This window comes from Pinus tabuliformis, chromosome 9 (assembly GCF_031772625.1).
Source record: "Pinus tabuliformis cultivar Carrire ecotype Pingquan chromosome 9, CPIR1, whole genome shotgun sequence".
NCBI lineage: Eukaryota > Viridiplantae > Streptophyta > Pinopsida > Pinales > Pinaceae > Pinus > Pinus tabuliformis.
Window position 1 is genome coordinate 1,953,715,186 of NC_142307.1, and position 72,089 is coordinate 1,953,787,274.

A 72,089-nucleotide genomic window follows, 5' to 3' on the forward strand; every position below is an offset into this window, starting at 1 on the left:
TAAATGATTTTAATTTTAAACTAACAAAATTAAAATATTTATAGTCATTTCACAACAACTTGTTAAATTTATTATTATTATTGTTGTGTTTTTTTTAACAAAATGGTAAATCCCAATATAACATATTTCTGATGGTATCCACCAAGATTGATTGACACATAATGTTATAAAAAGGAAAACCACACCATTTTGAGTTACCTAGAGTAAGGAGACAAATTTTTGCTCCTACAAAAATAACTGCAACTTTTGGCCATAGTCTATGCAGAGTGTTTTTTTGCCATGAAAATCATGGATATTCTGGGAAGATTTTGATAAAATATGGGAGGGATTTTTGTAAATCTAGGTTACAGGGGTTAAACTTCAAGGTTTTGGGTTCTCTGGAGGTTTTTGATGGTGCTGAATCTATTTCCACCATCAAAAACATGATTAACACTGCTACTACAAGATTTGTTGAAATTGTTTTACCCAGATTCCAAACATTTTTAACCATCTAGGCAATTCCTCGACCTCTATAGACACTTCCTAAGTTTTAGGTCATTTAGAGTAGCAGTTGTCTATAACGCGACTTTTTGAAAGCTTTTTTGGCGGGTTTTTTCGGTTGGAATCGCATGTTTGATAGCTAGTTTCCAAGGGGTTTTCCAGGGTGCTGAATCCAAATATGTAGTTAAAAAACCATTTTAACTGCAACAAATCAAGATTTAACCTCAATTTCTTCCGCCGGATTCCGTCACCAGAATCTCCAGAAAGTCGCATTATAAACAACTCCTTTAAAGTATGCTCTTACCTAAATAAAAACAATTTTTTCATATCCTCCATCATCTTTTACACAATTTTCAAAAATAATTATTTTACTTTTAAACTAATAAAATTAAAATATTTATATTTTAACACATCTTGAATTTACATTTATCACTTACACCGTTTTCAAAAAAACAACCTAATTTATATAAATATCAATTAATTAATTTTTTAATTTATATAATTATCAATTAATTAATTTTTTAATTTACAAAACTAAAACTAAAAATCAAAATATTTATATTTTCCAACGACTTGTTAGATTCTAATCATCACTTACACCTTTTTCAAGTTACAATTGATTTGGTCATGGTAAACAAATTATCTTTGAACACTTACTAAATTACCTCTACCCATAAATTTACCTCTAAATTTGGAAGGTAGCCAATTAGTTCATCTCTATAAGTGAACGCAATGAAAATAATTTAGTTGCGTAAACTTGTACTACAACGACAATGTGCCGGAAATTCCCTTTACATGCCTTTTTAAATTTCTGCCAGCCTTGGTCAAGTGGGTCTGCAATGCCATTTTCGGAATGAGAAAACTAATATGACAATAGAAACCTGTGCCGGAAATGCCCTTCACATATTCGTCAAGTCGGCCAGCCTTGGCCAAGTGGGTCCGCGATGCACATAGATATAAGGCAGGGAAAGGGAACGGCAATAGAAATATAAACTCTGTTGGATTGCTACGTGATTGCATACTATACTCTAGCTCACGGCTCAATGGATCCTCATCGTCCATCCTATCACAACTATGGCGGAAGTCCATGGAATGTAATTGAGATCTCGGACGACGACGAGAAAGAGGAGTATGATAAGGGGTTGGATGATTATGCAGAACAGCTTGGGAAACGTCCCCTTGAGGGGTTGGATGATTCTGCAGAACAGCAGAAACGTCCCCTTGATCACGGGTCATCTTGCCAAGTCCGTGTTGGTGGAGACAAGATCGGTGTTGGTGTTGGAGGAGAGGAAGAATGGGAAGACCATGGCCCAAGTGAACAGGAAGGCATGAAAGGAGAAGAGGATCAGAGCGACGAAAGTGGGTATAAGGATAAGGATAACGCCTCAGAGGATACTGTGGCCACCAAGTTTAGAACATCACAGAAGAGGAAATTACTGGCTCCAATGGTGGGGGCAGATACTGTTATTAAAAAGCCCAAAAGGAGAAACACTAATGCCCGGACCAGATCAAGATCAGCATCAACATCCAGGAAGTCGGGTAAGAAGAACAGGGTTAATGTCAATCCCCCAGCAAAAGATACTACTCTCATAACTCCCGCCCCCAGGCTGCTTGATGATGAGGATGAGGATGACAACCCAAACATGAGGATTTGTCTGTCAAAGATCCACAAGGCAGAAAAGATTGAGCTGAGTAAAGATAGACTGATTGCAGGGAGTTCTAAAGGATACAGAACGGTGAGGGCTACTAGGGGTGTGGTGGAGGGGGCATGGTATTTTGAGATCAATGTTGTTTACCTCGGTCAAACTGGGCATACCAGATTGGGATGGTCTACAGAGAAAGGAGATGTTGACACTCCTGTGGGTTATGATGGGAATAGCTATGCCTACAGAGATGTTGATGGCACTAAAGTTCATAAGGCTATCAGAGAGCCCTATGGGGATGGACCTTACGTGGAGGGTGACGTTATTGGGTTTTATATTAATTTGCCCAATGGCAGCGAGTTTGATCATCACAGCAATGCAGTAGACGAAGCACCACAGGTGGTGCCTGGTATGTTCCAGTTCCCATATCTTTGACTTATTTTCCTCTAGTCATGTTTTCTTGAATGCTTTAAATTTGTGACTTCAGTCCATGCTAAAATTTGGAATGCACTTTATTTCAGTCCATGCAGTTCATGCACTAAATATCTTTCTGTTTCGCAGTTCATGCACTAAATATATAGACGGTCATTTTTTCGAATTGCGCACACTTCTATTCTTTTTACCGCTGTTATACATATATTTGCTTTACTTTTGTCGTAGAATTCATGGCGAAAATATAGAATGCGCTTTGTTTCAGTGTATGCACTAGCACTCGTATTTAACTGCTGTTAATTCCATCGCCCTTTCTATAAACTCTGCCGCTTAATATTAAAAAATGTTAAGACCTGCGTAATATGGAAATAAATAAAAACAATTTTAGTGTTATCTGCATTTATTGAGCGTAATTTTGTTTATATAGGTTAAAATAATTTAAACTAAATGAATTGTTTATTTAAATTTTTTTTCCTAATTGAATGAGACTATTTTCTTTCTCCCTTATTAAAATCATGATACCCCGTGTCTTTTGTCATTCCCTGCTGCCTCGTTCCACACTGCCATCTTCCAGTGTCCTTCAAACAAAGGTGTTTTGCACGCTTCATGCTCATGTGTTTCTATGAGGCAAATTATGTCTCTATCTTCCGCGATAGGCCCTAACCGAGGTCAAGAGTACATTCATTTTTCTCATAGTCCTTCACCCCTTTAATAATTATGTTTACTATCCTATTTTGTCTTTCCTTGCCTTCACTATCTTGCATATTGTCAACCTAAATATTTGTTTCTCCTTCCTTATTACCAGAATTGCTAATAACTTGAGCCCAAGTTTTGGAAACTTTGGTGGAATCTCCGTTTGTTTCTTCTCGTGTTCTCTTTATGGTTGTTTATTTGGACAATCATTTCCCCTTTATCCTAGGATGATTTCACATTCACCACCTTTGTACTTTCCACTACATATTTCTTTATGTTTTGCATATTTCCCCTTTATCCTAGGATGTTTTCACATTCACCACCTTTGTACTTTCCACTACATATTTCTTTATGTTTTGCATATCCGCCTTCATGCCTTGCCATTCTGTCTTTCCTATCAGGAGAGCTTCTTGTAGCAATGCCACTTGTTCTTTTAAAACTTTATTGCTTTTTGCTAAAGCCTTGTTCTCAACTATTATTATATGAATTTTATGATCTCTTTTTTGCCCTCTAGTTTCTAAAACCTCCAACATTGGTTTTGCAATTAACAATCTTTCACATAAAAATCAAATGCCTAGGTGAGAGGTGTGGATGTGGGACTATATAAGGCAGAACCATCAATGACTTTTCCTCTGGACTTCTTGTTGCCACGTGCTTGTAGAGGAGACTTGTTTGAGTGCTTCTTGTGAAGGGCTCAAGTACTCTTCTTTTTAGACTGTTTCTTCCTTGTTTGCTCCCATTTTAAAGCCCAGGTGAGAGGTGTGGATGTGGGACTATATAAGGCAGAATCATCAATGACTTTTCCTCTGGACTTCTTGTTGCCACGTTCTTGTAGAGGAGACTTGTTTGAGTGCTTCTTGTGAAGGGCTCGAGTACTTTTTTTTAGACCGTTTCTTCCTTGTTTGCTCCCATTTTAAACGAGCTATTCTTCATTTTAAAATGCTCCGATATTGTTTGGCATTGACCCAAACTCACTTCCCAACTTTAACGAATAAGACAATTTTCACTTGTCCTGTGTTCACATATTCTCAAATTTCTTATTCTTTGTCATGTTTGAATGCATTTATGGTCAAACCTGTTTTGAGAAATATGTAGGTCTATAAAATCAAAATGCCACTGCTACCTGCTTGCTTTTGCTGCAAGGTCGTTGCTCCTTGCTTTTGCTGCATAAAAGCTTCATGCTATTACACTGCTCACTCTGCTGCATAAAAGCTTCATGCTATTACACTGCTCACTGCTCGCTGCTGACCACACTGCTATGCTCACACTGCTCACAGCTAAATATTAGAGCCAAAAAACAAAACACAACAAAACCCCCGTTACTTTACCCATCTTAGAGCCACCGTTTCCTCTCGGGGTTTGATGCCAATGATCAAATCAAAATTCACTGTTTGCTAAATATTCATGGCGATGCGGATGCTGGTAAATTGCTCCGGTTGTTGGACGCCGCTGCAGCTGCTGACGGTGGCGAAGAAGATACGGTGATCTGTGTGTGAAGAGATTCTCGCATTGCAGAATAGGCGTGGATAGGATAAAAATTAGTCAAAATACCTCTGCTTCAGATTCTTCAACACGACACTGTGCTGAGAGGCTTCGGGAGACTTTGAACTGACTCGCAAGATGATGCTAAAACCTATTTCCAGAAACCGTGACAGTGTACAGTAATGCATCCTCTGGCTTGCAGGATCCCTGGGTTGCCTGATCCGCCTCCTCATTTCGCTTTCTATAAAGATGACTAAAGATTCCGAATCTGAAAGCTTGGGAGCAATGCACTGCTTTGTTACACTGCAATGTGCCAGACAGCCAGCTATATAAAAGCTTGGAATCACGACATACTGTCGGTTCTTCCATACCTTTCTCCTATGCGATGAACGTTAGTATAGCGGCTGCTTTGGTTTCAGCGAAATTATTTGTGCAATGACCAAGCCTGAACTGGAAGGTGATCCTCTTGTGTGTTGGCAGGATAAAGACACCACCCACACCTCCCCTTCCAGGGTTTCCTTCTGAGGTGTCATAACAGTATCCATATGTTGGTTGATGATCAGTTCTGGAATCCAATTCTGACATTTCACCTTGGGTGACCCTTTCAAGCCCGTGATGGACTGTTTTGGCCTCAAGAAATCCTGTGCTGGCTGTCTAATTATACCCTCGAATATGGCTTCATTTTGGCACAAGCATGCTTGCTATGTATACAAAAAAGGAAATTGGACGTGCTATTCATCTTTCTGTTTCTTAAACCATATCTTTAATATATTTTCCAGGCTCTCCCCTTTCCAATCACATATGCCCACTTTCATGCACTTGACATACTACCGCAGCTCATTGGAGAAATGGCAGTGCACATCTAATTATAGCCTCGAATATGGCTTCATTTTGGCACAGGCATGGTTGCTATGTATACAAAAAAAGGAAATGGGACGTGCTACTGATCTTTCTGTTTCTTAAGCCATAACTCCCCTTTCCAATCACATATGCTCACTTTCATGCACTTGACATACTACCGCAGCTCATTGGAGACATGGCAGTGCACAAAGATGTGTGAGACAAATTTTGAGTTTTCATTGCAGGGGAAACATTTTCCGGAACCCTCTCATGCCCTTCTTTGCAGATTATCACATGACAATATTTTATTCTCCAAGGCAAGCCACATTTAGGTGTAAGCCACATATAGGAGTAAGTTTTACGCTGGACTTTGGGTCTTTCGTAGCATCTTCCATGCCCATTTTTACATCTAGACCTCGTGTTTTAGAAATGATTCTTTGTAACTTAAATGGATAGTTGACTGACCTGTCTGAGGGTGGGCGACCCATTTTAGAATTCTTATTCATCTTGTAAGATAATTGAAGCCTTGAAAAGTTGTTCTTTGTGAAAGTTCCATTCCTGTAGTAGTCGTCCACCAAGCTATAATTCTTCCCACTTTGCTTATCGCACAGACCATCTAAGTGTTCTGAGTGGGAGACATCACAAGTAGTTTCAGATCTGTTAGGTGTTGATTAGTAAGCAAACTAACTGAGCTTTCAAAGCCTGGTTCCATGCCTCCCAATGCATTGCCATCCACTATAACACGTATTCTGTCGCCCACCTGCCCATAGAAGATCAGGATAAAATTGGCAAGTGCCCGGAAAGCCAAAAATTCCTAAAAATGGAGAAAATATTGGCCAAGATAGCAAAACATTGACAAAATCAAGACACCACCAAAATACCAGTGAAAATCGGCAAACATTGGCAAAATTAAGATAGTGATTTCATAATCTTTTATGTTAAAATTGAAATATTTACAGCACTGTTTTCAACTGTATCAAATGATCCCACTAAAGTTTTCCACATCATGTAACCCGTTTTCTTCTGGCAGGATATCCTATTGATCAACTTAAGAGGATGAATATACTTCCCAAATAGTGTATGTTCTGAGAGGCGTTGATCAGTGATGATTCTCCAAACCTTTTTGCAGCTAGAGTCCACGAGATGAAAACGAAAGTTTTTCAAACCCTACTCACCCACAGACTTGGGATTGAAGATTTTTTCCCACTAAACTACTAGAATTCCTAGAGATTCGGTGTTGCTAGACCAAAGGCACCTGAATGTGAGTTCTGCGGTCATCATTTTTTGGTTGAGGGGTTATGGCATCCACTACATGGGGTTAGCCTCAAAAACACTTTTCAGTAATACCAGTCAACCTCCCAAGGACAACCACGCGTGACTTCATAAAGAGATCCTTCTCTATATTCTCTGTCAATCACTTCCAATCTGCTATTCTGGAATCATTAGTCTCAATGTGGAAGCCCAAACACTGAAAAAATAATTTAAAAGTAGCAGTGGCAAAAGAGAGAAAATTTTCAATCATCTGTCTTTGGGTTTGAGAGACCATATGAAATTAGATTGTAGAATTTTGTTGGAAACACTGAGAGGGGGTGAATCAATATTTCTTTCAATTGTTTATTATGCCAGTTAAGATTTTTATCACAAGTTAAACCAGAACACAAGAAATGGAACAATTTTTTATTATTCTTGATGAATATAGTGAGGATTCCAATCCTCTAAAACAAATCACAAGCTCCAACTTGTACAACAAAATCTCCAACTCCTTCAATGCTCCAACCTTGAACAAATCCAAGCGCCAACATGGTCAAAATGAAGACTCCATTCCTCTTAACAAATCCAAGCACGAACTTGGTCAAAATGAGGACTCCAATCCTCCTAGGCTCCAACCTTTTCCAAATAGACTTCAAAAACTTCTGCAAGTTGTCTCCAAAATAAGTTTCAAATATACATCAAAAGAGGCCTACAAGACCTGCGCCAAGGATTCTTCAAATCATGTGCCTTCTGGTTTTGGACATGGTCATCTGACTATGTGGGAGGAGACTCCCAATAGATCACGAGAAAAGAAATTAAAAATTTCTTGTGGCAAGAGCGAGAGGAATGTGAAATTTTATCTATTGAGGGGAGGTATGACCACATCTTTTGGACACCCTTCATTGTCCATAATCTGAATCTGATCTTAGAGGAGATCGCAAAAAAAAGTTCCATGGATAAAGGAAATCACAGGGGAAGCAAGGGAGATTGTTAAATTCATCACCAACCACCACCAACCTTAAGCAGTATTTCGAGAGTACTCCAAATTGGAGTTGTTAAAAGTTGATGAGACAAGATATGCCTCAAACTTCTTGATGTTGCGCTGCCTTGTTGAGGTTAAGCATGCATTAGTTTCTACAGTGGTGAGTCAACTTTTGGTTGAGTGGAGACAAGCAGATTCAGAGTGGGGATATATGGTGCATAGATTGTGCCTTGATGAGGATTGGTCGAGAAAGATAGATTTCTTGCTAAAGTTCACAACCCCTGCATTTGAGCTTCTTCGGAATGCTGACACTCACCATCCTTTCTTAGGAGAGGTATATGGTGACATGGATTCCATGGTTGAGAAAACTATGGAAATCATTTCATAAGAGTCTCCACAACTTTTGTTTGTTGATGATCATTTTCCTGATTTAGTCAAGAAAATCATTGTTGATAGGTGGAACAATTTCAACACTCCATTGCACACTTTAGCACATGCCTTGAACCCAAAATTTTGTGATGAGGAGCTTATTGCTCAAATCAATGGAAAAAGGAAGGTGCCCCATAACGATAGAGAGGTGGCTAATGGGGTGAAAAAAATCATTATGAGAATATTTCCTTCTCATCTATGCAAGGAGGTAAAGGAAGAATTTGCCAGCAAGGAGGTAAAGGAAGAATTTGCCAGTTTTGCTGTAGGATTAGATGATTATGCAGATATATCAGTTTTGGAGGAGAGAAGCACCATGAATCCAATTAGGTGGTGGATTTTTCATGGAGCAAATGATTTACATTTACAAAACCTTGCCATTCGTGTTCTTTCACAAGTGGCAAGCTCTTCATCAGTGGAAAGGAATTGGAGCACCTATGGTTTTATTCATTCTTTGAAGCGCAATAGGTTGGGCTCACAAAAGGTAGAGGATCTTGTTTATGTGCACTCCATCCTTTGCCTTACATCTCGTAGGGGTCCAGAATAAAACAGTGTTCCTTCTAAAGAATGGGATGTGAATGCAGAGAGTCTTGATTTGGATCTCTTTCTTGCTGCCCTAAATATTGAGATCCAGCCTGGAAGTGGAATTGGCCCATCATCTTCTTCAGCACCACCATCCACTGTTGAGCATGCTTCTGCTTTTATTTTTGACAAGGATTATGATGATAAGGATTAGTCTTTTGTCTTATAGTTCTTGCAGCCTCATAGTCTTTATTGTACTTGTAGCCTCATATATATAATAAAGGCTGATTTTGAGATTTGGATATATATATTAAAGGTTGATTTTGGATATTCTGATATTTCTATTTTTATTATGTGATCATTCAGGAGTAAATGTGATGTAAATTTAATCATAATGTTTAAACTTTAAATGTAATAAATTATATTGTATCATGTATGCTTTATGATCGCACATAACATTTCTTAAATGTCATAAGTTCTAATATATATATATATATATATATATATATATATATATATATATATATATATATATATATATATCGTGTTTCTCCGTTTCCAAAATTTGCGGGGGTCAAGTTTCATACCCATGCCCATTTCCGAAACTCGTACCCATTTCCCCGTTTCGTGCAACTTAGGTTTTAAATGAAAAAACAATATAATATCAAAACATTACATAAGCACAAAAAATTAAAAATCTTCAAAATTTTAGTTTTTTTTCCCAAGAAGATGTTACAACAGGGAAAATAACAAGGTTTTAGTTTGTGTTGATCTTTTTACTGGCTGCATTTTATTGAATTTGTTTCTCAGCCTTGCCTATGTTACAAGCTTGATTATAACATTTTCTTATACTCTTGTAGTCGTTAACCTCACCTCTTTAAAATGTGTGCAGGAAGCGAGATATCATTCTTTATAAATGGGATATGTCAAGGTGTTGCTTTCAAGGATATAAATGTTGGCAGATATTACCCTGCAGCTTCCTTTTACACCCTTCCAAATCAACCTAACTGTACAGTGCAGTTTAATTTTGGACCAGAATTTGATTGCTTTCCTGAGGACTTTGGCAATCGACCCCTGCCTAAGGCCATGTCTGAAGCTTCTTATTGTGGCATTGATAGACAAGCAGTCCACCATGGAGAACTTCTAGTTGAAAGTGGTCAATCTTCAGAAAAGAAAGCCTGACTTTTTTGGTATATTGTTTTATTTTAGAACTTAGTATATGTTTTCTGTTGGTGTTGCTTACCTTTGCATAAAATCATGATCTATGTGGTGCAGTGGTGGCAATTATTTTATAACATTCTAGATTTCGTAATAATTAGTATGAAAAAGAATTCTGTTATGTTGAATGAAACCTTGCAAATGTCTATCAGTTGAAAGTGGACAATCATGCAATTGATGTCGTTGCAATGGGTTGCATGGTGAACGTTACCAAGTAATTCATGTTGGAATTTTCAACAGGATATTGAAAAAGTGAAAATGCAGATTAGTCATCCGACCTATGTTTGGAAATGCGTTTGCTGCATTTGTCTAACTATAACTATTTAATCAAAGTGAACGAAGGGAAGGATTTATTTTTAGGTCAGAAATATGGATTAATTGTAAGAAAGTTTATCTATTTTGGGGCAAAGGACATTTTGAACGTGGCTTTTGTCAATTTCACTGTTCCATGGACTGAATTGATGATTACAATTATAGTTTTTCCTGCACATCATGTTCCTAATGTGCTTGACCATGATTTTTTCTCTCATCCTGACAAAGTCTAGTGTCTAGAATCTAAAACTGCTGTGCAGATCTTGAATATGTTTTGTTTCATTAATTGCGCTTTACATGCAGACTGTATCAGATAGCAGATGATTAGGGTCTCAACCAGGATTTGGAGCTCATTCTTATCTATGCTTGTAAGACAACAAAAGTACTCTCTTACAGTTGATGCTGTGCAGAGTGTTGTTGCATTATTATTCATATTTAGGACTTCCACTAGTGGATGTTTTGTATCAGAATCCCTGATTAGACTCTGCTCCTTGCAAGTTGAGAGCATTTCTATTTTTAGACCACGATGCCATAGTGGATAACTTATAAGATAACTTGCTTAAATACGGATTGATGCATGAGAACTGATCTGATTATAAAATTATTCTTTTCTACAGGTTTATTATTTGTTGAACATTGTGTTTAGCATTTGAAGTGTCTAGGCTGTAGACTCTATTTTGGAAACATTAAAAATAAGTTTTATGTCATATTGGAAGGTGTCAATTTTCATAACTCAAAGTCGTTCATGTATAAAACTTTCTGGAATGGGCTAGATCTTTGTTTCTTTCAATCTTTCTAGAAATTGAAATTGTTATACTAATCCAATTACTACCATCTGCCCACCAAAATCCAGTGTGCTACAATCTAGCGTGATTTGTAACTGTTTCTTCGCAGACAAGGGTCAATGGCTTTTGCATGGCACACTTCCATGAACAGTACTATTTCTTAAATGTATGATAGAAGTGTGTAGAGATACATGGTTAGCATGGAAAAAGGAAATTTGAATCTGGTCCAATTCTAGAGAACAGCCCTCATTCTTTCTCATGAATTCTTCCCTTGGTCGTTCAAGGAACAGGGAGAGTTGTTTCTTTTACATGTGCCACAGCAGATAGTTTTTTATCATGTTCTTCAATGAGATTTGTTGTTTCTATTATGTTCTTCAATCAGATTTGTTGTGCTTTAGACTAAGAGAACCAGAATGATTCTGATATGAAATTTTATTAACTAAAGGCTTGGAGCTTTCTTGTTAACAAATTTCTTATTTTGGGGCAATGGAGACTTTAGAAATCTCCACAGTTGAGTTTATGATATATTGATAGATATGCTGTGATAAGTAGCAACTAATGTTGCATGGGAACCCATATCTACCCCTTAGAGATGCATCCCTTAAATCTACCATCCCTGAGGACTTGGGCACTGTGAGCGGAAGTGCTTGTTTGGAAGGGCATGTCCCTAAGTTTGTGTGTGGCTTCACGATGTCCCCTAGATGCTACTGCAGAAAACAGAGAGGTATGGAGATGACCCTCGATGTTTTTGAGTACATTTGGATGCCCTCTATCCAAATTGACGTCCATGTGGTATCACTTCTGCAAGAAAAATATGCATGCATTGATTCAAACTTTTAGACCATGAAACCATTATCTACACAGCACGTGCCAAAATACTATGTGGTATGTTTTTATGATGGTAGATGATTGCAACAACAGTGTTGACCAATGTTATTAGATAAAGAATCGGCAAAACCAGATGATTGGACTGGGTTCGCCAGATGATTGGACTGGGTTTGGGAGGTTTCTGGTCAGAACTGGCAATCCAAACTGGTTTGCACTGGTTCTGTCTTCAACCAATTAGAACCAACCAGTTTAAGACAAAACTAACCAATTTGATTGGTTGTGCACCAATGCATCTGCATCTCTTGAAAAACCAAAAAAACGCAAAATATGAAAAGCCTACGACTACCTTAAACGCTAAAACCTGTCAATTGCCTATTAAATGAAATGATGCCCTGCTCTATTGATGGACCTATCCTGGATTATTGGATTATTTGCAGCGATTTCCACCACAATAGGAATTGGGATTGATTTTGTCCCTTCAAGGTCATGGATTTACGATCCCGACTCTAAACATGCAAAGGATGTACGGGATTAGAATTATTTTGTCGTATGCTTAGATTGGAGAATTATAGTATGCTTGTTTTTGGACTATAAACGTCTTTTACAGCATCTATGTCTATCTACTTTGGTTTAGATGTGGATTTGGATTTCACTTGGTGCAATTTTGTTGATTGATTGATTTTTTTTTTTTTTTAATGGTTTGGTTTGGATTTGCATCAATTTTTTTTTCCTAAGGAAATCAATACGCAGTTAAGTTTCTGTTTTGGGTTGTGCTGATTTAGTCGCTGGTTTGACATGAGAATATTGTTTTTGATTCCTATGTTTAGTAGGATCTTTTACTCTATATCTACATTTTTTTACGTCGGCAAAGGCAGTTTAATTTCACCAATGACAATGTCTATTGAAATTATTATTTAAAAATTGTTACTTTTATGTATCAACATTGCATAATTTGTCTCCTATGGTTTGATTTTGCATGGTTTTTATTTCTTCCCTAGCAAAACCTTAGGGGATTTGCTTTTGGTTTTGGGGGTTGATTGGTTTGGTCCTCAGAAACCGAATTCGTACTCCCTGCCTTGTGTCTCGAATCCCACGAATCGGACATGATTCTCTAGGACACGTGTCTGATTCTTGTGTCCAGTGTGCCCTAGCACGTGGGATTCGATGGGCACATGGGTCGGATTCCAAGGGCATGTGAGTCCCGACTTAGGGACACGTGTCCCTCTGAAAAGTGTGTCGCGTGGCCTTTAAAGCCCGATTTGGGCAGAATTCTCACTCATTCTTGAGTCTCTCTCTTGCTGTGGGTGTGTGGGAGCGATTAGCAAAGGGTTTGGTAGCATTTTGGAAGTGATTTAAGCAACAAGTTCATTTTGCTTCTATTTTTATTGCAATTTTGCTACAGTAGTTTGCATGCCCTTTATTTTACAAGTTTATGTATTTTTTTTAATATTTTTTTACGAAACATATGGCTCAATCAAGGGCAGCAAGGAAGGGGCAGAATGTTCCCATTGGTGATGCCCCTTCTGTTCCAATTTCATCAGGGTCTGCAAGTGTTCCCTCTATTGGAAGTGAGGTTGCAACAACAATTTCAAATGTTGAGGGCAAAATGGATTTAGAAAGACGACAGGCTCAAGAAAAAAAATATTCCTTGTGGAAGTATGTCACAAGAGATCAAGTGCCAAGCAACAAGTTGAAAGGAGGAGGCTATGTTGCTTTAAAATGCAACAATCATTTCAAGAGCACTTATTACTGTGTGAAAGCTCATTTGTTGGCCTTACCAGGTTGTGGAATTGGAGCATGTACACAAGTGTCTTTAGCTAAGAGGAAAGAAATGGAGAAAGAGGCCAATGTTGGTGTGGCAAGGGTGGTTGCATCATTTAGAAAAACAAGAATGATGACCCCCTTCCATTCTTGCGGAAAAACAACAACAAATTTCCATTTGAGAGTTTTTGTGGGGGTGTGGGTCAAGCAGCAAAAAGAAAGGCAATGGAACTTGGTCCAATGGACAAGTTTTTTTAGAAAGAGATACAAGGAGAGCTTGATCTTGTTAGCTCTGCTACAAACTTCAACATGTGAAGGTCAAATTCCAGTCTGTCTGCGTTGTTTGTGCTTAAAAAAGGACCCGCATCAGCCTGTTTCCTTCTTCCCCTTCATTTTCCTTATATTCTCTTGACTACCGCTGTCCCTGTTTTCATCCAAAATCCTTTATAAACCCATATAACCCGCGCTCACACTTCTATACGCCTCCATAAGCCTTCACCGTAACCCGTCGTCGTCGGTTGATCACAACCGTTGATCGCTCCATGCGAATCCAACAAAGTCCTGGTTAGCCCTTTTTCCTTAGTCCCTTTTTCCTTAGGACAACCACGCGTGACTTCATAAAGAGATCTTTCTCTATATTCTCTGTCAATCACTTCCAATCTGCTATTCTGGAATCATTAGTCTCAATGTGGAAGCCCAAATACTGAAAGAATAATTTAAAAGCAGCAGTGGCAAAAGAGAGAAATTTTTCAATCATCTGTCTTTGGGTTTGAGAGACCATATGAAATGAGATTGTAGAATTTTGTTGGAAATACTGAGAGGGGGTGAATCAATATTTCTTTCAATTGTTTTATTATGCCAGTTAAGATTTTTATCACAAGTTAAACCAGAACACAAGAAACGGAACAATTTTTTATTATTATTGATGAATATAGATTCCAATCCTCTAAAACAAATCACAAGCTCCAACTTGTACAACAAAATCTCCAACTCCTTCAATGCTCCAACCTTGAACAAATCCAAGCGCCAACATGGTCAAAATGAAGACTCCATTCCTCTCAACAAATCTAAGCACCAACTTGGTCAAAATGAGGACTCCAATCCTCCTAGGCTCCAACCTTTTTCAAATAGACTTCAAAAACTTCTGCAAGGTGTCTCCAAAATAAGTTTCAAATATACATCAAAAGAGGCCTACAAGACCTGCTCCAAGGATGCTTCAAATCATGTGCCTTCTGGTTTTGGACATGGTCGTCCGACTATGTGGGAGGAGACTCCCAATAGACCACGAGAAAAGAAATTAAAAATTTCTTGTGGCAAGAGCGATAGGAATGTGAAATTTTATCTATTGAGGGTAGGTATGACCACATCTTTTGGATATCCTACATTGTCCATAATCTGAATCTGATCTTAGAGGAGATCGAAAAAAAAGCTCCATGGATAAAGGAAATCACAAGGGAAGCAAGGGAGACTATTAAATTCATCACCAACCACCACCAATCTCAGGCAATATTTCGAGAGTACTCCAAATTGGAGTTGTTAAAAGTTGATGAGACAAGATATGCCTCAAACTTCCTGATGTTGTGCCGCCTTGTTGAGGTTAAGCATGCATTATTTTCTATGGTGGTGAGTCAACTTTGGGTTGAGTGGAGACAAGCAGATTCAAAGTGGGGATATATGGTGCATAGATTGTGCCTTGATGATGATTGGTCGAGAAAGATAGATTTCTTGCTAAAGTTCACAACCCCTGCATTTTAGCTTCTTCGGAATGTTGACACTCACCAACCTTTCTTAGGAGAGGTATATGGTGGCATGGATTCCATGGTTGAGAAAACTATGGAAATCATTTCACAAGAGTCTCCACAAGTTTTGTTTGTTGATGATCATTTTGCTGATTTAGTCAAGAAAATCATTGTTGATAGGTGGAACAATTTCAACACTCCATTGCACACTTTAGCACATGCCTTGAACCCAAAATTTTGTGATGAGGAGCTTATTGCTCAAAGCAATGGGAAAAGGAAGGTGGCCCGTAACGATAGAGAGGTGGCTAATGGGGTGAAAAAAACCCTTATGAGAATATTTCCATCTCATCTATACAAGGAGGTAAAGGAAGAATTTGCCAATTTTGCTGCAGGATTAGATGATTATGCAGATATATCAGTTTTCGAGGAGAGAAGCACCATGAGTCCAATTAGGTAATGGATTTGTCATGGAGCAAATGATTTACATTTGCAAAACCTTGCCATTCGTGTTATTTCACAAGTGGCAAGCTCTTCATCAGCGGAAAGGAATTGGAGCACCTATGGTTTTATTCATTCTTTGAAGCGCAATAGGTTGGGCTCACAAAAAGTAGAGGATCGTGTTTATGTGCACTCCAACCTTCGCCTTGCATCTCGTAGGGGTCCAGAATAAAACAGTGTTCCTACTAAAGAATGGGGTGTGAATGCAGAAAGTCTTGATTTGGATTTCTCTCTTGCTGCCCTAAATATTGAGGTCTAGCCTGGAAGTGGAATTGGCCCATCATCTTCTTCAGCACCACCATCCGCTGTTAAGCATGCTTCTGCTTTTATTTTTGACAAGGATTATGATGATAAGGATTAGTCTTTGTTTTATAGTTCTTGCAGCCTCATAGTCTTTATTGTACTTGTAGCCTCATATATATAATAAAGGCTGATTTTGAGATTTGGATATATATTAAAAGTTGATTTTGGATATTCTGATATTTTTATTTTTATTATGTGATCATTCAGGAGTAAATGTGATGTAAATTTAATCATAATGTTTAAACTTTAAATGTAATAAATTATAATGCATCATGTATGCTTTATGATCGCACATAACATTTCTTAAATGTCATAAATTCTAATATATATATATATATATATATGTATATATATCGTGCTTCCCCGTTTCCAAAATTTGGGGGGTCAAGTTTTGTACCTGTGCCCATTTCGGAAATTCGCACCCGTTTTCCCATTTTGTGCAACTTAGGTTTTAAATGAATAAACAATATAATATCAAAACATTACATAAGCGCAAAAAATTAAAAATCTTCAATATTTTAAATATTTTTTTGCCAAGAAGATGTTACAATAGGGAAAATAACAAGGTTTTAGTTTGTGTTGATCTTTTTACTGGCTGCATTTTATTGAATTTGTTTCTCAGCCTTGCCTATGTTACAAGCTTGATTATAACATTTTCTTTAACTCTTGTAATTGTTAATCTCACCTCTTTAAAATGTGTGCAGGAAGTGATATATCATTCTTTATAAATGGGATATGTCAAGGTGTTGCTTTCAAGGATATAAATGGTGGCAGATATTACCCTGCAGCTTCCTTTTACACCCTTCCAAATCAACCTAACTGTACAGTGCAGTTTAATTTTGGACCAGAATTTGATTGCTTTCCTGAGGACTTTGGCAATCGACCCCTGCCTAAGGCCATGTCTGAGGCTTCTTATTGTGGAATTGATAGACAAGCAGTCCACCATGGAGAACTTCTAGTTGAAAGTGGTCAATCTTCAGAAAAGAAAGACTGACTTTTTTGGTATATTGTTTTATTTTAGAACTTAGTATATGTTTTCTGTTGGTGTTGCTTACCTTTGCATAAAATCATGATCTATGTGGTGCAGTGGTGGCAATTATTTTATAACATTCTAGATTTCGCAATAATTAGTATGAAAAAGAATTCTTTTATGTTGAATGAAACCTTGCAAGTGTCTCTCAGGTGAATGTGGACAATCATGCAACTGATGTCCTTGCAATGGTGAACGTTACCAAGTAATTCATGTTGGAATTTTCAACAGGATATTGAAAAAAGTAAAAATGCAGATTAGACATCCGACCCATGTTTGGAAATGTGTTTGGTGCATTTGTCTAACTATAACTATTTAATCAAAGTGAATGAAGGGAAGGAGTTTAATCAAAGTGAATGAAGGGAAGGATTTATTTTTAGGTCAGAAATACGGATAAATTGTAAGAAAGTTTATTTATTTTGGGGCAAAGGACATTTTGAACGTGGCTTTTGTCAATTTCACTGTTCCATGCACTGAATTGATGATTACAATTATAGTTTTTCCTGCACATCATGTTCCTAATGTACTTGACCATGATTTTTTCTCTCATCCTGACAAAGTCTAGTGTCTAGAATCTAAAACTGCTGTGCAGATCTTGAATCTGTTTTGTTTCATTAATTGCGCTTTACATGCAGACTGTATCAGATAGCAGATGATTAGGGTCTCAACCCAGGATTTGGAGCTCATTCTTACCTATGCTTGTAAGACAACAAAAGTAACCTCTTACAGTTGATGCTGTGCAGAGTGTTGTTGCATTATTATTCATATTTAGGACTTCCACTAGTGGATGTTTTGTATCAGAATCCCTGATTAGACTCTGCTCCTTGCAAGTTGAGAGCATTTCTATTTTTAGACCACGATGCCATAATGGATAACTTATCAGATAACTTGCTTAAATACGGATTGATGCATGAGAACTGATGTGATTATAAAATTATTCTTTTCTACAGGTTTCTTATTTGTTGAACATTGTGTTTAGCATTCGAAGTGTCTAGGCTGTAGACTCTATTTTGGATACATTAAAAATGAGTTTTATGTCATATTGGAAGGTTTCAATTTTCATAACTCAAAGTCGTTCATGTATAAAACTTTCTGGAATGGGCTAGACCTTATTTTTCTTTCAATCTTTCTAGAAATTGAACTTTTTATACTAATCCAATTACTACCATCTGCCCACCAAAATCCAGTGTGCCACAATCTAGTGTGATTTGTAACTGTTTCTTCGCAGACAAGGGTCAATGGCTTTTGCATGGCACACTTCCATGAACAGTACTATTTCTTAAATGTATGATAGAAGTGTGTAGAGATACATGGTTAGCATGGAAAAAGGAAATTTGAATCTGGTCCAATTCTAGAGAACAGCCCTCATTCTTTCTCATGAATTCTTCCCCCTCATTCTTTCTCATGAATTCTTCCCTTGGTCGTTCAAGGAACAGGGAGAGTTGTTTCTTTTACATGTGCCACAGCAGATAGTTTTTTATCATGTTCTTCAATGAGATTTATTGTTTCTATTATGTTCTTCAATCAGATTTGTTGTGCTTTAGACTAAGAGAACCAGAATGATTCTTTCTGATATGAAATTTTATTAACTAAAGGCTAGGAGCTTTCTTGTTAACAAATTTCTTATTTTGGGGCAATGGAGACTTTAGAAATCTCCACAGTTGAGTTTATGATACATTGATAGATATGCTGTGATAAGTAGCAACTAATGTTGCATGGGAACCCATATCTACCCCTTAGAGATGCATCCCTTACATCTACCATCCCTGAGGACTTAGGCACTGTGAGCGGAAGTGCTTGTTTGGAAGGGCATGTCCCTAAGTTTGTGGGTGGCTTCACGATGTCCCCTAGATGCTACTGCAGAAAACAGAGAGGTATGGAGATGACCCTCGATGTTTTTGAGTACATTTGGATGCCCTCTATCCAAATTGACGTCCATGTGGTATCACTTCTGCAAGAAAAATATGCATGCATTGATTCAAACTTTTAGACCATGAAACCATTATCTACACAGCACGTGCCAAAATACTATGTGTTATGTTTTTATGATGGTAGATGATTGCAATAGTGTTGACCAATGTTATTAGAGAGAATCGACAAAACCAGATGATTGGACTGGGTTTGGGAGGTTTCTGGTCAGAACTGGCAATCCAAACTGGTTTGCACTGGTTCTGTCTTCAACCAATTAGAACCAACCAGTTCAAGACAAAACTAACCAATTTGATTGGTTTTGCACCAATGCATCTGCATCTCTTGAAAAACCAAAAAAACGCAAAATATGAAAACCCTACGACTACCCTAAACGCTAAAACCTGTCAATTGCCTATTAAATGATGCCCTGCTCTATTGATGGACCTATCCTGGATTATTGGATTATTTGCAGCGATTTCCACCACAATAGGAATTGGGATTGATTGTGTCCCTTCAAGGTCATGGATTTACGATCCCGAGTCTAAACATGCAAAGGATGTACGGGGTTAGAATTATTTTGTCGTATGCTTAGTATGCTTGTTTTTGGACTATAAACGTCTTTTACAGCATCTATGTTTATCTACTTTGTTTTAGATGTGGATTTCACTTGATGCAATTTTGTTATATTCATCTTTACATGTTTACATGATTGATTGATTTTTTTTTGTTTTTTTTTTTTTTTTTTATATTTTGTTTCAAATGGTTTGGTTTGGATTTGCATCAATTTTTTTTTTTAAGGAAATCAATACGCAGTTAAGTTTCTGTTTTGGGTTGCGCTGATTTAGTGGCTGGTTTGACATGAGAATATTGTTTTTGATTCTCATGTTTAGTAGGATCTTTTACTCTATATCTACATTTTTTTACGTCGGCAAGGGAAGTTTAATTTCACCAATGACAATGTCTATTGAAATTATTATTTAAAAATTGCTACTTTTATGTATCAACATTGCATAATTTGTCTCCTATGGTTTGATTTTGCATGGTTTTTATTTCTTCCCTGGCAAAACCTTCGGGGATTTGCTTTTGGTTTTGGGGGTTGATTGGTTTGGTCCTCAGAAAACGAATTCGTCATCCCTGCCTTGTGTCTCGAATCCCACGAATTGGACATGATTCTCTAGGACACGTGTCTAATTCTTGTGTCCAGTGTGCCCTAGCACGTGGGATTCGATGGGCACATGGGTCGGATTCCAAGGGCACGTGAGTCCCGACTTAGGGACACGTGTCCCTCTGAAAAGTGTGTCGCGTGGCCTTTAAAGCCCGATTTGGGCAGAATTCTCACTCATTCTTGAGTCTCTCTCTTGCTATGGGTGTGTGGGAGCGATTAGCAAAGGGTTTGGTAGCATTTTGGAAGTGATTTAAGCAACAAGTTCATTTTGCTTCTATTTTTATTGCAATTTTTCTACAGTAGTTTGCATGCCCTTTTTTTTACAAGTTTATGTATTTTTTTAAATTTTTTTTTACAAAACATATGGCTCAATCAAGGGCAGCAAGGAAGGGGCAGAATGTTCCCATTGGTGATGCCCCTTCTGTTCCAATTTCATCAGGGTCTGCAAGTGTTCCCTCTATTGGAAGTGAGGCTGCAACAACAATTTCAAATGTTGAGGGCAAAATGGATTTAGAAAGACAACAGGCTCAAGAAAACAAATATTCCTTGTGGAAGTATGTCGCAAGGGATCAAGTGCCAAGCAACAAGTTGAATGGAGGAGGCTATGTTGCTTTAAAATGCAACAATCATTTCAAGAGCACTTATTACTGTGTGAAAGCTCATTTGTTGGCCTACCAGGTTGTGGAATTGGAGCATGTACACAAGTGTCTTTAGCTAAGAGGAAAGAAATGCAAAAAGAGGCCAATGTTGGTGTGGCAAGGGTGGTTGCATCATTTAGAAAAACAAGATGTCAGGCCAGGGTAACTCCAGAATGGGCAGAGAAAAACTGATTGCATAATTCATTAGCTAACTATCATTTATATACATAAATGGGACAGATCAGTTCATCTTCTTGATGACTGTTCGCATTCCAGTTCACCCATCCGTTGAGGATTAGGTGTCAACATTCCCCCCCTTAATCTGAAGGGATGTTGGTGAGTCCAAGCATCGTTCTGAATCTTTCAAGCTTTTCTCTTCCAAGCGCTTTGGTGAAGATGTCTGCAATTTGCTCGTTTGTGGAACAATGACGGAGATGGATTGTTTTGGCCTCAACATGATGTCGGATCAGATGATATTTAGTATTGATGTGCTTAGTGCGATCATGGAACTTTGGGTTCTTGGCCAACTTTATTGCAGAGGTGTTATCAATCATGAGTGGAGTTGATTGTATTTGTTTTACCTGCAAATCTTCAAGAATTTTCCTGAGCCACACAATTTCTTTCGTTGCTTCAGCTGCTGCCACATATTCTGCTTCTGTTGTGGAATCTGTTGGTACTGATTGTTTGCGTGATCTCCAGGAGACAGCTCCTGATCCAAGACTCATAGCATATCCCGAAGTAGATACCCCAGTTTCTTTGTCTCCATCGAAGTCTGAATCAGAGTATCCAATCAAGTTGAAGTCATCCACCTGTGTATACTTGATTCCAAGGTCTTGAGTTCCCTTCAAGTACCTTAGAACTCTTTTTGCAGCAGACCAATGTCCCTCACAAGGCTTTTGCATAAACCTGGAGAGGATTCCAACAGCAAATGAAATGTCTGGTCTGGTAGTAGTGAGGTAGATGAGACTTCCTACAAGCTGTCTATACTTTGTTGCATCCCCAAATTCCTTTCCTTCAATAGATGTGAGCTTCAAGTTTTGTTCCATTGGAGTAGAAAGAGGATTGCACTCTGTCATGCCAAATCTGTTTAACAAATCTCCAATGTATTTCTTTTGAGAAAGAAATATGGATTTTGGATGTTGGGTTACTTCAATGCCAAGATAGTAATGAACATAGCCCAAATCAGTCATTTCAAAACTTTTTCCTAATTCTTTCTTTATGGATGCAATATAGCTTTCATTGTTCCCTGTCATTAAAAGATCATCTACATATACCACAAGATATACAACTGTTTTGCCAACTTTCTTGACAAATAAAGTTGCATCATCAAGATCAAAATGTTTGAAGTTGAGTTTCAGAAGATGCTCAGTTAGTTTTTCATACCAGGCTCGTGGTGCTTGTTTGAGGCCATACAAGGACTTCACAAGTTTGCATACTTTGTGTTCATGTCCTTTCACAGCAAATCCTTCAGGCTGGGACATAAAAACATTCTCTTTTAGATCTCCATTCAAGAATGCAGTTTTTACATCCATTTGATGGACTTTCCAACCGTTCTGAGCAGCTAGTGCAAAGAGTGTCCGAATGGTGGCCCATTTTGTTGTGGGGGCAAAAGTTTCCTCATAATCGACCCCTTCTTTCTGTGCAAAACCTTTTGCCACAAGCCTAGCTTTGTGCTTGTCAAGTGAGCCATCAGCTTTGTACTTGTTCTTGTAGACCCACTTGCAGCCAATTGGTTTGGTTCCAAATGGAGGATCAACCAGCTTCCAAGTGCCATTCTTTATGAGGGCATCATACTCCTTCTGCATCGCTTCTTTCCATTCATCATGAGAAGCAGCTTCTTTGAAGGAAGTTGGTTCAAAATCTGTAGACAAGTTCAATTCACAATCATAAGTAACATCCATATCAACAGGTGAATTAGAGTTATCTACATCACCTCCATCTTGTCGGTTTGTATTTCTGGTTCCTGTTTTTCCAATTTCATCAGGATGAACACTTTCAAGTGTCTTTGTCAGCCACTTTGGGGGACCTTTCTGAGATGGTCCAGGCTGCTCTGTTGATTGAGTTGGGACTGAATCAAGATTGAGTCTCCCAATTCTATCAATTACATCACTTAAAGCATCATCCGTTGTTGGAGTTTCATGGAGGGGAGATTGTTCTTCAGAAGAAGATTCCACATGTTGTTCTAGTATAGGAAGATACACTTACGACTTCTAGCACCAAGTTTGTTTCTATGTACCTTTGGTATTAAAGCATAACAGGTGGAACCAAAGATCCTGAGATGTTTTACTGAAGGAACATGTCCATACCACAATTCATAAGGAGTCTTGTTTCTTATAGCACTAGATGGACATCTATTCTTTATATATGCAGCACATAGAACAACATCAGCCCAAAACATTATCTTTACATTTTTGAAGAAAAGCATGGATCGTACCATATTCAAAATTGTTCTGTTCATTCTTTCAGCTACACCATTCTGTTTAGGATTATAAGGCACAGTTGTTTGATGTTTAATCCCATGTTGGCGAAGATAGTGTTCAAATTCATTTGATGTATATTCTTTTCCATTATCAGTGCGAATAGACCCAATATGAGATTGTGCATCATTTTCAATCCACTTATGAAAATTCTTGAATGTTTGAAAAGCATCAGATTTGTTCTTCAATAAATAAACCCAACACATTCTGGTGTAATCATCAATAAATGTCATGATATATTTATTTCCATTTGCAAAAGGAACAGGCATTGGACCACATAAATCTGAATGAATGAGTTCAAGCTTTCTATGTGCTCTTGAATGTGAATCATGAAAAAACTGTTTGCTATGCTTTCCTAGAATGCAAGCATCACATTGCTTATGTTTTCTAGGAATTGTAGGCAAACCAGAAACACCATTTTTCTTCAACAAGCGGAGACTATCATAGTTTAAATGTCCAAATCTAGCATGCCATAATAAACTTGACGGAAGTGTACCTTCTTCATGATGAGAAATATATGAGAAATGTTGTGCATGCGTAGAGGTTCCTTGCAGTTTAAGAAGTCTTTCTTCTTCTATACCCCTCATGACAAGTGAGTGGTCAGATGCCTTTCTTACCTTAAGCTTTCCATCAAACATATGAATGGAGTGACCTTGCTGGCGGATGTGGACCAAGGACAACAAGTTTCTCTTTAGCTGTGGGAGATATAGAACATGATCCAGAAGAAAGTCTGGAAGACCAGGCAGTTTAAGCCTGATTGTGCCAAGCCCTGATGGCTTGATTTTTGATTGATCTGCAAAGTATACTGCTCCATCAACATTGTCAGTGAAATCTTCAAAAAAATCTTTCCTATGAGTCATATGACAGGTTGCTCCTGAATCAAGCAACCAATCATTTTTCGAAGAAGCAAGTGAAGCATTAAACAAATCTTCATTTACTCCAATGTTACATTGTGCCTCAATATAGTGAGCGGATTCAGGTGCTTTACCTTTGTCTGTGTCATCAGTTTTACCTTTCTGCTGGTTTCTTTTCTGCTCAATCTTTTTCCATGGTAGCTTGCATGTAGAAGCATCATGTGATCCATTTCGTTTGCAGCGAATGCAATGCAGATCTGCCTTTTCTGCTTGTGAATGTCTGCCCCCCCTGCCTCTGAAGTATCTTCCTCTTCCTCTTCGTCCACCTCTTCCTCTTGTAGAATCTTGAGCAGGATGCTTTTCTTTATGAGCAAGGCAAATAGTCTCTTCAGAAGATTCAGGGACTGTTTTCTTTCCAAAGGCTTTCTCTCTTTCAGCAAACTTTTTCACAAGAGACTCAAAGGTTATGTCTTTAAGATTTCCATTTGCTTGTAAAGACTCAAGATAATTGGAGTAGGTAGGATAGAGTGCTTTGAGAAAGGCAATAAGAGAGATATCCAGCTCAACCTTAGTGGATTTAATATCATGCATTATAGACTTTATTTCAGATGCAAGAGCAAGGGGATCATTATTTTTCAGTTCAAGAGTGAAGAGTTTAATCATGAGCTGAACAACTTCAAGTGCAGAATGTGAATCATAGAGTTCTTTCAGCTTTTGTAAAGCTTCAAAGACAGTGGAATAGGATGAAATATGACGACTTACTTCTTCATTTACAGATGCTGCGATCAATGCATAGGCTTTGCTGTTCTTGTTTTCCCAAATGACAAGTTCTTTATCTGATGTAGGCTGCACAGGGTCTTTGTTTCTTCTCCGACACACACTCCTTTCCACAACTCATTATAGATGAGGGTGTGTTTTACCATCTGAGACCATTCAGGATAGTTCTCCTTGCCAGTGAGAACTGTTCCTACCATAGAGATGATTGAATGCATTCTGTAAAAAAAATACTTCTGCTAAAAAAACTTTCTGCTGATATACAGTGAAATTGTACTCAAAAGGGTAACAGATTTCAAAATCTTTATGCACTAAGTTTTCTTCAAATGTCTCCAAATTTCTATAAAATATCCTCCACAAAATATTCAAACAGCTTCCACAACTTATTGAAACAGCGTCCAAAACGCATTCAAAAACTTATTCAAACAGCTTACAGCGCATTCAAAAACTTATTCAAACAGCTGGTCAATATATATATGTTGGTCAATCATCAACAAGGCATATACATGCGGTTTAATACTAAACTTTATGGAAACATATACCACTCGGACGGTGCCAATAGTTCTCTGACAGGAGCGGGCTCAGAGATCTCTTCAGGTGGACGAAATCAGTCAACACTCAAGGAGTCTCCAGAGTCGCAGCAGCCGCTGAAACGCCACCAGAAACTGCATGTAATAACACATTGCAGCAGAAAAAGAAGAAACCCATTGTTTCTGTTGACCAGAAGGGCAATATCAGAGTTCTCAAGGTGGTGCCCATATGCGGTTCCCTCAGGAAGGCTTCTCACAACCGTGGCCTTATTCGTACTGCCATTGAAATAGTCGAGGAGTCGAATCCGGGCATGGAGATAGAGCTGATAGACATCAACAACCTTCCCTTTTTGAACACCGATCTTGAAGTGGATGGTCGGTTTCCAGATGTTGTGGACAGCTTCAGAAAAAATTCCTTGATGCCGATTGTATACTCTTTTCTTCTCCAGAGTACAACTATTTTGTGACTGCTCCCTTGAAGAACGCTATAGATCATTCAAAACAGCATATACATTTGGAATTAAAATAAACGCTCACAAGCCAACGCTCAATGTAACAAGCACTGAGCCGAAGGGAGGAGTCCACAAATGGAAATGAAAAATGCGGCTCAAAAAAAATGTAATTAAAGTTCAAGCAACAAGTTATGGAGACACTCCTGCTTTTCTTGCAAAACAGACTGTCTTGAACTAAGCAACACTCCGCCGATTTTATTCTCCAGGACTAAAGCCAAGCCAGTACCACGACCGCCTCGTAAATTTGAACAACAGATCTTTTCATTGCAAAGTTGGTTCTACGACCCTTATGGACTGTAGAACGATGCTCCTGCCACGGACTTGAACTCGCTCGGATCGACCTCGGGGCGAATGGCCGGAGCTAAAGAAACCTTTCAAGAACCGGGGAAATGTGAGCCAAACTGGCAAATGAGAGATCAAACGGAAGCAGAGAGGAGCATGCGGATATGATGATATCTACGCAGCTGGGTATGTGGCGTGCTATGAATTGTTGTGTGATGCAAAATCTGATTCAGTTTGGTGCATCGACAGTGGGAGAATGTTACATGCATCTCTGGGCAGCGACAGAGGCAGAGTAGTGTCAGGCAAACGTTTCAGGCAGATGCGTTGGCCAGGAAAACGTTCAGGCAGGCAATCAATGCGCAGAGAGACAAACGTTCAGGCAGGCAAAGGCGTTGCAAGGAATCTGGGACCTGCGCTCTGATACCATGTCAGGCCAGGGTAACTCCAGAATGGGCAGAGAAAAACTGATTGCATAATTCATTAGCTAACTATCATTTATATACATAAATGGGACGGATCAGTTCATTTTCTTGACGACTGTTCGCGTTCCAGTTCACCCATCCGTTGAGGATTAGGTGTCAACACAAGAATGATGACCCCCTTCCATTCTTGCGGAAAAACAACAACAAATTTCCATTTGAGATTTTTTGTGGGGGTGTGAGTCAAGCAGCAAAACGAAAGGCAATGGAACTTGGTCCAATGGACAAGTTTTTTTAGAAAGAGATACAAGGAGAGCTTGATCTTGTTAACTCTGCTACAAACTTCAACATGTGAAGGTCAAATTCTGGTCTGTCTGTGTTGTTTGTGCTTAAAAAAGGACCCGCATCAGCCTGTTTCCTTCTTCCCCTTCATTTTCCTTATATTCTCTTGACTACTGCCCTGCTTTCCTCCAAAATCCTTTATAAACCCATATAACCCGCGCTCACACTTCTATACGCCTCCATAAGCCTTCATTGTAACCCATTGTCGTCAGTTGATCACAATCGTTGATCGCTCCACGCGAATCCAACAAAGTCCTGGTTAGCCCTTTTTCCTTAGTCCCTGGGCACTTAACCCACAAAACCGCGCCCATATAACCCTCTGCCGCATTCGCAACCATCGATTTGCTGCGCCCCGATTTGACGGTCCCATGCCGCATGTAACCCGCTCGCTTGTTCCCTGCCGTTTGATCGCTTACCGTGAGATCGAACGGCGTTCGCACTTCTCGATTGCGCGAGCTGCCCACTCGTTAACCAGCGGGGAAAATGGTTTGCCGCCGGTCCCATCCGCCACGTGTCGCGCATTCAATGGTATCGCGCGCCCATTGTATGTTTACCGCCACCTTCGAAAAGTGATGCGAGGAATACCACTTACAGCCGTCTCGCTCGTCCCCGCGCGTTATCTCCCGTGCATCTTTGCCGCCCGATCACCATCAAATCTGTCCGCTCGAGATCCGACGGCTCACGATTGTCCGCTTCCCATTTCTGCCCAATCCCTCCTGTCAACGATCTCAGCTGTTCATCTGCACGATCCAACGACCAATGATTGTTCCCGTCATGCTCATGCTTCCGCCCTGCGATCTTCGCGCCCTTGATTGTTCTGTGCACCCGAAGGACAGAAGCGATCATCTATCAGTGTCTGGTTCATTACTACTCCAACTACTGCATTCAACACATTGTGTACTCGAGAGGGAGAAGGACGAGCATAACCAGTTCCCGGTACCTTTTGCAGCAAATCCTCAACCACCGCATTCAAGAGCAGAGTGGCCGAAGAACAGGAGGACAAGCCTCGAGCAGTTAAATGCATTTACCAGTTATGGAGCTTGTTTCATATTACACTCCACTTGTTCAGGAAGGATAGCCGAGTAACAGAAAGACCAAATCCATTCATTAAAACAGGCAGATTGTAGCAGAGACTCTATCAGAGAGTAAAGGTGGTTGGTGGTCCATTATGACCCCTCCACGCCTGGAACATCAAAATATCTTTGTAAACAAACTCTATATATACCCAGAACACAGATGCAATCAAGGTTGATGGTTGTTGTTTTGATGTAAGGTTCAACTTCTGGATATTGTAACTACTGTGATACCTGCAGTGTCTGGTCTTCATTTTTAGCTAATACAAGCTTCTTTTGCTGTTAATTGCTTACTTTCCATTTCTACTCTGTTCTAGGCTGTGCCTGCTATATATTTTTTATGTGCTCTTGATGTTTAGCATTAGAGGGGCTGTCATCCCACCTCTGTGTTAGAATCTAGTATATATCATTGAATGTGCTATGCAGGTTTCTGTTTACTTAGTGCCAGAGAGCTGTCATCCTATCTGTGCATTCAGAAATAGATTTGCAGACCTTTTTACTGGTTGTAGCCGGCCATCACATGGTCTTGTGCATCTGCTGGTGTGGTCAGTATTCTCCATGTTCACTTAATCCTCAAACTGTGAGTAATTGGTGGTCTAAAGCCTTGTAGTCTGGGGGTGTTCACCCATGTCTGGGGTTAAGCATAGTAGAAGTGGTTATCTGAGTTGAATATGCATCATTCCTTCCATTCATCCATTTCCAACATTATGTTGAGTTTGTAATGTTCCCGAGCATCTCTGAAATACAACCTAGGAGAGTTTCTTGGGGTGATAACATTAATTGGCGTCGTTGCTGGGGAGAGGAGATTGAAGCTTAGCTTCCTTGGGAGAACAGCACAGTTCCAGATTTTGATGATAGACAAGGTCTGGGCACATTTATGGTTGTAATCATCTATCTGGCGACTCTACTGGAGGAAGACCAACCTTTGGCAACTCCACATTGCAGTTCTGGCTCAATTTGTGAGACATACTCGGAGAAATCCTCAGAAATTGCCAGTTGAACGAGTGCCTGATCCTGAGAAGATCGTTAAGCAGAAGAAAATTTTGTAGAAAGGAGCATCAGGATCGGGTAAGCCTTAGAAATCCCATGTATCTCTGCTAGTGAAAGTCACCTTCAGAGATTCATATAGCTCCTCGTTCATTCATTTCCCTTTCGAATCTCAGTCCAAAGAAGCATCCATGTTGTCCATCATATTCCTCTGTCTATGTCATCCTTTTCATTCATCCATACCACTCAGTCTACCAATATCCTTTCATATGCCCTAGTCATGGCAGGTCAGCAAGCTCTTACAAAGATAGAAAGAATCGTTGCTGCTAGGTATGGACCCTTGGTCTTGCCTGTCCCTTTGAATGCCATGCTTGCAGGAGATTATCAAGAATATATGCCTAAGTTTACTGGTACAGAAGGAGTAACAACTGAAGAGCATCTAGAGTATTTTTATTATTATGCTGATAACCTGGATATCTATGAAGAGAATGTGTGGATGAAGGTTTTTGTCCAAAGCCTAGATGGGGAAGCTAGAAAATGGTTCAGAGAATTACCCCCTAGGTCTATTGCAGACAATGAGGCTTTAGATGATGTGTTCCTAAAGCATTGGGGGGATAAGAGAAATCAAGATGCAAACGAAGAACAAAGGGTGAAGACGCTTTTTCAGAATATAGTCATGGAAGAAGAGCAGTCTGAAGAAGAGGAGGAGGTTCATGGTTTGGAAGATAAGGGTTGTGCTCATTTCTTAACCAGGGCTGCTTATGAGAAAGCATTATCCATAGGCACTACTCATGAGTTTGTTGTAGCTGCAGAACAACAAGCTTATCAGCAGAAGCAATCTGCAGCAGGCCCTAACATCCTCCAAGAATCCGAGCCTAAAGCCAGCACATCTTCTGATGACTATGCAGATCTGCAAATTACCCAACCTGCTTTTGTTCCCAACCCAGTGATCAAAAAGGGAGAAGAATGCTCCCCATCATCTTATGCTTCTTTGACTGTTCCAGTGAAAATCCCTCATAATTGCCCACTAGGCACTGAGGCAGGCCATAACTCAATGCCCAAGGCTGATACTAATCATCTCAGTCTTGATATTCTGATGACTGCCCAGGTGGCCTCCACACAGATTGAAAAGGCAGCTTGCCAGATGACATAGGAAGAAGATGCACAGTTTTTGGACTCCTCCTTGGATGTGGACTGTTCTAAAAAAAATGCAGGAGCAGGTGATGTCTGTGTGTCCTCCACACAAGAATACATTGGTTCACCATTCATATTAGTTGTGTAGGCCACAGATGACACATAGAAGTACACAACAACCATGGTTATTCAGCAGGTGTACAAGGGCTCCCATGAAGAACATCCGAGGATGAGAGCACACAGAGAGGGGATGAAATTTGATCCATATCTATCAGATAAGGTCAAATGCCCTAAACTCTTTGAGGTAGAGGATCAAATAAATCCAGTTTTGTAGCTCTATGATGAACCGATCGAGAGGAGGAGAAACAATTTTGATGGCCCAGCAAATGGCCAGTTTTTGAATATTTACGTTGTTTAAGGTTCTCAGGCCTTAATGATTGTAAGCATTTTCTTTTACAAGTTTTAGCGTAGACTTAATTAAACTCCATGCCCAATGGAATACTAGGCAATGTTTAAGCTTGTTTTGTATGAAGGCATTGGTCTACAGTTCTTGAGACCTCACAGGGAGGATCTCATCCCCAGAAGGATGAGATCCTAGGATGGGTTTGTCTGTATCTGCAAATCGTAGCAAAGTAATGATAGGGTCCATGATCTTAATAGTGAGACCTACCCTCTCCCACCAAGCATCATCTAACATTGTGTCCTTGACTCTTTTTTAGGCTGCTTGATCTGCCTTTCTCCAAAAAGACCAAAACTTTGAAATAACAATGGCCCCAAGAGTGGTCTTGACCTCCCTCAATCTCTTCAACATGATGAATGAAGAGGCAAACCGTGTATCTACAATTTTCAACAATGATAGATGGGTGTACTTCTTGTAGATTGTGAGGACATTTGTATGATTTCGTACAAAGTTGCAGATATGTCGTGCATCCTCAATAATACTTACAATCCAAGGCACATCATAAGAAATAGATTTAAGTGCTAAATTCAAGGTATAGAAAATGCAAGGTGTCCAAAATACTTGTGGATATTTAGCTTCCAAAATCATGCGAGCAACCTTGCAAACAAGTGCATTGTCTGTAATTATTTTCACACAAGAAGACGACTCACTAATATATTGTGCATCCTTGCAATGTCCAAGTGGATCCATTAATTTCAAGAAAACTGGTCCATTTAAGGAAGACACCATGAAGTCAATGAGTGGGTGGCATGTTGGATCTATCCATCCATCAAAAACAATACTAACCCCAGATGTTGGCCTTGCCGATTTGATAGGTTCAAGCATTTGTCCACCTCTTTCTTTGCCTTAGTCAACAATGTGGTTCTAAGCTTCTCTAACCCAGGAGGCACATACCCTAATGGAGCCCCTTGAGTTAGAGCTCGACACATCTCAAGAAATAAGGGTGAGTGTGGAACATTAAAAGATATGAATTTCTAATAGAAAAATAATGCAATGGTGAGATCTGTTATCACCAGAAGAAACTCTCCTAATTGTATTTCAGAGATGCTCGGGAACATTACAAATTCAACATAATGTTGGAAATGGATGAATGGAAGGAATGATGTATATTCAAGCCAGATAACCACTTCTACTATGCTTATCCCCAGACATGGGTGAACACCCCCAGACTACAAGGCTTTAGACCACCAATTACTCACAGTTTGAGGATTAAGTGAACATGGAGAATACTGACCACACCAGCAGATGCACAAGACCATATGATGGCCGACTGCAACCAGTAAAAAGGTCTGCAAATCTATTTCCTAATGCACAGAAAAGATGACATCTCTTTGGAACTAAGTAAACAAAAACCTGCATAGCACATTCAATGATACATACTAGATTCTAACACAGAGGTGGGATGACAGTCCCTCTAATACTAAACATCAAGAGAACATAAAAAATACATAGCAGGCGCCGCCTAGAACAGAGTAGAAATGGAAAGTGAACAATTAACAACAAAAGAAGCTTGTATTAGCTGAAAATGAAGACCAGACGCTACAGGTATCACAGTAGTTACAGTTTCCAAAAGTTGAACCTTACATCAAAACAACAACCATCAACCTTGATTAAATCTGTGTTCTGGGTATATATAGAGTTTGTTTACAAAGATATTTTGTTGTTCCAGGTGTGGAGGGGTCATAATGGACCACCAACCACCTTTACTCTCTGATAGAGTCTCTGCTACAATCTACCTTTTTTAATGAATGGATTTGATCTTTCTGCTGCTCGGCCGTCCTTCCTTAACAAGTGGAGTGTAATATGAAACAAGCTCCATAACTGGTAAATGCATTTAACTGCTTGAGGCTTGTCCTCTTGTTCTTCAGCCACTCTGCTCTTGAATGCGGTGGTTGAGGATTTGCTGCAAAAGGTACCAGGAACTGGTTATGCTCATCCTTCTCCCTCTCGGGTACACAATGTGTTGAATGTAGTGGTTGGAGTAGTAATGCACCAGACACTGATAAATGATCACTTCTGTCCTTCGGGTGCACAGAACAGTCAAGAGCGCGAAGACCGCATGGCGGAAGCATGAGCATGACGAAAACAATCATCGGTCATTGGATCGCGCAGATGAACGGCTGAGATCGTTGGCAGGAGGGATTGGGCAGAAAATGGAGGTGGATAGTCGTGAGCCGTCGGATCTCGGGCAGACAGATCCGACGGTGATCGGGTAGCAAAGATGCACGGGAGATAGCGCACGGGGATGGGCGAGATGGCGGTAAGTGGTATTCCCCGCACTGCTTTTCGGAGGTGGCGGTAAACTTACAACGGACGCGCGATACCATTGAACGTGCGACACATGGCAGATGGGACCGGCGGCAAACCACTTTCCCCACTGGTTAACGAGTGGGAAGCTCGCGCGATCGAGAGGTACGAATGTCGTTGGATCTCATGGTAAGCGATCGGACAATTGGGAACAAGTGAGCGGGTTATGTGCGGCGTGGGACCGTCAGATCGGGGCGCAAAAAATCAACAGTTGCGAATGCGGCGAAGGGTTATATGGGCGCGGTTTCATGGGTTAAGCGCCCGGGGACTAAGGAAAAGGGGCTAACCAGGACTTTGTTGGATTCGGGTGGAGCGATCAATGGTTGTGATCAACCGATGACGACGGGTTACGGTGAAGGCTTATGGAGGCGTATAGAAGTGTGAGCGTGGGTTATATGGGTTTATAAAGGATTTTGGAGGAAAACATGGACAACGGGAGTCAAGAGAGTATAAGGAAAATGAAGGGGAAGAAGGAAACAGGTTGATGCGAGTCCTTTTTTAACCACAAACAACGCAGACAGACTGGAATTTGACCTTCACATGTTGAAGTTTGTAGCAGAGGTAACACTGGCTCCTTCTGGGGATGAGATCCTCCCTGTGAGGTCTCAAGAACTGTAGACTTAATTAAACTCCATGCCCAATGGAATACTAGGCAATGTTTCGAGGGGTCTCCATGCCTATGTCAGACACTCAAATTTGCGTGTCTTGTGTTAAGTATCTCCACTTCTATATACCTCTCACAAAGATATGCGTGTGTGTTTCTACCAACCACATCCATGTGTGTGCTTCTACCAACCTTGTCTGTGTGTCTCTTCGACAATAGTCCCCAAAACTTGGTGCAAAATTGTTAGGAACTTAAATAACTATACCATTCAACCAATTCCATAAGGATCTCAAGTCGAAATCTTACTTATTTTACATGCCAAATGATTCAAATACCATGGCACAAATCTTTGGAACTTTGATGTTATTACAATGAAATGGAAGTTTAACTAGAAAGGTCAACCGGAACTATGAAAAGAAAATGAAAGAGGATGCCAAAAGAACTCTAATTATTGCAAAGCCTTAGGAGATGAACTTGAGACTATTGTGATTTGGTGACTTGATCACTGATTTCTCATACTATCTTCAAGATGTGAGTTCTAAAGGAAACAAAAAAGCAAAATATGGTGGCACAAATATTGTGGTATTGTTTGACTGTGCTTAATTTGTGAGTTATTGCCCTCTTACTTCCAAGATCAACTACAGGGGGGAACTTGTTTGGCAAGAGTGCACTTTTTATTTTTTCCCATTAAGAGGGGGATTGTTTTCATTATGTCATCAACAATGCATTATACATGTTTGCAGACACGTTGGCATTTTAAGAATTGAGATTATAGCCCATGTTTCTTTACGATGGTTTTGACAAACAAGGAAAATTGGATGAAGGGAGAAAACATGTTGGATCGTGTTTGCTCTAATTTAGTAATCATTGAGAAAGTGGTTTTGATCTTCACAAGATCATTTGGAAATTTTTCTCTAATTTAGTTATCAATTGGTTTTGTGTGCAAAATGGTTTCAAGGAAAAAAAAATTCTTGGCGTTTTGTTTGTTAACTATTATTAAACCTTGGATATTCCATTCAATCATGAAAGAATTTTGATAGGAGGTCACTTTTGGCCTTGTTCTCTCGTCTCCCTTTATTACTCAAGGTTATAATGAGGTCTACCCCTATAATCAAGCATATTGTAGACGCCTCTCCCTTATATTCTCCAAAAATCCCTCTTCTTTAAAGATCCATATATATTTAACAAATCTAGGTCCTAGTTTAGTTCCCTAAAGAACATTGAAACTAATAGTACATGGTCATATTTTACAACACATACCTTACGAAAATCTTGCTTCCAATCATTTAACCAATTTCTCGAGTGTCCTTGAGCATGAGAGCTCAGATTACTGGTCGAGGAAGTGCTTCCTTAGTGTAAAGGTGCTTCAGTAAATATTGCTTGCATAAAAATAATTGAAGGCTTGTGAATGGTCAATAGCCTGTTGAGGCAATGTAGCTTTTAGGTGATGCCCAAACTCTTGTTATTGATTGTGTGTAGGATCATTGGGGAGTATGGATGGGTTTAGATTTGATATAAGAACCATGTCAATGCTCATATGTCTCACTTCCTCTACTTCCCTATCTATCTTTGCTATCACCACTATTGTATAGGAATTCCTTGCAAGTGGTTTCTTTCTTTCTTTCTAGTCTAGGGTTGCTCCTATTCCTCTTTCATTGATTCAAAGGGTTTGCCTTCTTCTCTTTCTCTTTGATCTAGTGAGGCGGCTGTGATTGGTTTGTGTGTTTGTTAGAGGTGGGCTCAGAGCATTTTTTAGGGGAAGTCAGGTCCACCTGTGTATTCCTTTTATAAACCTTTGTCTGGGGCGTCTTCCTTTGTTTGTTTAGTGTGCCTCTCCCAGGAAATGAGGATGTAAGTTCCAAAGATACAGTTTCCTATGGAGGCATTAGATGAAGCTTCTTGATATGTTCTATATTCTAGGGAGTTGACCACCCTTTTTAGTTAATAAGGCTTCAATGGTTGACGGGTCATTTTTAAGTCGCTCCACCTTATTCATTAGACTTTCCATGATTGTTGGAACTAATATTTCTTCATATCTTGAACATACTTCCGGCAAGTGTTATGTCAAATAGTTTATTGTAATATGGATTGTATCATCATCAAAGGTCCATAGCTTTGGATTAATTGATGTAAAATATTTCTTGAGGTTATCCAACCTGATTGGTTCTTTAATTGGGCTTCCTACATGATCTTCTTGGATTGATTTATTGGACCTTTTCCTATCAGTAGGTAGGGCATTTTCTCTTTACCAAAATGTGAATTGTTGACCAATAATTGATTGTCCATCTCTACTCACCCTAATTGGTTCTTTAATTGGGGTTCCTACAATTTCCTCTTAAATTGATTGATTAGGCCTCTTCCTAAAGGTGGGTAGGACATTTTCTCTTTTTTCCATGTTAATTTGGCAGCTAAGTGACAAATTCCAACCATGGGACGAGATTTTTCTTTTCGAGAGGACCAATTTTGACTATTGAAGCACTCAACTTGGACAAGGGAAAGTGTATTTACGAAGAAAAACCCACATATGCACATTTGATTAGGTCGGCCCTAAAGCAAATTGGACACCCTTGGTGTAGAAATTTTGAATAATATGACACTTATTCACAGAGATTATCCTAATTATACACTATTGCGGAATGCATGCATAATACATAACCTCCTCTACGTTGATCATCAATTTTGTGGAATTAAAAACAATGAAACATCGATCGCATGCGCACATTAACACAATATGTAATCCGGGGAAAGCATACAGCTGAAAACCCCACACTATCTGTATATTATAATGATTGAGAACATGTAAGAATACATAGTACAATACTCCTCACAAGTACTCAGTACTATCTCCACCTGTTACACACAAACCAACTTAGTTCTGAATCAATCACAGGTTCAAATCTCCTCCACTGCACAATCCTGCATGAGAATAGATGAGAATGGCTGATCCAAACTCGTATTTCCCTTGGATGAACCATGCAATCCTCATTGGTAATACTCAATCCATTGATTGTGAAAATCTCATGCACAACTATAGTCACAACTGACAGCTGTCTTGCCCTTTCACTCACCTCTAACACTTGTCTCCACTGAACTGTCCATGCACTGAGTTAACTGATGTATTCTTTAGTTGATTTATGAGTTAATAATTAGTGAATTAATTAATAATTAATTCACATCACTCATCACTAGTGTATTCTGCAGTTAGACTAAATACAACAAGTTCAACCAAGTCAGACTGAACACAACTCCATCAACTCTTCAATCAACTCCACCAAACTCAATCACTTGAGTTCTAACTGAAGTCCATCATGCAATAGCTCAACTGACCCATAAGAAAAGCGTATTTCCTTCTGGCAGTTGCATGTGCCACATCCGTAGCTCGAACTGAAGTGCTCCAAGAGGATAGGATAATGTTTATAGTCCAAATATTATTAAGAGCTAATAATATTCGACTGTTCTATTTTTAACCTGGCAGTCTAAAAATAGACTCCACCCATATGTCTAAAAATAGAAGTCCATCTATTTTTACCAACATGACCAATCATCCACAAATAGCATCCTACAACTCATAGACCATGATCCATATGTCTAAAAATAGACATAGTCTAACAATAGACTTTGCGCCAAAAATAGCCTGCGGGCCCACTTAGTGAACGCGACTCCTTTCCACTAAGCTCCATCATCTTGTCGCATTTTCAACACTCCCTCTCAACAAGATATGGATTATCTGCGACCCCTATCCTGCAACTCTGGAATGTTCTGCATGCAACATATTTGCCTGGTCCACTTGCTCCAGCAACACATGGAACAAAAAACACTCCCAACTGACCACTCTGTTGGGCTAGGAACATACTCTGATGTTGAAGCTCTACCTGCTGCTGACAAGTGCTCCCTCTCTAACATCTGCGCTACTGCAACATATCCATGCATCTCGCACCATTGCACACTTCTCTGTGCCACCTAGCACTGTGCAAAACACTTGTGCCTCTCGCATCGCTGCAGCCTGCTAGCTATGCGCTGTCCTGGGATTCCCTACACTGTCGCTCTCTCTGCCACTCCATCCGCATCTGTCTCTACCCAATTAGTCAGTTCCTGCTACCACACATCGGGGCTCCTGTAGCAAGGTCTCATCCAAGAGGTTGGGTACCTCAAGGATCCTGCCCCTCCTCCTTGGGACGATCAATCCACATCACCCCACCTCCTACCTGGAGGTATGGCTGCATGCGATCCCTCTGCCCACCTGGCTTGAATTTTCCCCCTACTGGAGGTCTCTGCATGGGTAGATGTCTCTACTCGATCTCCTCTCAGCTTCCCTTTTTGTGGCTGCTCCACAAATTCCTGAAGCTACTGCACCAATCGTGGCTCCTCCACAATCATTTGAGACTTCTCCTGACTCTGCATGTTGAGAGGTAATATACGCTCCCTCTCAACCACCAAGTCTCCATCAGTTGACTCGTTGCTCAAGGCTTTGCATGCATCTTGAACCTCAAGAGCATACAGGTTCTTGACCCGTGAACCAATTTGCTTCACCTGTCTAGTGATGATGTGTCTAAGGAAAACCTTTCCCTTACTGAAGACTACATCACAACCTCTGTCTTCTAGCATCGCGATCGACACCAAGTTTCTCTTCAGTCCTGGTACATACTTGACATCGGCCAAAGTAAGGCAAGCTCCATGCTCCCTCTGAAAAATAACCATGCCTACACCTGAGACACTATACTTCTCATCATTACCCATAGCTATGAGTATATGGAGATCTTTCTCCTCCAAAGTACTGAACAAACTCTTGTCACCGGTCATGTGGAAAGAAGCTCCACTGTCAAGAAACCAACCACTTCCCACCATGGATGAAACCATGCATGAGAAGAGTGTGAAATCCAACTCAAACTGTGAAGCAAGTGCCTCACCTTCAGATCTTCCCCGGATCCCTTCTTGGATTTCCTCCGTGGACAATTTGCAGCATAATGGCCCACCTCATGACAACGAAAGCATTGCACTTTCGATTTGTCAACCTTCTTCCCATCATTGGAAGAACTGGATTCAGAAAGAGAACCCTTCTCCTTCCCCTTCTTTGCTTTGGCAGCCAAAGCACAATTTTCTTCATCAGATGCCTTTGATGAAGATCCGTCCCTGGTATTCCGCCTGATCTCCTCTTGCACAAGATCTGACTAAAGTCTCTCCCATCCTGGCAATTTCTCCCGACCATTGACAGAGTCCTGATAGGAATTCCAACTCTTCGGAAGACCAAGGAGAGCCAAGCTCACCAAGTCCTCATCATCGACATTCACCCCCACACTTCCCAGCTCATCCCTACATTGAGTTAACTTCGTGAGATACTTGGGCATACTGTCTCCTTTCTCACACTTCATGTTTCTAAGTTTATCCTTGAGCGCCAACTTCCTCTGGTCGCTCTTGCTTTGGAATAGATCTGTCAATGCTTTCCACATCAAGTATGGAGAAGCGTTTCCATGCAGGCTGGACAGAATGTGATCCTTCACGCCCTCCAACAGAATCCTTCGACACTTTGTTGTCTTCTTTTGCCAAACCTCAACGTGAGCAGCATCAGTAGGCTTTGGGACCTCAGCCTCTATGAATTCCTTTAGCCCATTGTCATCTAACACCGCCTCCATCCTTTCTTTCCATGCAATATAATTCGAGCTGCCCTCAAGAGAATACTCCAATCGCAATCCGTTGAAAGACATTTCACCTTTGACACCAAGAAAACATCGCTGCAAATTCGAATTCCACCAGCTCAAAACTCAATCGCTTATGATCTAAAATTCGTGAGAACAAAGTATTTCTCATACAGAGATTGACTGTATGGGATTTTACCGGATATCTCACCTTCCAAAGGAAGGATTAATCCAGAGGCTACCTGGCTTGATTACAGACTCTGCGTGAAGAAATAAAATGTAAACACTTTCTAAATAATAGATCTGATGATCAACTCTGCTCTGATACCATGTAGAAATTTTGAATAATATGACACTTATTCACATATATTATCCTAATTATACACTATTGCGGAATGCATGCATAATATATAACCTCCTCTACGTTGATCATCAATTTTGCGGAATTAAAAACAATGAAACATCAATCGCATGTGCACATTAACACAATATGTAATCCGGGGAAAGCATACAGCTGAAAACCCCACACTATCTATATATTATAATGATTGAGAACATGTAACAATACATAGTACAATACTCCTCACAAGTACTCAGTACTATCTCCACCTGTTACACACAAACTAACTCAGATCTGAATCAATCACAGGTTCAAATCTCCTCCATTGCTTGCCTGCCTCCACTGCAAAATCCGCATGAGAATAGATGAGAATGGTTGATCCAAACTCGTATTTCCCTTGGCTGAACCACGCAATCCTCATTGGCGATACTCAATCCATTTCACTCACCTCTAACACTTGTCTCCACTAAACTGTCCATGCATTGAGTTAACTGATGTATTCTTTAGTTGATTTATGAGTTAATAATTAGTGAATTAATTAATAATTAATTCACATCACTCATCACTAGTGTATTCTACAGTTAGACTAAATACAACTGGTTCAACCAAGTCAAACTGAACACAACTACATCAACTCCACCAAACTCAATCACTTGAGTTCTAACTGAAGTCCATCATGCAATAGCTCAATTGACCCATAAGAAAAGCGTATTTCCTTCTGGAAGTTGCATGTGCCACATCCATAGCTCGAACTGAAGTGCTCCAAGAGGATAAGATAATGTTTATAGTCCAAATATTATTAAGAGCTAATAATATTCGACTGTTCTATTTTTAGCCTGGCAGTCTAAAAATAGACTCCGCCCATATGTCTAAAAATAGAAGTCCATCTATTTTTACCAACATGACCAATCATCCACAAATAGCATCCTGCAACTCATAGACCATGATCCATATGTCTAAAAATAGACATAGTCTAAAAATAGACTTTGCGCCAAAAATAGCCCGCGGGCCCATTTAGTGAAGGCGACTCCTTTCCACTAAACTCCATCATCTTGTTGCATTTTCAACACTTGGAAGCCTATAAATTCAAGTGTCTTCAAGCTCATTTGGATATCACCAAGCATCTTCTTCTTCTCTTCTTCATTAACTGGTTTGCACAAGTGTGAGGTTGGGTCACGAAGATTGATTTGTACTGGTCTGAGATTGTAGGGTCCGAAGCTCACACATGTTAGGGTTTTCATTTCCAACCACAGGCTTGACACAAGAAATTTTCACTATAACTACAGTCATGCAGGCTCATTAGTGTGGTTGGAAGTTGTCAACTGCACATATACTTCTACCTCCATGCCGTTGGGATTTAGGGTTGCAATTTGACATTTCATCACAATTGACCGCAGACAAGACAAGTTGACTCTGATAAGTATTGATGCTGGGAACATATTTTTGAATGTTATTGGGTTTATTTTGTTGTATGGTTTTGTATTGGCTCATTGTACTCTTTGTTGAACATTTTATGACAATCTAATAAAAGAAGAATTTCAAAGGGTTTTCCCCATAGTGAGTTTTTCATTGGACATTGACTGAAAATTTGGTCTCTTGTTGATGTGTTGATTGTCTCCTTTTTCATTGCATTTATTGTTCTATCTTCAATCACTGTTGATGCTTAGAAATATTAATTGTTATTAAAAGATTGCTAATTGAAGAATTGAATTGGGATAAAGTAATTGAAACAATGTAGAGTAGTGTGAAATTTAACATGGTATTAGAGCTAAGGTGAAGGACAAGCCCAAAAGGAGACAATAATTGAAGCAATCATCTTTGGAAAGTTGAAGGAGCCTATCTAATCAAGTCAAGATGTCTTCCTCTTCTTCAAGGATCATGAGAAGTTGAGTGACTCATCTAACTTTGCCGCTTGGAAGATTAGGTTGGAGATCATAGCTTATAACAAGGATGCTTTGGAATTCATTCAAGGAAAGGTACTTGAGTCTCCAGAGAACGCTTTCGTTGCTGCCAAGAACAAGAACAAGAAAAGTGATTTGAAAGCTAAGCAAATTATAGTGGATGGTTGAAAATATAATTTACTTGCATATGTTTGAAATTTGAAGAAGTCTAAGGACATTTATGATAATATATTTGGCATGTATGAAGTCAACAATTTGAATGAAATCCTCTCGTTGAAAGACCAACTCAAATATATGAAGATGAATAAAGGAGAGTCTGTGCAATCGTACATTATGAGGATATCTCGTCTTAAAGATAAATTGCAGGGAGTTGGGGAAACTGTGTCTAACAGGAATTGGTGATTGTAACTCTTAGGGGCCTCCCTCCCATTGGGGAAACCTTCATAACTACTATAATTAATAACAACATTTTTCTGTCATTTGATGAGATTATTGGAAATCTCACTCAAGAAGGAATTTGTATAATCCTACATTATGAGGATATCTCATCTTAAAGATAAATTGCAGAGAGTTGGGGAAACTATGTCTGACATGGAATTGGTGATTGTAACTCTTAGGGGCCTCCATCGCATTGGCGAAACCTTCATATCTACTATAATTAATAACAACATTTTTTTGTCATTTTATGAGATTGTTGGAAATCTCACTCAAGAAGAATTGAGGATGATTGCAAGACGTATGATTCAAAAGCGTGAAGAAGGAGAACCCACAACATTCGTCACTCAAAACAAGAAGAAGAAAGGAAATGTAGGTCTATCAAATTCAAGGAAGCCTCCTCCTCCAAATCCAAAGAAAAGGAATAATAGAGAATCATCACACATTGAATGTTACAATTGTCACAAGAAAGGTCACCATGCCTGAGATTGACCCGAGAAGAACAATGATCTACGCTACAACACTAGAAGCAACAATAACAGGTTTAATGATCAAATAAGAAGAGATTACCAAAGGAATGATCGTAATGGAAGAGATGAAAGAAGAAGAAGAGATGCTCCAAGTGATCATGAAGAGATCATCTTACTCAAAAGAAGCCAAAATACTTCAGGTATGAAAGTAATGTTTCCAATCAAAATTGATGGAAAGAGATGCTCATCAAAGGAAGGTTTGACTTGGTCTTGGAGGGGTCTTTGACGAGGGTCTTAGGTCTTGGAATTCACCATTTGAATTTCTATATGAAGAGAATAGTTCTTGTGCGTTTTCCTCTCAAGAGGACAAGTTTCGGCCCTGGCTGACAACCTACATTTTGTGTCTCCTTGTCGCATTGATATTCATTGTTTGGTAGTTGTTTGATGATAGAAAAGAAGCTAATCAAGTTTAAGTAAAAATACATCACAAGCATTTATCAAAGTAATAGAAATCACCTAATCCAGCTGACCCTATATTTCTCAACATGGAATCAGAGCTAAGGTGACAACAACAACGAGAAAAGGCAGCTTGAAGATCATCCAATTCAAGAAGGATACACAACAACCGAGCTCAAGGAGATAATATATTCTACGCATCATCTTGAAGGAAGCAACTATTGGAAGAAGAAGAACTCAAAAACCCTACCTCCATTCGAAGAAGGACTTTACAATTGAAGCACCTTGGGAAGCCTCCACATTCTACAATCATCATCCAAGGAAGAAGAAGAAGCGTTCATCATCAAACAAATCAAGGTGATCTTTATCACACTGAAGGAAAGATCACATCTCAAACATCCTTGAAGAATATCATCAAGAAAGAAACATTATCAAGAAGGCATCAAGTTGAATATATTAGCTTCAAAAGAACCATCTTCACTTGACAAGTAAGTATATTTATATTTATGTTTGAATCTACTATCAAAATGACTTCATTCTGCAAGGAAAGCAACAAACTGGTTGAGTCATAAAATTTCCTTGAATGGAAGAAGAGGATAGATTTGATCCTTATAGAGAATGAAGTTTTTGGACACGTTAAGGGTTCAATCTCCAAACCATCACAAGAGGAAGCTCAAGCACTGTCAAAGTATATGAAAGGGGAAATAAGGGCTCAAAGAATCCTCATAAAATCACACAAGGATTCCCTCATCCCTTATGTAGCAAAGTTGGAGAAATCGAAAGAAATCTATGATAAGTTGGTAGAATTGTTTTCTGTAAGCACTACAAGAGAAGTTATATCTTTGAGAACCGAGCTATACAAGATGAAGGTATCAAAGGAAGAAGGGATAACCTCATACCTTATGAGCGTATCACAAATAAGAGACCAACTACAAGAGTTAGGGGAAATAATGTCCGATAAAGAAATGACCATTGTTGTGCTCAATGCACTTCTTGATGAAAGGGGCAACTTTATATCAATTATCTATGGGAAGAAGGAAGCCACTCCATTCAAAAAAATTTGGTCATTATGTAAGATTGAAGAAACTAGGTTGAAGGAAAAGAGAGATGTTGGATCAAAGAACAAGCTCAAGCATATGCTGCCATGGCCAGGAGAAAAGGAAAGTTTGATCCTTGGAAAAATAAGAAGATTTATATGTCAAAGATACAATGTTATGAGTGTAATGAATATGGGCGCTTTAAAAGGAATTGTCCTATTTTTAAGAAGGACAACAAGAAGAGAAAATAAAGAAATGAATCCCATGTCACCAAAGAAGTGGAAGAACTTGAAAAGGAGAAGACAAAGAAGGAGGAGGTCAAAGACCTCTACTATGACTAAAATATACTTGATTTCTTTTCAGTTTTGTAGAAGATAACAATCATGATGGAAAGCATCACAAGCATCAATATGCAGTAGAATTGAAATAGAGATGGCATTGTCATAGAAGTTTGGAAGGATAGCTGCAGTAAAAGTCTACATGGTTGTAGTAGTCATCATGATATAAAGAAAGTAGCTCATGACATCTCCATTGGAAGCATATTATGACAATTGAAGTAGCAATATATATGCTTGGAAGAAAATCATCTAGCATGATAAAAGATAAAGAAATAATCATACATCATCATCATTAGAAAGGATCATTTGCAGAATAGGGATCATCAAGATCCTGCACTAGAATCTTGATAAGAAGGTTCACCTCTACTTGGAAGAAGCAAGTGTCTCATTGATAGTCTACGGTCCACCTTGTGTGGGATCCTCTGGTAAGGTATGATGAGGAAGATGTGCAGCATGTTGAAGTTGTTTGAAGTAATTTCATATTCAAACAAGAAAAGGAAGTTGCTATAAGGATGTCTAGATGACCAAAAGAAGGAAAATGTATGTATATATTTGATAGATAAAGTCATGTCATCATATAGTTGCAGATAGCATAGTTGAATGGTCTATCTCATGAGCATGATCAAAGAAGAAGGACCTCTTCCATTAGAATGATTCATGAAGGCATGTAGACAATGTGCCTTGAACTCTTCGACTTATTGATAAGATGAAATCAACATAATATGACCTCATATGTAATATGAGGTGGTTGACAATCATGGTTCTGGTTGACCACTAAAGTTGCACTTGAATTTCTTTTGAAGACTCCATGCCTGAGGATATGTCAAAGGCTTCAATCTACCATCCAGGTTCTTTTTATCATCGGAGTTTTTAAACTCTAGCTTCTTCTCATTTTATTTTTCAAACCTCAAATTTCGTAACCCTATGGGGATATTGTATAAACGTCACTAACATGATGAATAAAGCCATGTAACAAACCTAGGGTGTTGGGACTCGATCAACAAGCGAGTACACCTTGGCATGTTTTTTTACTTGGTTAATTATTCCTGCTTTTTAGTGACAAATAATTTTCTAGGGTTTTTCACTCATTGTATTACCCCAAATTTGGGGTGACGACTTGAAGGTTTAACCCTAATTCATACTAGTGTCTAGTGTCAATGTATATATATATATTTTTTAACACGGTCGAATACTGATATATTAAAAAAACTTCAGAAAAGGGACAAGTCCCATTACATATGCTTGAGGTAGCTTAGTGGAATTGGTACAAAATGGGCACATAGTCCCTTGATCCAATTCACTGTTCTTGTTTTTTAAAATTTGGAAGAAATAACGGCTATATTACCGTAAAAATTGACCTAGGAGCAAACAGTATTTACAATGCATGACAAAAAATCACCAGAACTGATTGACCGAGTCATCAGGCGGCTATTCTTTTTTATCACTATTCTTGGTGGATATTTCCCCTTGCATTCTTTGGTTCAGTGATCTTATGTGACTGATTGCTTCTTCCAAGTGATTGCATTTCTCTTTGAGGCCTTCGATTTCCACCTTCTGTTTTTCAAGTTTTTTCTTCTTTGATTTGTTCTTTGACTGGACTTCTTCTTTGAGTTCATTGAAATGCTTAATGAAACGGGCTATCATGAAGCAGTGCGCCTTGCAGAGGGTGCAACTGTTGTCGGTAACAACACGGTCGAAAGGGTTTTCTGACATTATTGAAGTGTCTTGGATATGCTTGTTGATCTTGAAGTGGAGCTTGATTAGCTTACTCCAGAAGAGAGAATGAAGGTTAATAGAGATTCTCGGAGATGAAGGCAGGCGGGCAAGAGAATTGGTGACGGAGGAGCAGTTCAGGAGGGAGAAGGTAAGAAGCAGAGCTCCAAAGATTTGGATGAGCGAGAAGAAAATGAACACAGAGAAGGGGAGGGAGAAATTTCGGAGAGGAGGAAAATGTACAGAGGAGAGAGCAAGGGGATGAAAACAGAAAGGAGGAGAAACAATCTGCAGCGAAACGGAAGCCAACAGAGTCGGAAGAGGCCAATACACAGCTGTTGTGTGTGGAGCATGATTGTTCAGAGGTCTTTGTTTCAGCCGGATGTATACCCCAGGAAGTTTGTACACCCCTCCATGCGGGGGGGTGCGGGGGGGGACTTGTCCCCCCCGCGGGGGTCCGGGGGGGCCGATTCCCACTTGGCTGGGGGGTCCTGGGGCTAGCGGTCCCTCGGAGGGGGCTTGGGGGCAGCGCCCTCGAAGCTAAAAACAAATGTAAAATTGCCTTGTAAAAGTATAGTAATTTCTAGTCAATCTTGGCCGTTTATTAGGCAGATGATCTGATGGTAGAACTTATGTTTAGTTTAGGGTTTTTTTTGCCCTAGAAGGCAACGCCCTATCTTTGTATGAGGGCATTGTATTTGAGGCTGAGATATAGATGTGTATTCTGTGAGCGAGAAACGGAGAGGTGAGACTGTGAGAGAAAATAGAGGATATTACAGCGGATTTGATGTAGGTTGTGTCTCTTCATTTTGCTGGATAATAGAAAGGAAGGAATGGCTGTTCAGGGTGGACATAGCCGAAACTGGGTGAACCACGTATATCTGTGTCTCTCTTGTTTTGTGCGTTTTCTGTGTTTATATTTCTGCAATATTTTATGTGTTCCATTGCTCCGTAATATATAATTTTCTAACAACAGCGACAGACCAAGCGTTAGTGGAAAATAAGAAAATACAGACCCAACAAGTAGAAACAATACCTCGCAGAGCTGTCAAAGAGGAGCAACAGCAACTGAAGTGCACATAAGGTGGCCTAGAACAGGAGCGAAACAAATTTGAGCCTTTGCCAATCAAACAAGGCGCTTCCACCACACAGACAGTGAAATTCTTGCTAGACCAACGCACCTCAGGCTGCTTATAAGCCCACTCTTTCATCAGAGCCTCAAAAGGCGGATCGAATTGCTCTGTATTGCACCTATCCCTAACGCTAAGTCGAATTTTTCTTGAGCAGTCTATGTGGATTATGAAATGTCTGATGCCTAAACTTTGAGTGTTCTTCCCACGGGACTCTTTCAGCTCCATAATCCAATACAGATTTCCCTTATGCCTAGATATTTTCTTGACGGTTCTGAGGATATAGAAAAGTATAAAGTCAGTGCTGAGGAGTTCGGACATCCTACTGCTTTGTCTGAGGGGAGAGGCAGCCTTTTTGTTGAGATGACTGATGGAACCCTGAATCACATGCCCGACTGCGAGGAGGGACGTCTTATGGAATTGATTTTTCATAAGTGTTATTGTTCTCTTGAACTTGCCCAATAGCTCTGGTTACTGCATTATTGGCTAGGTAGTCGGACTTAGTGTTATAATTTCTCATGACGTGTTTAAATTGGATGATCCCCAACTGTTTTGTATTTTCCACGATCCTTTGCTTGATTCTATTGAGGGCCTGGTTTTTGAAATCACCCCCTGATTCCATAGCTGCGATCATTATTGCTGAGTCGCCTATTATGACTGGATTTTTAGCTTAAAGATTTTTTAAGATACAAGTACCTAGAAGAAGACTGTAGACCTCAACCTTGTTATTAGTCATATTTCCCAGTCCCCATTCATAAGTAGTGATGGTTTTCCCATCTTGATCAGAAATTATTCCCCTTGCTCCTGCTTGACCGGGGTTGTTTTTGGAAGCACCATCGAACTGAAGAGTAAAAGACTTTTGGTCTTGAATCCACTGTTTTATTTCATTTTGGGTTCCCCTGAGTTTCCATTTTTTTCCCCTTTTTCCTGTCTTTTCTACAGCTTGTTTATTCATTGAGTAAACCAACGGGAATTTGTTGAACCATTCCTCCTCATCTTTCTGCCAGTTGGTGTGATTGATTTTATTCACTAAGTTGGCGCTGATCATTTCCGCAACTAGTCCTAGAGTTTTGGCCAGGGTGAATGTTGGGTTTGGCTTTTGGTTTTTGAAGATACAACTGTTCCTGGAGAGCCAAATTTGCCAACAATGAGTAGATGGAATGCATTTCCAAAGTCGAGTGATTATGGATTTACCTTTTTTTGCATGGGGGTAGCCTTTTTCCCAGTTTCTGTTTAGAGTTGTGAGCTGATCAAAGTTTCCCCTAGGTGACCTCAAAGGACTAGTAATTTGGCGCCAGCAATGTTGGGCAAAAGAGCATTCGAGGAATAAATTTTGACTGCTCTCCTCCTCCTTGCAGCAAAGGCAGCACATTGAAGGACCTTGAATCCCTTTTTTGTTAAGATTTTCGGCAGTGAGAATTTTCCCTTTTAAGAGTGTCCACATGAAATTTTTTACTTTTGGGAGGCATTCATTCTTCCACACTGCTAACCGAAGGTTCCAGTTTTCTAGGTTGTTGCTAGATTGTAGGAGCTGATACCCATATTTCACTGTAAACTTCCCTTCGCTTGGATCCCAAACGAAGTTGTCTTGAGAGGTTTTATTTATTGGGGCAGCTCCCGTCAACATTCTCTTCAGATCTGCCCACTGATTTTTAAGATGATTTGGGAGAGGGAGATCCTTCCAGGCTGACCAGCAATTTTGATCCCATACCGAGATGTCATGTAGGGAATTAAGGCTTTTTTCCTCCATCCAGATTTTCAGGGGTCTATACTGCTGATAATGGCCTCGTTGTAGAAATTTTGAATAATATAACACTTATTCACAAAGATTATCCCGATTATACACTATTTGCGGAATGCATGCATACTACATAACCTCCTCTACGTTGATCATCAATTTTGCAGAATTAAGAAACAATCGCATGCACACATTGAAACATCAATCACACATATCAACACAGTATGTACTGGGGAAAGCATATAGCTGAAAACCCCCAACTATCTGTATATTATAATGATAGAGAACATGTAACAATACATAGTACAATACTCCTCACAAGTACTCAGTACTATCTCCACCTGCTACACACAAACTAGCTTAGATCTGAATCAAGTCACAGGTTCAAATCTCCTCCACTGTTTGCCTGCCTCCACTGCGCAATCCAAGTTGAGAATAGGAATGATCCAAGCTCGTTTTCCTTGGCTTGCACTGTGCAATCCTCATTGGCAATCTTAATCATTGATTGTGCAAATCTCATGCACAGCTATAGTCACAACTAATAGTAGTCTCCACCTCTAACACCTGTCTCCACTGAACTATCCATGCATTGAGTTAACTGATGTATTCTTTAGTTGATTTATGAGTTAATAATTAGTGAATTAATTAATAATTAATTCACATCACTCATCACTAGTGTATTTGGCAGTTAGACTAAATATAAATAGTTCAACTAAGTCAAACTGAACACAACTCCATCAACAACTCAATCAACTCCACCAAACTCAATCACTTGAGTTCTAACTGAAGTCCATCATGCAATAGCTCAACTAACCCATAAGAAAAGCATATTTCCTTCTGGAAGTTGCATGTGCCACATCTGTAGCTCGAACTCAAGTGCTGCAATAGGATAAGATAATGTTTATAGTCCAAATTTATTAAGAGCTAATAATATTCGACTGTTCTATTTTTAGCCTGGCAGTCTAAAAATAGACTCCGCCCATATGTCTAAAAATAGAAGTCCATCTATTTTTACCAACATGACCAATCATCCACAAATAGCATCTTGCAACTCATAGACCATGATCCATATGTCTAAAAATAGACATAGCCTAAAAATAGACTTTGTGCCAAAAATAGCCTGTGGGCCCACTTAGTGAAGGCGACTCCTTTCAACTAAGCTCCATCATCTTGTTACATTTTCAACACTCGTGGCTCCAAACCCATTATTTTATCTGTCCAGAGATTTATATCTTTTCCATTTCCAGGAGTCTTTGAAATATGATTTTTGATTTGGGGAATGACCTTTTTGATGAGTCTCCATGCTGGAGTGCATGGTCTTTCCACAATCGGATCAGTGAGAATCTTAGAGTACTACCCATTAAGGTATTTTTTTTGAAGGGCCTCGACCCACCAGCTGCCTTTTTCCATTAGCATTCTCCACACAAGTTTAAAGCCCATCGCTTTATTTGTTAAACTTGGAATTTAGATGGATATGCCTCCTTTTTCAGAGGGAAGGATCACCTAATCCCAACGGACCAGACTGAATTTTTTTGTGCTTCCTCCTTGCCAGAGAAAGCCTCTCATAATTAGCTCCATTTTTTTATGGATGCTAGGTGGAGCCAAAGTGACGGCATACTGATAAATAGGAAGGGATGAAAGGAGAGCTTTAATGAGGATGGTCCTGCCAGCTAAATTTAACCACATCAGCCCCCAGCTTTGAAGATTCCATCTCATTTTTTCTATCTTCTTGTTCCAAATCTCAGACTTGACCACTTCCTTTGCTAAAGGAAGACCAAGATAGGAGAAGTGACTCCAGTTCCTTTGGACCGGGATATCCATGATTAGTGAGATTCTTTGCATTACTTGTAGTGAGACATTCCAAGTATATGTTCTACACTTTTTATTGTTAAGCAGTCCCCCAAAGACAGCCAAGAAAGAGTCCAGGATTCTCTTGAATTTCCTAGCTATTAAGCTTGAGGCTCCTCCAATTAGGAGAGTGTCATCAGCAAAGAGTGAATGATTGATTTCTTTTGTTCCTCTCGCTATACTTATGCCTGTTATCTCCCTTTGTTTCCTTTGGTTTTCTAGATGTATGCTTAAAGTTTCTGCCATGATGATGAAAAGAAAAGGTGAGAGAGGACAACCTTGTCTCAATCCTTTGGAGCTTCGGAAGTAGCGGCTAGGCCTTCCATTGATCAGGGGTGCTATCCAAGGATTTGAAATGCATTCCATAATGATTTTGATAAATTTGTTAGAGATTCCAAACTTCTGGAGAACAACAACTAGAAATTGATGGTTGACCCTGTCGAAGGCATTTTCCATGTCAAGTTTTATTACCATGCCTCTTTCTTTTCTGTGTAAACTGGTGTGAATTGCTTCTTGGACCAAAATAACGTTTTCCGTTATTTGTCTTTTAGGGACAAATCCTCCTTGATTCTCTGATATAAGAGTGGGAAAGAGCTTTTTCAACCTATTTGCCAAGTTTTTTGTGACAATTTTATAGGATACATTACAGAGAGAGATGGTCTAAAGTGATCAAAGGAGAGTGGGTTTGGATCCTTGGGGATGAGTGCCAAATGAGAAGATTTTGTATATTCTCCCATCTTGGTTTTTTTGAAAACATTTTTAACCATCCTGATAAGATATTTCTTTATTATGTCCCAATGAGTCTTGTAAAAAGAAATTGTGAAGCCATCAGGCTCGGGAGCCTTGTCCGGCTGCATACTCCACACAACTTCTCTAATTTCTTCCTCATAGACTTCCTGTTCCAACTCACTATTTTGCTGCCCACTGATTTTACATTCCACTAGAAGGAGGAAATCCATGTTGTCCAAAGGTTGAGTATCAGCAGATAAGAGAGATTTGAAATGGTTGTGAGCTGCTTCTTTTATTTCCTCTTGCTCTCTTACTTCCTTCCCCTCAGCTGTGATTTTGTCTATTTGATTTCCAGCTCTTCTGAGCTTGAGATTGTTGTGAAAGAAAGATGTGTTTTTGTCTCCTGCTTTGAGCCAGAGGCACCTCGATTTTTGTCTCAGCTCCTCCTCCTCAGTTCTGTTCTGCCTGTATAATTCCATGAAGATTTCTTTTTCCTGAATTTTCTCTTCCTCTGATGTTTGCTGGCTTTCCTTTTCCTGATTCCATTTTTCCAACTTTCTATGCAGCTCGATTTTTTTATTTTTCTCTATTATTGCATTCTCTTTTGCCCAGTTTTTGATTGCAGTTCTTAAGAATTTTAATTTGGATTCCCAAACATAGTGGGGGATCCAATGACTTCCATCTCCCAACTGCCTTTGATGAGCTTGCGGAAATCCTCCTTGCTGTCCCAATTTTTATTATATTTGAATGGGATTGGACCAAGATTTCCAATTCTTTCTAGGATCAAAACCACTGGTTTGTGATCTGAAGTTGTAGCATGGACGATCTTGCTTTTTATGGAAGAGAATCCTGCTGCGATACTTTCATGGATTAGTATTTTGTCAAGTCTTTCTTTGATATTATGAGTTCCTACTCTTTTATTACTCCATGTAAATTTTCCATTACATGGTGGAATATCAATGAGTTTATGGGCTTCTATTATTTCTTCCAAAGCAGCTCTTGATGGGTCAACAAAATATTTCCCTCCCATATTTTCTTCAATGTTTCTTATTAAGTTCAAATCTCCTCCTAGAATTGTCTTACTTCTTTGACATTCCTGCAACTCTGATTTGACAGAATCCCAACAATGTGCTTTGTCCCTATAATGATTTGGAGCATAAATGTTTAACATGGTGAATTCTTCATTAGTGATTTTATTTTTGAGATCATTTCTGACCCACCAGTGGATTGATCTTTGACTGATGAGGTCCCATTTCTTCTTGTTCCACAATGTGCCTATTCCTCCTGAGGCACCCAATGAGTTTGTTGTTGTTCCATCAAAGCTTTTGTGTCTTTTTATGAATTTTTGGAAGTCTTGGCTAGACATTTTGGTCTCTTGGATCAGAAATATATCTGGCTTTTCTTGACTGATGATATCCCGAGCTGCATTGGATTTTAGAGAGGAGCCCAAGCCTCTACAATTCCAAGAGACCAAAATCATTACTTATTTGATTTTTGGTGAGCATCGCTCTTCTTCTATATCTTTTCCCCGCTTCCTCTTTGCTTGGCCAAAAAAGAGTCCATCGGTTGTTGGGTACCTGTGGCCATTTCTTTAGCTGTTATTTCATCTCTTATTTCTTTATTCGATTTCCTATCTGCTTTTTTGGTGGCTCTGAGTTGTTGCTTGCTTCTTTGACTTTGTTTCTTGTTAGTATACGGTCTATGGTGGGGGGGGGGGGGGGGGTGAAGGAAGGATCAGAGAGGGGGAGTGGATAACTGCTAGAGCATTGTTAGGAGAGTAAGGGGGTGAAGGCTCTTCTTCCTCCAGGAATTCGAAGGGGTTTGATGTAGAGGGAATTGGCTAGGTCAAGATGGGAGGGGGGGAGAAGGTTGCTGCTTGGATTTCTGGGGGGTGCTTTTGTTTTGGGTCTGATTGCTTGGAGTTTGTTTTCTTTTTTTTTTACTTTTTTCCCATGTGTCTTCACTGACTTCAACATTTTCAGTCATTTTAGTTTCTTTTAGTTTACTACACCTCTTAGCAAAATTACCATATTCATGGCATACCTTACATTTGAACGGTATTTGTTCGTAGTCCAGCTGCTGAATATGGGTCCATTGGTCCACTTTGATCTTGATTTCTTCTAGGAGGCCCTTTCCTAAGTTGACTTCAACACAGATCCTTGCATATGCATGCATGTTGTCCTTTGGTTCGCATCTATCGATATATTTTCCTATAGTGTTCCCTATGGCTTTAACCGATTCATCTCCCCAGCAGTGAAGAGGGAGGTGAGGCCAACGAACCCAAACCGGGACTACATTAGGTATATCCATTTCTGGGTCAAAGTTAGGTGACCATATGTTCAGGTAGAGACCTCTCGAGTCCATGCAGTAGGGACCATTTCTGAAGATGAGATTCCGGTCTTCTTTGGTTTCAAAAAGGAATGTGTAGTAACCTCTTCCACAAATCTTATTGCGATTTTTCCTTGGATGTTCGCATTCTAGTTGTTCTCCACCCATTTTTGAACTGCTTTGGGAGAAGGCCACAGGCCAGTAAATTGACCAACCAAACCTCTCTCTACTAGAGAGATCGCTGATTTCCTTGGAAGACTAGGAGGAAGAGAGATTTCTGGAATATCAGCCATTTTTTTAACGAACTGTGAAGCTGTGGGTTTGTTTCGAGTGGTAGCATTTTCAAAGATTAGAGAGGCAAAGATCGCAGCCTGTTCTTCATTGTCTTGCATCTAGGAGGGGACAATCCCAGCCATGGGAGCTAGAGAGCCGAAAAGGAGCCAGCAATAGCACTCGCTGAAGGAGGGAGGCAGAGCCTGATTGCGGGGATGTCAGGAAGGAAGACTGAGAGCCCAACAGCAGGGGTTGCCAGACGGGAGGCCTGCGGAGGGTCGCAAGAGCCGAGGATACAGGGGCGCAGGAGCTCCAGTTCAAAAACACGCGCGCTCACCTGAAAGATTAGTTTTAGAGTCAATGTATATTACCATGCTAGGTCATCTCTGAAATTTTGCGAAATTTGACTAGGTTTAAGTAGGATTTTTTAATAATTAAAAATTTCCCGCAAAACGAAAATTTTTAATTAATTTTTATGTAATGATGTAAATAAGTGGCCTTCGGAAATCTCTAGAGTGTGTGACTACTCACAATTCATCTTCAAAGGCCCAACATTATCCTAGGACCCACTTTGAGGGTCAAAAAATAATTTATAGTCACTCAAAAGCCGTTTTTTCTAATGTCAGTGGCAAAAAATGAGGAAAAAATTCAAAAAAATGAATAATTGGAAATACTTAGAAATTTTTCTTGGAAAAATTTCTGATATGGAAGATTCCAGTGAATGTCAAAGTTGATGTGGAAACTATGTGGGGCCCACCGCATGAAGCACAAGTCAAAGTCAAAGTTCCAAGTGGCAAGTCAAATGGTCCAATGATGAGTTCAAGAGGCAACGTTGTAAATCCCGTATAGTTAAAATAATTTTATTTAATTCAACATGTTGAAAACAAAGTGTTGCACATTAGAAGAGGACAAGAGGAATGACATGGCAGCCATTTTGGAGGTCAAACTAATTCCAAGTCAACATTCAACTACCACAAGTTGCAAAAGCATGCAGAAGCAAATCTTGAGGCTCATAAAATTATTTAAGTGAAAAACGTTAAAGTCTAGTGTTTAAGGGAAATGAGTGGAGGATCCACCTCACTCCCTCTTCATTTGGTGCTCCACGTATTTTCATGAAGAAATGTATGCATATACCACAAAATAACTCTACACAGGTCCAGGAAAAAGGATACGCAATAACTTAAGAGGATTACGCAACAACAACAAAGGTGACACTTGTTGCAAGTGTTTTGGTTGAGAATTAGGTAGGATATTTCCTCCATTAACTCCACTTAGACTACACATGGTTGACAACTCTCATACCCACTAGTAATGAAAGAGATACGTATAGGCAAGAGGAAGGAAAAAGCACAACAGTTTATTCACAAATTTGGGTGGTTTTTATTTCTGTATTTGGTGGATGATTTGTCTTCAATTTACTTTAGTTTCTTCACATTTGTTACACAGTTGCTCCACAGGGATCTATGCTTACCCAGAGAGGATATTTTCACTACTACACTCAGAGATTCATTTGACACTTGGTCAAATATCACAACCACTAAGCAAATTCGAATTTCCTTTGGATGATCATCAACATACCACTCGGTTGACCATTTCTCATTGGGATATGCTCCAAGTCTTCTATAAATTGATCCATTGAGATTCTATTTTGTAATCATTGTCACTAGCTATTGTGCTTGTGAAAATGCTCTCTTTGTACACTTTTTCATCAATTCCAATAAAAAGACTTTGGAGGTTTCATTCGTGGGTCTTCTTCCTTTGGAGTATGGTGCATTATGAACTATTGGTATAATTTCTTCTATTTATGCTTTGAGTTATTTCATTTTCCATATACTCTTGTAGACTTGTTAGTGTTAAGCTATCTTACTTTAGCATTTGGTTTGGAAGTAGGTTCTAGACATAGAACACTCTAGTTATTTTCCAATAAATTTCTAGAGTTTCTTTTCATTGTTTACTTTTCTAAATCTATGTGGACTAATGTGTGATTGAATTATTGTAGAAGAAATTTTTTTTGAATCAAAAATGAGGGGAAGTCTTTGGAGAAACCAACCCACTCTTGAAACATTTTGAAAGGAACTCTCATTTGTTATTTGGAGCTTTCATAATTCATCTTATGAAAAAGTGTTCTTACAGGGATTCACCTTGACATAGATTGTACATAAGAAAAGTTAATCATATTTAAAATCTTTATCTCAAATTATTGTGCTATTATTGGTTTTATTTGTTATTAGAGAGCATGTTGAAGATTAGGCAAGGAAATGAGCCTTGCTCCAATTCTTTGACTAATTTTTTGTAGAATATTTGTAGATTACATTTGCTAACATTGTTGTCTCATTTACACTAAGTTTGAGCGTTGGTTTTGCAGAATTCAGATTTGTTTATGGACCATGCTCACCCTTTGTGTTGACGAGATTGAGGAAGCTAAAGTTTGAGACTCTAACTATTTGTTGTAGGACCCTAAGGGCACTTTAGCATCACCTTTAGGGAGGTTTTGGGCAATCTTGGACAACAGTAGATTGACTTGCCCGTGGACCTTAAGGCACTTATAATTTTCAGATTTCAAGAGTTGTTCATTGGCCATTGTGGTTACCACTTCTTGGAAGGAGATTCTAGTTCTTATAGATCTCTATCTTGTAATTTTCTCATTCATCTTTTGGGAAACCCATTAAGAGGAATTCTACTCATTTAAAAAAACTAATAAGATATCTATTTTCTTGTGGTAGTGTGGGTTATACCCATGACATCCTTTCTCTCAATTTAGGAAGAGAAATATGTGTGTGAATTGACTCTTTGCATTTCCATGTCTCTTAGATTTATTTTCAACTTACATGCATTCTCTAATTTGGAATTAACACACCGACACTATCACACTTCACTTTCTAAAGTTTGCTACAATTTCATTTGAGACTTGCATCAATTTATTTCAAGTTGCTTTGAGCTACAAGTCAATATTTTCTTTGAGCAATCTACGCTTCACATGCAAGCATTTTAATTTCTTGCAAACTTTAAATTTGTTTACTAATTCATTTCCATTTAGTGTAACAAATTATTTCATGTATACTTGTGTTCATGCTTCATTTATAAAAGCTACATTGTTATCTTTAGTATTGGAGCATTCTATTGTTTACTTGAAACAACTTTGTTTCTCAAGCAAATTGATTTGCATCATTCTAATTTACTTACAAGCTAATCTCTATTTGAAAGTTACATTTGCAATATATTGTTGAGCACCACTTCTGATTTGATAATCACCTTATGAGTGACCTCAGTAAAGATATATTTAACAGAAGGTATTACAGACTCATGTGCTGGTGTGTGTGTTCTGTGTTATTGAAACAACGGATCGATCAGATTGCCAATACACAAACATTTTGAATGAAAGACAACAGAGAAATGCAGTAAGCAGACACAAAGACAAAAACAATTTTTAATAAGGAGTTTACCCTATTCTCCAAGGCTACGTCTCCGGTCCAACTTCATTGGTGGCCTTGTTTTATTATGTCTTTGAGTAGAGAAATTACAATACAGGGACTCAATATGAGTTCTCCTGAAGCAGAGTTTGCTTGGCAGGGTGGTTCTTGGATTCCCCAAGCCACTTGGAGTACACAGACTCTTTTTCTTCCTACCCGCTCTTTGACCCTCGGTCTACAGTATAAAGAGCCAACTGTGATGCTCAATGCAGACATATTCCTCTATGGGAAGGCTTGATTCTTCAAGCTCTCTGGTGCTCGATGCTGCCTGTGGTCAGCTCGGCCCTCTGTCTCCTCTGCTTGGCTTTACTGCTCTCTGTGCTCAGTCCTCCTCTCAGGGTTCACTGTTCACTATCTCTCTTGGTCACTTGGACTCTTCGATCGAAATCTCCTTTCTGATCTCCAATCCCCCCATTCGACTGCCTCCATTCATGGCTTTAGTCATTCGATCCTCGGCCTGTTTGTTTCCTCTTCTTCCTGCGTCGATTCGACTGTCACCTGGGTGTTTGGAATTCCCTGTTCGGCATCAGCATAATGCTCAGGAAGTAGCCACGTGTCTCCATCAGAATTTCGCTAGCCCGTTTTTCGATTCGTTGCTTTCTCCACCATGGTAGTCAACGGATTCCAAATCCTCTTAAATCGCGGCTTTGTCCCCTGTCAATTCCGCTCTGTCTATCGGGCGTAATCTATACCGTCCGATCTGGGCTCCTCCAGATCCAACTTCATTCGCACGTCGAGCACGGTTGACTTTCTCAACCGATAACGCGAGATCGCGAATGTTTTTCTCTCTCCTCCGTTGCCATGCGTCGATTGCTGATTGTGATCACTCCGCTTTCTCCAAAACCTCTTACCGTTCAAGGGTGTCCTGATCAAATCGCCAGTTTCCAGGCTGTGGGTCCCACCATCGTACATTGGCGCTTTTTCCTTTTTCTGCCTGCGGTCCTCTAGCTCCCCGATGTGACCGAGTGCTTAAGACCTACCATTTCGGCCCTGTTTTCCCAGCGATGCGCGTTAGCACTAAGCGCTAACTCGCATCGAAAACTAGATCCTTTTCCCATTCCGAGGCTCCCAGGGGCTATTTTGACCTCCTATGCAGTCTCCATGGGCTTCGGTCAGCGCGCTTTGACCGAGGTCCTCGTCGTTCCATGCTGGCTGCCATGGCCACTGGTTCAGGGTGTTTTCGATTGCTGTTTTGGATTCCTCAAGGATTTGTTCGACCTGTTTTAGTCACGGTTCTATGTCAGTCGTTTATGGATCCGATTCGGATCACGGCCTCCCAACTAAAAAGCTTTTGTACCACCAAAAGTTGGTTTTCTTTTAAGCATCGACTAAGTGAGGGAATTGCTGTCTCACTTATCCAATCTCAATCCACTTCGCAATGCTCGGCTTCGAACCTTTAAGCCCAATTCTGAGGTATTCCACCTATCCACTACGTGTCGTCCTTACCTTTCTGTCCAACACTGTATCTTCCTGTAGCTCATTAAGATATTCCGGTAGTAGATCATCAATAGAAGGCAATTGACTCTGCTCTTCAGGGTCCTCAATCATTGAAGGTTCAAACAATCTCAAGCAATCTGCGTTCACGACTGAGTAGATGTGCATGTAAGCTGGCAGATCAAGGTGAAAAGCATTTTCACCAATCTTCTCAAGTATCCTGAAGGGTCCATACCTGATAGGTTTTAGCTTCTTACCTTCACCTTGCATCATGTCCCTGCTGATATACAGCCAGACTTGGTCTCCAACTTGAAAACTATGCTCCATCTGATGCTTATCATGCCTAGCCTTGTACTTGGCCTGGCTCTTTTCCAGCTGTTCCTGTACTACCTGGTGGATCTCCTGGATCTATTCAATGAACCTAGTTGCTTTGTCCACATCACTGTGTCCATCAATCATGGTATCTTTACCAAAGACAAAATCCAAGGGAGACCTTGGTATGAAACCAAAGCAGGTCTTAAAAGGAGATCTCTGTGTAGAAGAGTGTTTGGCTCTGTTGTAAGCATGCTGCACATAGCACAAGTGCTCATCTCAAAGCTTAGGATGTTTGCTGCAATATCCTCTCAGTAACTGGATCACAGTCCTATTTACTACTTCTATCTGGCCATCTGTTTGTGGATGAAAAGCTGTGCTTTCTTTAACTTTGTGTCCATTAGTTCCCACAAACTGGACCAAAACTTCCCCATAAATCGGGTGTCTCGATCAGATATAATAGAAGTGGGTAATCCAAAATGAACCCATACATGTTCAAAGAATAATTTTGCAGTTTTTTCAGCTGTAATCTGTTTGCTACAGGGTATCAAAATACACATTTTGTTGAACCTATCCACAATAACATATAGATAATCATGACCTTTCCTAGATTTGGGCAGTCCTCCAACAAAATCCATGGAAATGCTCTCCCAAGGGTGAGAGGGAACTGGCAATGGAGTGTACAAGCCTAGTTTTCTGTTGCTGGGCTTGCTTTTAGCACACATAGCACACCCCTTTACATATCTAGAAACTGTCTCATTCATTTTTGGCCAATAACAGAACCTTTGCAGCTGTGCAACTGTTTTACTTATCCCAAAGTGACCGGATATTAGAGAAGTGTGTGCTTCCATGATTATCTTTGCTCTCTCAGTTTGTGGAATGCAGAGTTTCCCACAATGATATAAGAGTCGGTCCTTCACATGATAGTCCAATTCTTCTACTCTCTTGCCTTGACTCAAAGTTGCATATACATCTTTAAAGTCCACGTCCTGAGCATACTATTCTATGTAGCTTTCATGTAGTACAGAATTATGCTTAAGGATGGTAGATGCATTTATAATGGGTCTAGATAACATGTCTGCAACCTTTTTTTGTATGCCCTTTTTATATCTGATGACTAATTGAAACTGTTGTAGAAAACCCATCCATCTGTAATGTCTTGATTATTGCAACTTAGTTTGGGAGTGTAGATATTGAAGTGGCTGATGATCAGTATGTATTACTGTTTCTTTTCCCATTAAATAATGTTTCCACTTTTTCACACTCTGAACTAACGCATACAATTCTTTATCATAGGTAGGATAGTTAACTACTGCAGGATTAAAAGTCTCAGAATGATAACATATGGGTTTACCTTGTTGTTTCAACACTGCTCCCATGGCATAGTCACTGGCATCAGTTTGTATCTCAAATGTTTTTTGTAGATCTGGTAGTGCTAGTACAGGTGCTGTACTAATTTTGTCTTTCAATGTGTCGAAGGCTTTCTACTATTTCCTCCCCACTGAAACACCTTATTCAATCCTGTCAAAGCATGTAAGGGAGCTGCAATTGAGGAAAAGTTTGAAATGAACTTCCTCCAATACTGTGCTGCTCCTAAGAAGCTTCTCACTTCTGTAGCAGACTTGGGTTTAGGCCAGTTTACAATGACTGCCACTTTAGAGGGATCTATTTTCAATTCACCTCCCCCTACTATATGATCCACATAATTTAGAGAGGTTTTGCCAAATTCACATTTTGAGAGTTTAAAATAAAGTTTTTCTCTTTTCAAAACATCTAATGTCTGCTTAACATGCTTTAAATGTTCTTCCCACGTTTTACTAAAAATCAGAATGTCATCCAGATATACAATAACAAAATCATCAAGAAAAGGTCTGAGTACATCATTCATTAATCTCATGAAAGTAGCAGGGTCATTGGTCAAGCCAAAAGGCATAACTAGCTATTCATACAATCCTTGCTTTGTTTTGAAAGCAATCTTCCATGCATCTTTCTCTGCAACTCTAACCTGATGGTATCCACTGTGCAAATCCAGCTTGGTGAAATAAACAACTTCCTTCGATTGATCTAAAAGATCATCTATGCGAGGAAGGGGATAACGATTTTTTATCGTTATTTTATTCAGTGCTCGGTAATCAATGCACATTCGCCACGAGCCATCTTTCTTTCTCACCAAAATGATTGGTGACCCGCATGGTGATGTGCTAGGCCTGATGAACCCTTTCTCGAGCAACTCCTGCACTTGCTTCTTGATTTCAGCATTCTCTAAAGCAGATAAACTATACATCCCAATGTTAGGAAAAGGAACATCTTGCTGCAAAATAATATCATGTACTATTTCCTTTTTGGGTGGCAGACCTTGAGGTTCTTGAAACAAGACATGATACTCTGAAACAATCTTTTCTATATCAGCTTGCTGATCAGAATTACAGCCCTCAATTACATCAGTTTTATCAGTTTTCTTTTCTTTTACAACCATTAGTAGGAACTGTTTGCATGAATTTATCATTCTTTTCATCTGTCCTGCGTTTATAAGAGTATAATTATTCTTGAGCTTATGAGATCTTACAAAGTATTCGATTCCATCTTTAACAAGTAGATACTTGTTCTCAGCTCTATAGAAAATAGCCTTTCTATCATACAAGTAAGGACTTCCTAAAACAATTCCACATATATCCAAAGGAATTACATCTAACTCAACCTCATCTACAAATGCTGACCCAAAAGAAAACTTGAGTTTGCACTGTCTAGTCACTTGTAGTTGTGCTTTATCATTCAACCATCCTAATGGGTATGGCTTCTTATGAGGTGTAGTTGCTAATCCCAATTTCTTTACAATTGCTTCAGAAATCAGATTTACTTGTGAGCCGCTATCAAACAAAGTATCAATATTTTGATATTTGGAAACAACTCGAATATGGATAAGCTCACACCTTTTTCTCTCATGTTCTTCATCAATAACAGATTGAGTAGAATTACTAGTAGATGCTTCAGAATTCTTACCTTTTATACCTGTGGCTGCTATGATTGTTTCATCTCCCAAGTTTGACCCCAAATATTTCTGAATAACTGCAGCGGTCATCTTCTTCTTGCCCTTGGACTTCTTAGGTCTCAGCTCTAGATGCAGAATCCAACAGTGCTCATCATCATGCCCCTCCTTTTTACAGTGAGTGCATGAAGCTTTGCCTTTTTGTGCAGTGTTGGCCTTCCTTGATTTGCATTTCTGCTTTCTTTTCTCCTTGCTTTTGCTTACAGTGGGTTGAGATGGTCCCCCAAATTCTGGATTTCCATTCTTTCCTCTTGCTTCTAGATGACTAGCTTGTACAAATACCTCATCTATACTAGTGGGATTAAACATGAGGATAGTGTGCCTCATGTAGCTGTGTAGACCCCCAATGTACTTCAAAAGAGTTTCTAGTGAGTCTAATGAAATACCTAACATCAATGCTCTCTTTCGGAACTCTTGAGTATACCCTTGTACACTTTTCCCTTTCAACTGACGAAGAGTTTTCCAACTCATCATGGCTTGTTGCATGTAGGCCAATGGATAGAACTGTTTTCTGATGGCAGAAACAAAGTCACTCCAGACAGAGATGGTCTTACCATGCTTCTTCACATCAGCTTGGGTTCTTCCTTCCCACCAAACCAAGGCAGTGCCTCCTAGGCGTAGGCTTGCTAGCTGAATCTTACTCTTGTCTGATTCTATGTTCTGCACCCTACAATACACATCAATTTGCCTTATCCAGTTGTCCAACTTTTCAGCATTCAACTCTCCATCATATATAGGCAAATCAAATTTAACATCTAACTTAATCAAAGATGATTTCTTATTATGCACGGGGCTACTAGGAGGTGTAGGGAAGCTTTCTTCTTTTCCCTTCCCTTTGGAGTGGTCATGGGAATGAGGTTCATCTTCTTCTTTATCTTGCTTAGAGCCTGATGAATCCTCACCCCTATGCTTTCTAAAGTCCCTATACATTTCTTCCACCATGGACTTTATAGCTAGGAAACTTTCTAGGAATTGAGGGTCTGGCCCTATAGAACCTTCTTGTGACATTGTCCTTTGAGAATAGACTCTCCCAATTTCAGGATTAGTTTCCACCAATTCTCCTTCTCCTAATTTGAGCTTTGATCTAGTGATCATTCACAGCTAAACCAACACAAGCTTGTCTAACCTTACAGCGTAGGGCTCTGATACCACTTGATCTGATAATCACCCTATGAGTGACCTCAGTAAATATTATTTAACAGAAGGTATTACAGACTCATGTGCTGGTGTGTGTGTTCTGTGTTATTGAAACAACGGATTGATTAGATTGCCAATACACAGACATTTTGAATGAAAGACAACAGAGAAATGCAGTAAGCAGACACAAAGACACAAGAAATTTTTAATAAGGAGTTCACCCTATTCTCCAAGGCTACGTCTCCGGTCCAGCTTCAGTGGTGGCCTTGTTTTATTATGTCTTTGAGTAGAGAAATTACAATACAGGGACTCAATATGAGTTCTCCTGAAGAAGAGTTTGCTTGGCAAGGTGGTTCTTGGATTCCCCAAGCCACATGGAGTACACAGACTCTTGTTCTTCCTACCCGCTCTGTGACCCTCGGTCTACAGTGGAAAGAGCCAACTGTGATGCTCAATCCGGACACATTCCTCTATGCTAAGGCTTGATTCTTCAAGCTCTCTGGTGCTCGATGCTGCCTATGGTCAGCTCGGCCCTCTATCTCCTCTGCTTGGCTTTACTACTCTCTGTGCTCAGTCCTCCTCTCAGGGTTCACAGTTCACTGTCTCTCTTGGTCACTTGGACTCTTCGATCGGAATCTCCTTTCCGATCTCCAATCCCCCCATTTGACTACCTCCATTCATGGCTTTAGTCATTCGATCCTTGGCCTATTCGTTTCCTCTTCTTCCTGCGTCAATTCGCCTGTCACTTGGGTGCTTGGAATTACCTGTTCAGTGTCAGCATAACGCTCAGGAAGTAGCCACGTGTCTCCATCGGAATTGCACCAGCCCACTTGTCGATTCGTTGCTTTCTCCACCATGGTGGTCAACGAATTCCAAATCCTCTTAAATCACAGCTTTGTCCCCTGTCAATTCCGCTCTATCTATTGGGCGTAATCTCAGCCATCCGATTTGGGCTCCTCCAGATCCAACGTCATTCGCATGTCGAGCATGGTTGACTTGCTCGACCGATAATGTGCGATCGCGGCGATTTTTCTCTCTCCTCCACTGCCACGCATCTATCGCTGATTGTGATCACTCCGCTTTCTCCAAAACCTCTTACCGTTCAAGGGCGTCCTGATAAAACCACCGGTTTCCAGGCCGTGGGTCCCACAATCATACATTGGTGCTTTTTCCTTTTTCCGCCCGTGGTCCTCTAGCTCCCCGATGTGACTAAGTGCTTAAGCCCTACCATTTTGGCCCTGTTTGCCCAACGATGTGCATCGAAAACCAGCTACTTTTCCCATTTCGGGGCTCCCAGGGGCTATTTTGACCTCCTGCGCAGTCTCCATGGGCCTTGGTTAGTGCGCTTTGACCGAGGTCCTCGTCGTTCCATGCCGGCTACCATGGTCACTGGTTCAGGGTGTTTTCGATTGCTGTTTTGGATTCCTCAAGGATTTGTTCGACCTGTTTTAGTCACGGTTCTATGTCAGTCATTTATGGATCCGATTCGGATCAACTTCCTTACTTTGAAGCATTGCAAATTTAATATTTCTTTGGGAGAACTTACTTGCATTTCATTTAAGCATTTATATTAGCTTGAATTTCTAATTTACCTCCAAGCATAATCTTGGTTGATAGACATTATAAGGAAACAAATTTCTTGGAAAAATATTCCAATTGGTACAAAGTAAGATAAAGAGTGTGTGACCCTACAGTGATAGAGGTGGCTTGTCCCCTTCTGGGAACAAAGGCACATGCAGGCTCATAAGATTGAGGGGGAGAGTATCAGTAACGATACCGCCATGTCCTCAGCCCCTCTTTCTTACAGTCACCCCATTTTTACCCTTTGCCAAGAGTTCAAAAAGAAGATCTCTCACTTAGATCAGCCATCTAACTTAAAATTTACCAAGGTAATTGCATCTAAACTTAGTTAAGTGCATTTCATATTAACACACTTTACTTTTCAAGCTATTTACTTGCAAATTATTTATATACTTGTCATGATCAAAATGTTTTGAATTGATTATCTCACTTGGGCAAGTACCATAATGTTCATTTTGCAAAGTGAAGTTTTAGCTTGTTTCATGTTGCAAGTTATTTTATTTGCCTCCTTACATGCTCTAGCATTGTGAATGATTATAGTTTGAAAACATTTCTTTGGAAGAAATTTCAAATCTTGCTAACATCTTCTTGATTGACAGGGTTACTTGTGTTTCACCTTGGAAGATTTCCTTTTAGAGCAAGTGTTATTTATTTTAAAGCAATATTGAAAGCACTAGTCTTATATGCTCATCATTGATTTATGTGTTGATGGTTATTGAAGTATATTTCATTTTATATTTCTCATCATTTTCTCATAATCTCAAGTAATCCAAATTAACCTTGCATCTCCTAGAAACCTTAAATCACCTTTTTTTAAATTAGATTTTCATTTAGGGACCAGCCCCCTTAGATTGCCTAGGAGAGAGATTAAAAGGAGAGAGTTGGGAATAGGTGACAGCCCCATCTCTTAGTTTTTCCACCAACCATACCTTGTGGGGTTAAGGGCTTTCTCATTAACTTAGGGGTGTGTGACAGGTGACAACAGTTTCTATGTTGAAAGAACCATGTAAAGAAAATCCTGAGGAAAGCAATATGCGAAGAAGATGAAAGAAGAGTTTGTGGGAAGATAAGAAAAGTGATCAACATTTGATACCTAGAAGGATTAGCTATGACATCTCCATGGAGAAGGTATGAATACCTAGATAAAGTCTATAAAGAAAGGAGACCCTTGACATTGAATGTCTTGGAGATGGATTCATACATGTGCATCATCTAGATCTCTCAACTGCCGGAATTAACCAAGAACTTTTACTTTTGTGATGTTAGCAGAATTGCATGTGAAAGAGTATGAAACAACCACATGTGCATACTTTAAAGAAGAGGAAACATAATGACGACCATCAAATCAAAGGACACACACACATTGATAATGAAGTTCACCCAGTGTGAGTTACATCTCTTGGCCTGGTGTCAGGAGTGGGGAGGTCGCTTCATTAAATGTTGCAAGATGATGATGAGTACATGGTTCATTCTTTCTCATTACAACGATAAATTCCCTCAACTAGAGTCGCATGTCTCTCCACGAGACATTCTCCTATAGGAACTCTCACTCATATGGGCCCTCCTTCAGCATGATAAAATAATGAATTTTCACATGACGTGGCATACAAGTATCCTTCAAAATAATGGTAACAAGGATCTCAACAACAAAATAATCATCTCAACAAATCAAAAGAAAGACATGGCATCACTGCTTCATATACCTCCATTTTCTGGAATGGTCTGAAAATGCAAAGTTCAATTGCAAAAATGGACATCACTGTTGAATTCGTGGTGCAAAATCGTGTCAAACGACTATAAACTTGGCTCCTTTCCGACATCATCAAAATCTAGACCCTTGGAAATCTTGAAGATTCCTCCAAAGATTCCTTCCTGGAGATGGGCAAAAAATCTGCAGCGTAGATGAAAATTTTGAGCACACCACTGCACTCCTTGTGAAATTCTAAGAAAAATGACTATGAAGTCGACATCATTCTGCCTTTGTAAAAAATCAGCCTCCAAGAGAATCTAAAGATTCCTCAAACATCAAAGAATATTCCTAAAAGATTTTGTCTCGAAAAATGTACCCCGCTTGGGCTGGGTTCCCCTCTGCACCTATCTCCACTCAATGTCCTCAACCTCTGATCTCTTCTAGGTGAATGACCGAACCAGGTTAAATAATGTTGAGCGGGCGAAGTTACCAACACAAGCCCGTTGGGCTATTGTTACCCGCACCCAATTGGTTGGGGATTTATCTGAGGCAAATAGTTGTGGTTGCCATTTTGGATATGCGACAGTTTTTTTTTTGTGTATTATTTTAAGTTGGGTGGTGTGTTATAGTTAATCGTTTTAAGCTTTGTTATGGGGTCAACACATGGGGCGGGTCGGCCTCCAGCCGGCTCGGGTTCACTACCGACCCCGCGTATTATGCAGTGGTTGGGTGGGGTCCGGGTCACTTGCGGCCTCGACCCATATATATATATATATATATATATAAAATATATTAATACAATTTTTAGGGTTAGCGGGGGTGGTGGCCCGCCACCCCAAATATTATTTATTTTTTAATTTTTTTTTTACATATTTTAAACCAACCCTTCAAATTTCGTCCATCGATTTTTAAGGGTCTTTGGAAAAATTAAAGAGGCCACAAATTCGCTCGTTCCAGTGGCTATATTCCATGTTCGTAGAAATGCCAAATTGTTGCCTCGTTAGTGACTGTTACTGGGCCTAGTTTGACCAAAACTTTGGCCGGCCATAACTTTCACCCACGAACTCATTTTGAGGTGTCATTTGCACCGTTGGAAATCTTGCGTCGAGATATTCGATCTGATCCTGTTTCCACTTAAATCCATTGACTTTAATTTTTGAGCTTTCCAAAGCCACTTCTTAATCCTGAGCGTTTTTGGAGCCACCTAGATCATTCCTCCCAACTTAGGAGCTTTTGGTCCTACAAAATCATGAACATAATCTGCATATGTTGTGTTACAATGTTTACACAACAAGTGTCTTGACAGGCCACACTTCCTTCTCCTTCACCCTTGTTCTTCGAAGCAATAAGTGATGAACCAAAACCTGCATCCTCTGCCAAGCTGTAGTACAATCTTTGCAAACTACATGTTCAATTACATGACTGATCATGATGCAAGAATCCCCATACTTTCCAAGAGTTTATAAGACACTATTTGGTCAAGTTTACATCATAATAGAAACCAATACCCCATATATCAACGAAAAGGCCAAAAACATCATTGTTGCATTAATAAGCAATGGAAAACACATCATCACTTTTACAATTATGTTGCAGCACATGATTTATAAAATACGGCCATGACAAGCTAACATGTCTAGTAAAACCATCTCTCACTCATCAAAGTGAATGGTCATCTCCTTGTGGCAGATTCACTTGTTGAAAATCTTCACCTATTGGTTCTTGCATGGGCGCTTTGTCCTTAAGACACTGCTTTGGATGGATCCTTCAAAATGTAGCTCTTTGATGTCCACCTCTTTTGCAATGATTGCAAAAAGTCTTCTTCCTCTAGACTTGCTTAACCTTCTTCCTTCCCTGATGTGGAGAAGGTATTTCACGTCTCGTCCCCGTTCTTACTGCCATTCTCTTCCAGCACTTGGAAACCACGTGGTTATGCAAGCCACAAAAACTACATGTTTTTCAACACCATGCTTTATGCTCATCATTAACAATATGCTTGTAATCAAAATGAACTTTAGAGTACTGAGACTTTTTATACCTCTCTCGGTTGTCTTTGGTGATCTCGCCTTATCTCTTCCTCTACAATGTGCACTGTCATAGGAGGATTATGATGTGTTCCCATCATCCTCTTTCCTTGATGGTTTCAACAATGCCTTTGAAGCTTCTACTACCTTAGAGCATTCTCCTTCAGTGTATGCCATCTTGGTAAGGAGTCTCAGGTTGGTTCTTGAAATGGATACCTCAAGGCTTCCAACAAAAATAGTGTCATGTGAAAATGAAACTAAAGAATGATCAACACTATTTACCTCAGTTGTCAGCTCTGAATCAGGCGATGATGGCTTTGCTAAGCCTTCGTTGCACTTAAATTTTTCCTAGGCCTCTTCCGTGGCTCATAACCAACACTGCAATCTCTGTTTCTCCTCATTTTCTTCTCATATAAGTGTCCTCAATTCAAAATTCTCTTCTTCAAGGATCTGATTGATCTCCTCATTTGAATGATGAGAAGATGAATAATCACTAGAAGATGGAGATGGAGCATCGTCCTCTGCTCTTTCCTTCTCTTGTTCCTCTCTTTCCATTTTCTACTCATAATTTTTATACATCAAATCTACCATGTTGGCCATCTTGTAGAAGGCCTCGTAGAGATCTTTGTCATCCTCAATTTTCTTTCTAGCTGCATGTTCAATCATTCACACTCACAATTTGCATCAACAAGAAGACCGATCTGATACCAAACTTGATCCGAATCTCTTAGCTACCGAAATTAACCAAGATCTTTTACTTCTATGATGTTAGCAGAATTCCATGTGAAAGAGTATGAAAAAACTACATGTGCATACTTTAAAGAAGAGGAAACATAATGACGACCATCAAATCATAGGACACAGACACATTGATAATGAATTTCACCCAGTGTGGGTTACGTCTTCGGGCCCGGTGTCAAGAGGTGGCAGGCTGCTTAATTAAATGTTGCAAGATGATTATGAGTACATGTTTCATTCTTTGTCATTACAAGGATAAATTCCCTCAACTAGAGTGGCATGTCTCTCCACGAGACGTTCTCCTATAGGCACTCTCACTCATATGGGCCCTCCTTCAACATGACAAGATAATAAATTCTCACATGACGTGGCATACAAGCATCCTTCAACATAATGGTAATAAGGATCTCAACAAAAAAATCATCATCTCAGCAAATCAAAAGAAAGACACGGCATCATTCCTTCATATACCTCCATTTTCCGAAATAGTCTGAAAATGCAAAGCTCAACTGCGAAAATAGAAATCATCGTTGAATTCGTGGCATAAAATCGTGTCAAACACCTATAGACTTTGCCTCTTTTCGACATCGTCAAAATTTGGACCCTTGAGAATCTTAAATATTCCCCCAAAGATTCCTTCTTGGAGATGGGTGAAAAAATTCATTCCTCGGATGAAAATTCTGATAACACCACTGTGCCCCTTGTGAAATTATGAGAAAAATGACTAAGAAGGTAGCATCATTCTGTCTCTATAAAAAATTAGCCTCCAAGGGAATCTAAAGATTCCTCAAGCATCAAAGAATATCCCTACAAGATTTTGTCTCGGAAAACATGCCCTGCCTAGGTTGGGTTCCCCTCTACACCTAGTTTTGTTGCTCGTTCTCGACCTTCGATCTCTCTTGGGTGAATGAATGAACCAGGTTAAATAATGTTGAGTGGGCAGAGTTACCAACACAAGGACATTGGGCTGTTGGTATCCACACCCGGTTGTTCAGGGGTCCGCTTGCAATCAAATCTCTGTGGTTTCCATTTTGGATACGCAACAGTTTCTTTTGGCTTTTTGTCATTTGTGTATTGATTTAAGTCAGGTGGTGTGTTATTTTTAAATGTTTGGAGCTTTGTTATGGGGCCACTGCGTGAGGTGGGTCGACCACCTGTCGACACAAGTTCAAGCCCCATAGGCCTCGCGTATTTTGTGATGGTTGAATGTGGGTGGGCGGGGTCCGGGTCACCCGTGCCCTCGACACACAAACACACACACATATATATATTAATATATATGAACACAATTTTGGGGGTTGGTGGGGGTGGCGGCCCTCCACCCCATATATTATTTTTTTATTTTATTTTTTTTACATATTTTAAACTAACCCTTCAAATTTTGTCGACAAATTTTTAAGGGTAATCAGACAAATTGAAGAGGAGAAAAATTCACCCATTTAGGTGGTCGGAATCCATCCACCGATAAATGCCAAATTGTTGCCTTGTAAGTGGCTGCCACTGGGCTTAGTTTGACCAAAACTTTGACCGGCCATAACTTTCACCCATGAACTCAGTTTGAGGTGTTGTTCACACCGTTGGAAATTTTGCATCGAGATCTTCAATCTGACCCTAGTTCCACTTCAATCTCGTGACTTTAATTTTTGAGCTTTTCCAAAGCCACTTCTAAATCCTGAGCGTTTTTGGAGCTGCCTGGATCATTCCTCCCCACTTAGGAGCTTTTTGTCCTCCAAAAACATGACGATAATCTACATCTGTTGTGTTACTTTGTCTGCACAAAAAGTTTCTTGATAGGCCACATTTCCTTCTCCTTCACCCTTGTTCTTTGGAGCCATAAGTGATGAACCGACACCTGCATCTTCTGCCAGTATGTAGTACAATCTTTGCAAACTACATGTTCAATTACATGATCAGTCATGACCCAAGGATCCCCATACTTGCCAAGAGTTTATAAGACACATTCTTTGGTCAAGTTTACATCATAATAGAAACCAATGCCTCAACTATAAAAAAAAAGTCCAAAAACATCATCGTTGCTTTAATAAGTGATGGAAGACACTTCATCACTTTTACAACTATGTTGCAACACATAATTTACAAAATGTGGCCATGACAAGCTACCATATCTAGTAAAACCATTTCTCACTCATCAAAGTGAATGGGTCATCTCCCTGTGCCGGATTCACTTGTTATAAATCTTCACCAACTGGTTCTTGCATGGGCGCTTTGTCCTTGAGACACTGCTCTAGATGGAGCCTCCAACACGTGGCTCTTTGATGTCCACCTTTGTTGTAATGATTGCGAAAAGTCTTCTTCCTCCAGACCTACTTAACCTTCTTCCTTCCCCGATGTGGAGAAGGTCTTTGACGTCTTGTCCCCTTTCTTGCTTCCATTCTCTTATATCACTCGCAAACCACGTGGTTATGCAAGCCACAAAATCTACATGATTTTCTACGCCATGCTTTATATACGATTGTATGTCATATATTATGAATAGTAAGAAGGTTGAAAATATGATTGTATGCCATATATTATGAATAGTAAGTGGTGATAGAATCAATATAGCTTTGCTCTTTGTACATTAAATAAATTTC

At 39.6% G+C, this 72,089-nt stretch overlaps 1 protein-coding gene and 1 pseudogene across 1 annotated transcript; both read left to right on the plus strand.

Annotated features, from left to right (window-relative positions):
* Positions 1 to 1,523: 1,523 nt before the first annotated feature.
* On the plus strand, positions 1,524 to 17,489 carry LOC149156789 (protein TRAUCO-like). Its single transcript, XM_089445244.1, has 3 exons — positions 1,524 to 1,631; positions 1,716 to 2,532; positions 16,900 to 17,489. The coding sequence occupies exons 1-3, from the start codon at positions 1,524 to 1,526 to the stop codon at positions 17,187 to 17,189; spliced, it is 1,215 nt and encodes a 404-aa protein (XP_089301370.1). The 3' UTR covers positions 17,190 to 17,489.
* Positions 17,490 to 20,664: 3,175 nt separating this feature from the next.
* On the plus strand, positions 20,665 to 26,103 carry LOC149156790 (uncharacterized; annotated as a pseudogene).
* Positions 26,104 to 72,089: the final 45,986 nt, after the last annotated feature.

Bases quoted from the DNA above. Each gene is read 5' to 3' on its own strand.
- LOC149156789 (XM_089445244.1), top strand. From the start codon at position 1,524: ATGGATCCTCATCGTCCATCCTATCACAACTATGGCGGAAGTCCATGG. The intron at 1,632-1,715 runs TATGCAGAACAG...GATCACGGGTCA, and splicing joins ATGATAAGGGGTTGGATGAT to TCTTGCCAAGTCCGTGTTGG. The intron at 2,533-16,899 runs GTATGTTCCAGT...AAATGTGTGCAG, and splicing joins AGCACCACAGGTGGTGCCTG to GAAGTGATATATCATTCTTT.